This window comes from Daucus carota, chromosome 5 (genome assembly GCF_001625215.2).
Source record: "Daucus carota subsp. sativus chromosome 5, DH1 v3.0, whole genome shotgun sequence".
NCBI lineage: Eukaryota > Viridiplantae > Streptophyta > Magnoliopsida > Apiales > Apiaceae > Daucus > Daucus carota.
In genome coordinates, this window is record NC_030385.2 from 4,576,194 (window position 1) to 4,645,782 (window position 69,589).

Genomic DNA, 69,589 nt, shown 5'->3' on the forward strand with positions numbered 1-69,589 from the left:
TATAAAATGAGAAATTGACAGAATCATGTGCAGTTGAGACAAGACCTCATGTTCCATCCATTAAAGTCTTTGTATTCATAAGGAATAGATATCATGTGAATCAATCAATTTATACATATATAAGCTGGCTTTGGTCCAATGTAGGTAACTCAAAGGCAAGATTGATGTATAATTAGCATAATCTGATCTGACAACTTGAATATTTTTTCATCCAACTTGATGCCAGTGCCATACTTGTTCATCAATGTGAAGCTAGCAAAGTATCACTTTCATTCTTTCTCTTCTCCCTGTATCCCATGGCCAAATGACTCAAATTAATAGTGAATATTCATAACTTACAAAATATCCCAGCTCAAATGCATAATTAAAGAATATATTTTTCTGGTAGCAATATGTGGGAGGAAGAAAAGTATTAAACTTATTTTTCAGCCCATTTTTCTTCCTCCCCTCCTTGATCATGTTTTTGAATCGAGTATCTGCAAAAAATCATATAGAGAGGACATAATAGATAAGAGAGTCAAATATTACGTGATATACTAAATTCGACTCATAGACTTGATTATCCGTCGTCTTTAGCGTTAAAAGCAAGTTCAACAATGTTCTAAATTGATCTCCTAAGTTAAAATTTAAAGCTTTGGATGAAATGTGTACTCCAACAATACCCCAGTAGTGCCTTGGAACAAATCAAACAATGTACTCGTAATTGCCTTATAAATATAATAAAAAAAATAATGTCCTAGTGATTTAGGATATCATTTTGATGTATGAACTCCAGTAATATGCATTATAATTATGCATTATTATTAAACTAATAATTTATTTGAATTAGTATTGGAGGAAGTGAAAAAGTAAGAGGAGAGAGAGATGTATTAAAATGGAGGCAAACTAATAGTTGAAAAAATTGGTTTAGGACATACTTAGTAGTGCCTTAAAAATGACGCGCTTGTTGAATGTTCTAGTGGTTTAAAGCCCCACTAGGATATTGTTGGAATACACATTTCATCCAAATGTCTTAAATTTTGATTTAAGACATTAATTCAAGGCACTCTTGGATCCGCCACTAGAACATCCAATAAGTTCCTCATTTCTGAGGCACTACTAAGCATGTCCTATTGTCCTTAATCAATTTTTTCAATAAAACATTAACTTCCTACAATTTCAATGCATCTCTCGCTTCGTACCTTTTCACTTTCTTTCAATACTAATTCAAATAAATTATTAATTTAATAATCAGACACAATTATAAGGCATGTGGTTGGAGTTCATGTATTTTTTTTCCATTTTTCATATCAAACTTAACTTCAGAGACAGCTAACCGCCCTGAAAAATGCTTCTAGTTGTTTGAGAGTATACATCAAGCTTTTTTTATGTCGAAAATATCATTGGGCCTGTTGTTAGTTTAACGGAGGGCTATTTCCAAGAAATTGTTTAGTCATTGAAGTTATTCTCAACTCGGTTAGAAGGTTGGGCTGGATATGAGTGGAGCCTGTAGGAGTAGTCCAGTCCCATACTCCATTACATATCATCTCCAAAAAAGAAAAAACGGGTAAAATATTTTTAAAAAATATTACTTTAAATAAGTTTTATTATGACATCCTTAATTAGTAATTATTAAAAAAAATACTCTCATTTGCAGAAAATACCTCCTCATTCGCAAAAAATACCACGGGCTAAATGAGCATCCGATTAATAAGGGTATTAATATATTATTCGGTGTTTTCGAAAATCTTTGTAATCACAAAAAATATTTCATACGGACATACGATACAATCTCTTTTGGAACCTCAATTACAACCGTTATTATAGAAAAAACATGATATTTGCAATATCATTCGCAACTTTGACTATATTTTTGTTATATAATTTTTCAAACTCGAGTATTTGTACTGATTTTTCAATGTCATTCAGAAAGAAATATGTATATATGCTTAAAAAATAATTTAATCAGGTTTTTTTTTCATATTGAAATATAATAAATTTTCAGATATTATAAGTAAAATTGTTATTTTTACAAAAGAAACTATTCATCATTTCTTCATTAAACTAAATATCTAATATTTGTTTATTATATATTGCATCAAAATAATTTAATCTTTTAGATGTTTAGCATAAAATTTTATAGGATTAAGTTTTATGGAGTACAAAAATATATTAGAGCATTGGAGTACAAAATCGAATAAAACATAATCTAGTCATATATATATTTTAATTTTTTTTCTCTACAATATTTATAAAATTCGAAAACCTGCAGATTATGTTCGACAATATAAACATTATAATTAAAATTTAGAACAATTACTTTTATAAATCAGAAAAAACTATGTTCTGCAATATAAAATATTAATACTTGTTAAAATTGAAAGATATTATTGCAAACGGATAATTACGCTTAAGACGACTAAGATAAATTAATATATAAATAAATCACACAAAAGCGATAATATATATGTTCACTTTGCCGGGCCGGGCACGTTTTCACCGGAATATAGTCAAGCTGTTGATAAATCACAAATGCAAACCATGGGCCACACAATAAGATCTTACTTTGATGTCTAACTTGTGAAGGTCGGGCCCACCAACACATCAAAGTACATCTGATCACAGAGTATCTAACTTGTACTTGGACACAATAAACAAACAAACATGTCACACATTAACAATACTCCCCTGAATCTATTTTAACTCTTTTTATTTACCAATTAATCTCGTACACAATCCTTAACAATTACTATTATCCTCTTCGCCAGATTGTAAATCTCACAAACCTTAGTATCTGTATATGTGCACATGCATCCAGTGATTTCTGATTAGAGTGATTGATTATCCCTGATTATGCTCAGAGAAGGTACACATCTATATTTCTACTGTAATTTTTTAAATTTCGATTTATTTTATATTTTTAAGTATGTGTTTTGACTGTTTCTTGGTGTTCTTGGTTTTTGCAGGGTCTTGTTTCATGTTCTCCTGTCATTGTGATTGTGATTTCTGGGCTATATAGTATTATAAATTCCTCATAGGGTTTTAGATAAGTGTTGATATAGGCAATCAGATGTTGATGGTTCCTTGTAGACATACTCTTATAAGTTAATCTGTCACTTTCGAAGAATTCTAAGCTGCTTTCTTTATTCTGTATTGGACAACTACTGATTACTAGCCAATCTGTTCGGTTTTACCTACATTTATGAGTCTTGAAGGGGTAATGGCTGACAAGAGCATGCTTCCGTCGAGGTTTTTTATATGTTTAATTGCTGTTGCAATGTGTCTGTTGGTCTTTTCATCGACATTCTTGTTTCGGTTGAATGACAATTCGTTTATGCCCGGTGGGCTTGAGAGTGTTGATGATTATAACAGCTCGGAGTACTTTATATCGGATTTGAGACAATCAGTGTCTCAAACCGCAGAGACTGATACGATAACGCCTTTTAGTAAAAAGACTGAGATAAGCGATGAGTTAGTTCCTCAGATCACTGATGTTCCTAGGACTGTTTCTTTAGGATATGATGAAGTGAAGGTGTGTGATCCAACGCGGGCTATTCTTAGGGTGTATATGTATGATTTACCTCCTGAGTTTCACTTTGGACTCTTGGGATGGAAAGGAGGTCCAGGTCAGTTGTGGCCAGATGTTAGTAAAACAAGTCAAATACCTCGATACCCTGGTGGGCTGAATTTACAGCACAGTATAGCATACTGGCTAATCCTTGATCTTCTATCTTCAAACAGTGAGGAAGTACAGAGACCATGCTCTGCGATCAGAGTTCAGAATGCAAATGATGCAGATATTATATTTGTGCCATTTTTGTCTTCACTTAGTTACAACAGATTTTCCAAGCCTACTAGAAAAAAAAGAGTTAGTATCAACAGAATGTTGCAGGATAAATTGGTGAGGTTTCTGAAGGACCAAGATGAATGGAAACGATCAGGCGGGAAGAATCATTTGATTGTAGCCCACCATCCAAATAGCATGGTGAGTGCAAGGAGAGAGCTAGGTTCCGCTAGATTTGTTCTTGCTGATTTTGGAAGATACAGCAAACAAATAGCAAACCTTGAAAAAGATGTGATTGCTCCTTACCAACATGTAATTAAGACCACACCTGCTAATATTTCAGCCCCTTTTGAGGATCGCCCAATCTTAGTGTACTTCCAAGGTGCAATTTATCGAAAAGATGTAAGGTTTCCCACCTTGCATATAGTCCGTCCACTAAATTTATTCCAGTATTTTAGCTGTTATATGGTTTGCTAATTTCTGTCTACAACCATCACTTACTGTGTTTATTAATTGCTGTCACTTAGATTAAAAAGCTAACTTGAAAGTTTATTCTGATATGCAGTTATAACTGTCTTATGTGTTTTGCAAGAAAAATATGATTCACCTGTTTTGTTATGTATCATTGAAGAATTAAGAAAGAAATACGTTGGAAAATCATCAAAGAAGGAATAAAGATGACCTGACTGAGAATATATAGCTCACTGGTTTTGCTAGTTTCTCCTTCTGGTCATCCTTATTGGCAAGTCTATGACAAGATATTTAGCTCTTATCATAACGAAAATTGAATAGGGAGATTATTTTGGGTTATAATATGCTGGTATAGTTTTTTTCCCTACAAAAGTTACCCCTCTAATGCTACATTTATGTTTTAGTAAATCAGGTAGTTGCTTATATGATGCTTGCAAAAAAATAGTACTCAGGTCTACAGATATAATCATGGACTTTTGCTTCTCAGTTATGTTTACAGAGTTTATACATCATTTTTTTTACCAAACTACTAATTCAGATTTCCTTTGTGACTGTTGGTAGTTTATGATTAAAAAGGTCATTTTGTACAATTAAATATCTGTCATGCTCTTATAAGAAAACTGGATGTAGTATCTAATCTGTAAGCTAATATTTTGGATTCATCTTCAGGGTGGCGCAATTCGCCATGAATTATACTACCTTCTCAAAGACGAAAAAGACGTTCACTTCTCATTTGGAAGTGTTCGAGCAAATGGGATTAGGCAAGCAGGGAGAGGGATGGCTTCATCCAAATTTTGCCTAAATATTGCTGGAGACACCCCTTCCTCAAATAGATTATTTGATGCCATAGCCACTCATTGTGTTCCTGTTATTATTAGTGATGACATTGAGCTACCTTATGAAGATGTTTTGGACTACTCAGAATTCTGTATATTCATTCGTGCAACTGATGCTGTTAGAAAGGGTTACCTTCTTCGTCTTCTCAGAGGGATTGATCAGGACAAATGGACCAAAATGTGGAACAGATTAAAAGAAACTGCAAAGCACTTTGAGTATCAGTTTCCGTCAAGGCCAGGTGATGCTGTAGATATGATTTGGGGTGTAATTTCTCGGAAATTATCTTCTTCATATAATGAAGTTTACAGAAAGAATCGGTACAACAAAACCAAGCTCTTGCTTAAAACTTCGTGAGATTTTCATTATGGATAAGTGGGACATATGTAGAAAAACAAGTACAAGGGAATACAACCTTATTTTTAGAAGATTATCTTGTCTCTCTTTCATTTACTAATATAGGCACTTGTAAATTACATATACTTTTGTATTACTTACAACATCCCTATAAATATACCTTTTTGTTATGAGAGAACATATATCTGGCGTTCAGTACAGAGTTTTTAATGCAAGTGCAGCCTAATGTTTTTCCTCAGTGAAGTAAAAAAAATATGTCTTTATCTACATATATTTTGCTCTTTCATTGCGTCATGAATAGAAACAACGTATGATATATAGAAGTACCAGACTAGTAAGAATTCCATGATGAATATGCTTTTCTTGGGTGTATTTGCATAATATGTTTGAGATGTAGATTATGGAAGAAAGCATGGTTGCTAATATTGGTTACGCGTGTGTTTGTTTGTGGGAAGGAGAAGAGATTTTTCATAAAAATACTGAAATTCTATTGTCTAAGCCAGCCTAATAACCTATACAACATACGCAGAGTTTCTCAAAAAGACATTCAGCTCTATTTGAATAAGAAGTTTCATTATAAACAAATAAAAGTATAGTACCGACTCTTTACTGAAAGGGCTTCAAAGGAAGCATGAATTGAGCACAACCTCACAGTTTCTTCTTTCATCCACGGTTACTTTTGCTCACAAACCTCTTCCATTTTGGATTCATAGCAGGAAGGGGGAAAGAAGAAGAAGAAGAAAGATATGAAATTTCCACATATCAGCACCTGTTGTGGATGGGGTCTGATCCTCTTCTAACCCTTCTTTTGTTTGATTGATTTGGATCAAACATCATTGCAGGAGACGGTGCCATGTTCAAATTCTCATGCAGTTCCTGAACATCAGCACCCTTTAGAACACGCGAACTTCTGAGAAACCTGAGAGCAAGATCCACACTTCTAAGTCCAGAAACTTGCCGTGGTTGAGCAAATAGAAGCCCGACAGAAACAAGAAAGATCATCAACCTACAAGCAGGTATGTTCATCTTTGATATTTCTACCCTACAAGAACAAGATTGAATATGACTCTATGAGTGAGTTTTTCTCTTGTTCAAGAAAATATGATATAGATAAGTGGCATCCTTGTCTGGAGTGAGTCTTTCTTATGCCCTGTCCCTGTACATATAAGCCAATGTCTTATCTTTTATGGGATTTGCAAAACCTAAAGGCATAAAGCATTTGAGGGCCCCAAAACATCTAGAGTGAGCTACAGATTCACTTAATCATAAGCCTGTCATAGAAGCAATATAAGGCTGTTTTAGAAGACTCTGACAGGCTTGATTGTTTGAATGAAAAGGCTAGTTGGAACACCACTCTCGGGAAGCCAAGAATCTTTATACTGGTTCCCCACAACTCTATCATCTGCATTTCTCTTTTTAACCAAACAATGATCCATCCTTTGTCTTTAGACTCCCGACTGCCACGTCAGATGCTTATATGCTTGCGTGTACTCACACCTAGTCGAAACCATCCAAATCAAGAAGGTTAGTCATCTCTTGATTTAACCCCTCATTAAGGATACTTTTCTTCTTAATCTTGTCGTTAGTTTGCTTATTAGCTCATCATCATCCCTTGCTTAGGAGCAAGCCATTATTTCATAATTAAGTAAACACCAAGCTTAATTTTCATATAATTTATGTAAGACAAGATGGTCAAGTGTCTACTTGTTATCTGCCAAACGCGGATTCTAACATGTAAATAAACTCTTTATTAAATACAAGAGTCAAATCGAGTCAAGTTACGTACTACATTAGACAAGGAAAACGCCACGTAGAACCTATACTAATATGGCAGGAGTGTCAATTATATATGCCAACTAATATATGTGTGCAATGCATGCTTAGTTTTCATTCTGGAATATCAATTTTATGACATGGAATTGCTTGGCTGCTAGAATGAGGCAGGCAAAGTAGAGATTGCTACAGCTGCAAGAAAGCTAGATAAAGTAGAGGATGTTGGGGTATTGTAAGGGAAAGAATAGGAACCTCTCTAAAAATAAACAAACCAAGAAGCTGCTTTATTATACACTTACCTCACTTTAGAATTCCAGGCTCTCCCCTCCATAAAACAATACAAAAAATCTCAGTCCTGGCTTGTCTTGGTTTCTTGTGCTTAATGGTTTTTTTTCTTTATGCTTTTCTTTGATCCAACTTTGGTTTGTGAAGCTCCTTGCATTTAATTTAACTTGTAAACCCATTGTTCTTTTATCTATTGGCCATCACCACCAGCACTTCTTTTTATTTGTTCACTTAATATCGAAGACCTTCTTTTTCTTTTCAATTTAACTTTACTTTGGTTACAAATTTAATTGTTGCTTAATTTGTTCCACAAGATTTATATGAAATAAATTAGTTCCAGGGTACAGAAGAAGAGACCTGAATAAGGCATGATATATGAGAAACATTTTTTTATCATTTTTTTTCCAGACAGATTGACCGGTCTTGGTCCAGATCAGATGGCCAAGAAACTGAATACAAAAACTATTAGGGTTCCTGCTTTATAGCAATGTTAAAAGCAAAAGACACAAATGAGCTGTTGCTTTGGGAAATCATCTTCACTCTCAATTTTTCACTTTAAAACCACAACTCCTCCGTATGTTGCATTTATCTCCTCCCTCGGCCACCGTGGTTCTTTCTATAATAATGACAGATTATGGTCTACTAAATGCATAAAGCCCGGAAAGTGACCAGCACAGGTTTGCAAGCAATACAACCAGAACTTTTCCATTTCGAACCAGCTGGTTGATTGCATCTAACAATCAAATGAAGCAACCAAATATCCATCTTGTAGTAAATGTGTAAAATGTGTAACAATACATTTGTCTGGCTTAAAAAATTATATCTGACCACATAGCACAATAATAAAGTTCGATAGAGAAAATTGAAATTTACTTGAATACTTGTATCAAAAGCTCAAATACAATTACAATACCGAGAAGGGTAATGAGATTTACAAGCAGTGGCAACAAATGTTCTGAATAATTTAAAAATCATGTACAAAATAAAATAAATCACCTTCCAGGTTTTACAGCAATGCAGGAGAAAAGTGAAACTTGACTAAGGTGCGACCAGTCAGTAACACATGCAATGTATTCACCATGAAGAGATGAAACAGTGTGTTATTGAATAGGCTCCTGATGAGGGGTTAGAGCAGGTCCTGGTGTTGAAGCAGGTGCTGGTGTAATTGGAGCCCCAGCTGCTATCGTTACTTGCAAACCCCTGTGTTGCCCCGTCTGCACCATAAATGCAACATCACTTGCTGCCAGTGCTGCTGCTTCCTGAATCAATAAAAACAATAAATATTAGACTAGATGTATAAAGGTTTAATATTGCTGCACCGACTAGAGCCAGGTCTGAGGCCTTTACTGAAAATAAGCCTTTACCAGAGACCATGAGCACAACAAAGTTTAATGTCCAAGTTGAAATTCAGTAATTAAGAGCCAATACCAAAGCTTTTAGTATACCTTGATGTTTGATGATAGTAAATTAATTATATACTAGTTACAGATAGATATTTCTGCAACTATTCTTATAGATCACCAGTTTAGCCAAAGCTACTTGCCTGTCTCTGCCTTCGTCGTTGTAATACACTAATAGCCCAGGCCATGATGTAACAGGGAAGGAGAAAACCAGCAGCCCTAAGCAAGAAGAGCTGGGCAAACAAGAAAAGGAAACCTTATTAGGAAGCACAAGTGGTATGGATATAAGAGAAGACCTATCTCGTGATCCTGCTTACAGCGAAAAAGGTGGAAGCATCGTCATCATCACTATCACCATCTCCCATGGCCAGAGCATGTCTTAATAAAAGAAGAGCCATCAGCTGCCATAATTTTACATTTATTTAATTAATAGGGGAAATATGAATATAATAAAATCAAAAAAAAAAAAAGGAATTTTCCTTCAAGCAAAATACACGAGGTCTCCTTTAGACAACTGCTTGAGTAAATATCTACATAAATAGTACAGATGAGCAAGAGTGTTCATAAAATGAAATTAAAAAAAAAAAATCTCTTATTTTGTACTTTAGGATTGAGAAAAATCAAAGAATTAAAAAGGCTGATCAAAAACCTTAGATTAGTCTATTCCTCTAACCAAGGAGCTAAGGTACGGGGGTGTTACTAAAACACCAAATAATATATGTTACTCCCTCCGTCCCTTTTTAGTTGTCACATTTCTATTTTTATTGGTCAAATTGACTAATTTTGTACCAAAGATTACAAGTCAAAGTCATGCATACATTATTTTAAGAAACTGAAAATCACATATTAAAGTAGATTAAAAGTTATTTTTGGTGATATAATTTTTCTATTTTATCAATTGATGACATATTAATAAATTTTAGTCAAACTTTGGTCAATTTGACTGGTCAAAAGTCAAATATGACAACTAAAAATGGACAGAGGGAGTGCTATATAAAGCCTTTCCACAGGAATTGGTTGGTGTAGTGTGTCTCAGCTGCCCCACCTTTGTGCAGGTTTTTGAGCATGCACAATCAAAGGAGGAATATATGTAAATGGAAATAAATAGCATATTTGAATGAGATAATATATTGATCTCCACAGGAAGCCACGTGAATGTACAATAATCACTTCACTACACTTGCACATATTACTAGTTATAAGTTAAATTAATATTCCCTAGAAGTTCAACTTTTATATTTTAACACAATATCAACTAAAACAAAAAACTAACAGCAGAAAGCTTACAATAAGAGCAGCTGAGCGGCAAAATGCAGCTCCATTAGCATCTGAATCATCATATTCATCATATTCAGCCTCCAAAAGATGGCGTTCTGCTGCTGCCATGGCTAGTAGGCGAGGATCGTGCAAATCTAAAGGGCTACCAGTAAGAGTCCAAGCCCCACTATCATTGCAAATCAAGTTCAAGAAGGTTTACAACTAGTAAATCACTAAGCAGTGAGCGAATTAATTCCCTCAGAGAGAAATGGAAGATAATAGAGGTAAATACAGAACTGGATCAAACTGTTCCAGAGCAACATATATTACAAAATACAAAACAAGCATAATTTCAAAGAAGATTTGACTTAAAAATCAGAGGATGTAAATCTAGCAGTAAGAAGAAGTAAATCTGACATCAGGGCCGCGAGCCTATCTACAATGTAATAAACGTGGCAACTAACAAGAATATATTAAATAGACATGCATTCAGTAGATTTCTGTGAAGTGGGAGGTACTACCAGGTGCACATGAAACAGGGGTGAAATTTTATTCAGATAAAAAAATTACTCCAAGGACAATATTTTTTACCCACATTAAAGAGTATTTCATTGCAATTTCCAAGCAAGAATAACACATGTTTATATCTCAAGACCTACCTTGAACAAGAAGGAAGGTTAAGCTGATGGTGAACAAAAGAATAACAAAGAAAATGAAGTTAAGTATATACCCAGTGATGGACGCAGGAATTAATTGCAGGCTAATTATAATAAGCTAACAAAGTTTTTTTGATGGTGCTGGGATTGAAGTTCTCTTAAACAAAACTGTGGTTTCACAGCTTCAACCTGCCAAACTACAACAGATTATGCACATAAATGACACATTGTGTTGAGAATAGTAAAAACGCTGTTGTCAATAGGATTTGATTTGATCCCATGCCTTTTAAGAACAAAGGCCTAGTCCATAACCAACTCAGCCAAATTAAAGGAATGTTATATAAACTATCATTTCTTAAAAATTTAAGTCCTCCATGGGTACCCACGAGGACTACTCAGGCCCGTTACTCTATATACCAAAAGGATATACATGAGTAAAAGCTATTTTGCTGATCATTACCCTTTAAAATATAAACATTACATGTAAGTGATTTAAATGAGATACAATAATATGCAACACAAGTCAAAGGGCAGGTATACATGCCTGATATCAATGGTGGTGTCTTCGGCAACAGGAGGGGGAGCAGTATAGCCAGATTGATAAGGCTGTTCAGAATAGAACAAATTTCCAATTAAATATAGTACACTAAATATACTACAATGATGGTATAACTCACCAGAAACTAGTAGATGAAAATATAACGGCATGTTATCTGGAGAGAACTATAGACAACAAACTAAAATCATTGACTGGAGAGAGGTATGACGAAAGGGATTAGAATGAAAATGCATAATAGATCGTTGCCCTTATTTTGTTCTCCTTGCATTTTTTCCACAAGATTGCGAGTTGCCAAAAGATAAGTTAAGCACAATGAGGCAATTGCAGGCGTTACAGGCAGAAGCAGTCAACTGTTTATAATACTCCAATCCTCTGTGTTTGTAATTGTATGTTTTTATTGGGTAAGTCATATTCCTATTTCTTTTCTAGTTCAATTAGTTTGGATAGAATGTATTCTCATTGTTTGTCTCTGACAAACTCCAGGATGCAAATGATAGATTTTTTTGAAGCAATGAGCAACCACTATTTTCTGTAAGTTCTAGCTTAGAAAAAGAAGATGCCCCCCCCGGAAAAAACTTCCTGCGTTGGCCTCTGGTTACAATTTACAGACTCTTAGGACTCCAGTAGAGTAAGAAAGCATGCAGAACACAGGTCTGGGGGGAAAGAGCAAAGGCTTTTAAAACAAAGGAACTGATGGAAGGAGAGATGAGAGAGTGACATCCCAATTAGAATAAAATGGCATGATATTTGGTTCCTTTTTTGCTGAAGCAACTGATAATCTTTTGTTTGTGTGGAAGGCAGTATATGCTGTAGATTGGACTGTACCAGTTTGCACCATACAACATGATAACAATTTACCGCTTAACAAGAACTTCATATGCACCAATGTCACAACATAACAATTATACAACTCAACCACATCAGATTACACATCAACTCTGCGTACAATTTTGTGACAACTGCATTAATGGCGTAACGCAGTTTACATTCCATCATGTAGATTACACATCGGAAAGTATAGAACAGGGATCAAGATATTTATTTTATTTATGTATATATCCAATCATTAATGAGATCTTTTGTTAATAGGGATTAGTTTTAACATAGGGTATGTGCCTAGGACACTGCTGCAAAAAGTTGTTCAAAGGGCAGTACGTAACAGGAAGATAGAATAAATAGTATGCATAACCACATCCCCATAACCAAACAAGATCTAGGCCAAATGATATGCATTGACATACCTGATGACATATTTCACAGGTAATATCTCCCTTCTCATTGCACCAACGTTGAACACACTTCCTATGAGCAAACTGCATTAACAAACATGTACATAAGTTACATGCTGAATGCACATTTCGCTTTTTAACTGTCAGGCAAAAAAAAATCAAATCTGCAAGGTTTAGCCTAGAGGATGACCCACTCCTATTGTTAGTCATGTGTGCGTGAGTACTTCATTTATGTAGTTGACCATGTATAAATAAATAAATAGAATTACATGCCAAGTGCTGATCAACTACATCTAAATTGCACAATAAAGAAAAGTAACACTCTCTGTAAATTATTAATATCTCAAATAGAAAGTTTGTATATGCAATTTATTTAATATTTAGAATATAGAGCTTAATGTATCATTTAATCTGGGCCTTAAGAATTAGTTTATCTGACTTGACTAAGCCTGCACTCAAACAATGTTATCAATTTAAGTTCAATCAAAGCCTATAAATCTACAATACATACTTCATTTGGCTCAAACTCGACAAAATTAACTTAAATTCAACTCTCTAGTTTGAACATGATCAAAAGTGACCATATAGTAAAGCATAGCTCCACTCACTGGATATATCAATCTCGCTTACCAAGACCTACATTCCAATTAAACCCTGCAAATACTGAAACTTCTGTATATGTAGAGAGAGAATGTGTTTCATCATTCATGAGTTACCTTATGCAACCTATCGCCAGAAAAATTAAGCCAGCCATATAACAGTATAAAGCTGTCTACTATTGTAAATGAAGGCATATGTTATATCTAGATATTGGCCCTCAGTAATGAAAAATACTAGGTGAATGGATTACATAACAATGATTTGTATTACAAGATTATCTCAGCATAGGTCAACATAGAGCGCCTCATGGAGTACAATTTCTGAAGATTTTAAGCATATCGCAACATTTTTTCCGCAATTCACAATTCCAAATAATGGCATACATCATGCAAATATATACAATATGATCCTCTTCTAAAAGTAAAGTAAGAGAGCTGGCAAACCTTTAGACTGCCATTACAAGAACAAGGAACCTCCAGGTTATTAATGCTATCCTCCTCCTGGCAAATTCGACATTCAACAGTCTGAATAAGTGGTTGTTCTTCATCAGCAGCACCACTGTCCTCCTCTTCATCTATATCAATGGGGAAACTGGCTGAACCAGTCACTTTACTGCAAGAACCCTGAATAGATCCAGGAGCATCAACCTTTTGTGGTGATTGCAATGATTCGGGTGGAACAAGGTGGTCAACACATAAAGTCAGGTGGTCCGTCATCACTATTCAAGTAAGAAACTGCTGATTAGCCACTAATCTCATTAAAATATTAAGCAAAAAATTCAAAAGCTGCATCTTTTAACCTTATACTATATACTATATAATATCCGTGACTGCGAAATTTGCAAATGGTCATTTCAATTTTCCTTTGGCAGCAATCAGATTAAGTCCAATTGCTTATCGATATGCAATAACAGAAAACCCAATTACCTAATAAGGTCAAATTAGAAGGGAGCATACCAAAATCAATCAAAAACTAAAATTACAAAGAAAGATAATTAAAAGCTCAAAATCAGATCTTGGGCTTCAATTGTGCAGAGAAATTAATTGAATTATAAGCAAGAACAGGATTGGAAACAAACCCTAGAAATGAACAAGTAAAATGTAATCCAGGGCAATTTTTACAGAACAGAACAATCAAAGATATGCATAACCTTGAAGATTATATAAACATAAACATGTGTAAGAAATTAAAGTAGTATAAGTACTTACAGAAAATCGGGAATCGATCGCGGTTGAGTCGAAGACTTGCGTTGGAATTGAGGTTAGGTAGGAGAAGGTTACACTATTATTATTCTGCAAACGACGAGTAATATTGAATTACAGTTCTTGTTTTTTACGGGCCGTTTTAAAATATTTGTAGACTTTTTTATTGATTTATTAAGTTGATTTTTTTTTTAAGGTCTACATGAATTGTATCGAAATACAATAAATTTCATCCGGGATATCTTTTTTTCAAAAAAGTTTATCATCTAATCGAAAGTCATGCAAGCACAACTCCGGATGTTTAGACAATAAAGTTTAAATGAATGAGAAAAGAACACCCATAAATCACGAACCAGTTCGCTTCCAAATTATCTTGAAAAAAACAAAACAAACCAAACAAAACAATAAATATCACACACACGCACACATATATATATTTAATGTAATGTAAAAATGATAGAAAATCTAATAAAAACAAAACAAAAGAGTATATATATCAAAAATAAATTAAAAAAATATAGAAATATAAACTAATTTCTAACCAAAAGAAAATCCTTTGGTTAGACACATTAAAATTGCTTAAGTTGATTTATTAAGTTGATTTAATTTAATTATAATTGCCTAAGTTTCATACATTTCATACTTAAATTTCTTCAACATGAAGAATTTAGAAACATATGATTTAATTAATTAAGTGTTACATAGGATGTTCATATTTATTGCATAAGAAATCTTATGCTAACATAATTTTTAACATTATCAAATTTATGATTTAATATTTGGGGCATGTTCATATTTTTTTCATGAAAAGTTTTATGATAATTTATTGAAATTTGATTAAATATTATTAATTTATTCATTATATATTATTGAATATTTTTTATATATTATAAATAAAAACATAAATAATTTATATTATCTATCTATATTTTCTTATTTTGATATGTGTTAATGATGCTAGCTTCCAATTTTTTTGTTGTTCTTACGAATTTCAAATCATATTTTCTTTTTATTCATTATAAGAAAAAAAATGTTTTTCCTAGTATGATTCCCATATTATGTGATAGTTTTTTTTTTTTTTTAAACGTAGGAACCCGCAGCCGCTACCCTTTGGGTGCGCACTGGGTAAACCCACGAGCTCACGTGATAGCCTGCAAACCACGTGAACCAAGGTAAACCGCTTAAGCGACAGGCTCTGGTCCAGGAGGCATAATCACAAATATCGCTCCCTTCGGGAGTCGAACCTGTGACCAAGAGGATACAAGTTGTCTTGCAGCAAACCGCGATTTGCTCATTATTTATAATTTTTTCCTATTTTTTTTAAAAGATAATACATAGAAAATATTAATTCAACCAAAAATATACATCGTTAACATTTGATTATTATAGTTTAGTATAAATATATACACATAGGATTTATTACTACTTTTTAGTTACGAAATGTAGTCTACATAATTTAAAGAAGATTGACTCTCACTTTAAGCCGAGGGTGAAGGAGGAAATTTCCAATTTAGAAGCAGAAGTGGCAAAATTGGATCAGGTAGGGTCCCTCATGACCTGAAGACTGATGTGTTTCATGAATTACAGGAGAAATATGAAATTAGAAGTGACATGTTGAGGCAAAAAGTCAGGACTCAATGGACCAGGGATGGTGATGTGAACTTCAGATTTTTTTCATTAGATAATACAAAATAGAAAATGTAGAAATGAGATCAAAGGAGTCATGCATCGTGATAGGTGGATATTTGAACCAAATGAGATAAAAGCAGGCAATCCTACAATAGCTCTCTTCCTTATTCACGAAACCACGACAATAAAGTTTTTGGTTTGGAAAGTATATTCCAACATACACTATCGCAAGAGGATAAAGATATGATGAAAAGTGAATTCACTATAGAAGAAATTAAGGAGGCTCTTCAGCAAAGTGGTGATAAAAAAACCCCAAGCCCAGATGATTTTAACGCAGGTTGATTAAAAAGCATATGGCCTTAGCTAGTTGATAAGGTGGTAACCTTCTTTCGCAAGTTCCACAATGACGGATTCATCCTCCTTGGTGCAAATTCGTCCTTTATCGTTCACATTCCTATGATTCCAAACCCAAGAACCATCTCTGATTTTCGTCCAATTGGCCTCATCAACTCATCTTTCAAGATCTTGCTAAAAGTATTGGCTAATCGATTGGAGGTCTATTTACATAGGATCATTTCTGAAACTCAGTCAGCTTTCCATCTCGGGAAGAAATATCGGTGAATGCGTTTTTATGGCTAACGAAGTTATACACTCAATGAGAAAATCGAAGGCAGATGGTGTGGTGTTTAAGATAGACTTTTCAAAAGCTTATAATTCTATCAATTGGGAATGTCTAAGGAATGTGATGGAGGTCCTAACTTTTGGTAACAAGTGGCGTTTAAGGATAGATTCCATTCTCAAATCGTCCAAAATCTCTGTTCCAGTGAATAGATCCCACACAAAAGTTTAATGGAGATGACAAGCAAGATGGGGATAATTGAAGGGATTAGGATTTCTGGTGATTTGGAACCTTAAGCCACCTCCAATATGCAGATCACATCATCATTTTTATTAAAGGGACTAGGGAATCTGTTCAGGGCTTTAAAATTTTTTTTATTGTTGTTTCAGGTAAAAAATGGACTTAAAGTAAATTTCGGGAACAACTTATTCCATGCAAAAAATGTCATGACACAAATTATGGAATGCACAAGGATACTTCAGTGTTAAGTGAATTCTTTGTCGTTCAAACACTTAGGTGCCTGGATTGGGAGATCCCCAAGATCCTACCAATATTGGGAACCTCTTTTAAAGAAAATAAAGGATAAGCTAGCCAGGATGGAAGTATAACTCTCTTAATGAGGTAGAACGGCTTACTCTTATTCTTTCTAGTTTGGACGGTATCCCTGCATACTGGTTCAATATACATAATCTCCCGGTAGCAGTTTGTAATGAGATAGAAAAGGTCAGAAGGAGATTCTTGTGCGGTGAATTGGGTGAAAATGGGACTACACAAAGAAAGATGCATCTAGTCAAGTGGAGTAAAATATGTCGTAAAAAAAACGCAGGTGGTTTAGGACTGTGTAGGATCAGAGAGATGAACTACGATGCCTTAGGCAAATGGTGGTGGAAGTTTGTTAATTATCGAAATAGCAAATGGAATGTCTGGGTTCAAAATGGTACATCTATATTTATCGTGTAAATTCTCTTTCAATATTTGAAACCTAGTTGGTAAATGGTGGGGTGTCAACTTGGACCATTACATCATTAGGGACTGCTTAAGAGGAACTTTTATCAACTTATTAGATCTCTTTAGCAGTCACAAATTTGGAAGAGCCCGGGGTATCACCTTCTCTACTCTATTTTGAATAGTTTGGACGTCACGTAATGACTTGTTGTTCAATAAAATAAGTGGGAATAGTACTACAACTCTTCAGATAATCAAAATATCGATCTTTTGAATGGTGTGGGCTTGCTGGTCTGGTACCCCAAGAGGGTACCAACCTCTGGGTTTGTGACCCCAAAGCTGCGGTAGAGTGTTTTCTCCAAAAAGCCAAGGATAGTTTCATAAAAAGGGTTCGGAAAATTTATGAATATATCATTTTCACAGACGAGCTTGGTGTTTAAATCATGATGTGGGTCAAAACCCCAAAAGGGATATTGGGGGTAGCTTGGGATAAGAATCTACATATGGTTTATTATTTTTCGGGTCCATGTAGTGCAGGACGTATCGAAGATATTGAAAGAGAAGCTTTTGTATTGATGCAAAGAGTATTGTGTTGGGTTTTTCTAAATTCAAATTTGGTTTCGAGGAAAACGGGTTTGATAATTTAGACATGCCTTGTCTGCTGAATACGTGGGCATGCCATATTTAGCGAGCATGGAATAATGAGGCTGATTTTATGGCAAAATCTGGATGTGGGAAGCTTAGGTTAAAAGAATTATTTATATGATTCTCATCAAAGAAAATTGGCCCGTTAGTGTAATCCATTTCATGCTTAGTCAACAGACTAGGTATAATTGGTTATAAGTAAGCATGTTCCTAGGTGGTTTTCTATAATCTCAGCAGCCTAATCTCGCCCATCGAGACATAAATCTGACACAACCATCTTCATTTCTCTCAAATGGTTTAGTCTCAACGCTGGTAATTATAACATTGTTTTCCTTGAAAGAGCATTAGACTTGCATACAGCTCAGAGGAGTGCTATATATACCTCTAAATTTAGTTCTCTTCAGCATCCCCTTTCCGTTCTCTTCAGCCTCCCTCGACATTTCTACGATGAATATTCATTGGATCCCCCCTCCCACAGGCACCATTGAGGTTAACGTCCATGGTACAAGCTTGCAGGCCCCAGCAAAAAACGTCAATACCTCTAAAATCGGTGCCATTCTTCGCAGATCCAATGGAAGCATGACCAGTAGCCTAGCTGGAACTATCCCAAACCTCTCTCCAGTGGTGAACAGCTCTTGGAAACTTATGCAGGTATGTGGTGCAACATATAATGCTACTTAAGAAAGACTCCTCGTTTAAGTGTTTCATCAGGTACACCTATCCAAGGAGGAATAAAGGCGCAACCTATCTGGCTCAGTTGGGAGGAGAGCTTTTCCCTCGTCTGTCTTGTTGTTTGAGCCTATTGGAAGGGTGGCTGAGCTTATGGTGTTAGGGATATTATGGGCTCTGTGTCTAGCATATCCCTAGTCATATAAACACGAGCACGAGGCGCTTGTAATGTGCTAAGTATAAGAAATCAAGGTTGCACATTCTCTACAAGCTCAGACTTTTAGCGCAGTGGTAAGCGCCTGATCATAACAATTGGTATCAGAGCGAGGTCGCATATATGTTCGAAAGCCAACGAAGTCATTTGTGCATCGCAGGTGGGATGCCTGGTAGGCAGATGCTGGGGGGATTGTTGGGGATATTATGGGCTCTGTGTCCAGCATCTCCCTAGTCATATAAACACGAACACGAGGTGCTTGTAATGTGTTAAGTATAAAGAAATAATGTTGCACCTTCTCTACAAGCTCGGGCTTTTAGCGTAGTGGTAAATGCCTGTTCCTAACATATGGACTTGGATGTAAGATTAGGACCTCATGATGGAAGGTTTCTAGACGTTCCCATGCATGAAAATGAGGTTGAGCATCCTGACCAAGCTCTTGAGCAGGGATGGGGTGAACCTAACGGTATAGGAATGACGGCTGAGTTTATGAACAATATTGAGTTTTACGCTGCTGTTGCGGCTCCAAAAGTGGAGATTCATGATCTAGTGCATGAAGACGAACTGCTGGATGAAGATGATGCAGTGGTGGTTCTGGAGTAAAAGAAAGTTGTACATGAAGGGCCTTATTTGTGGAAGCTGCTGTTGAAAGTCTTTCTCGTTTTCCTTTCATGTTTTAATTCTGGGTTATCGTCATGTCTTAGGTTCTGTTTAGAATTGTTTTGTTTAGGTTGGTCGTGCATTTCTAGCAGGGCCTTTTCGCTTTGCTTCTCTTGTATTGGTTGGTTAGTTTTAATGAATTGGTCGTTCGAAAAAAGTAATTGTTTAATTTTTTTAAGTATAACATGATTTGTGTGAGTTTAGTATCTTATGATATATTATATTGTACTCGTGTGAGCCCAAGGAAATTTTAAAAAAATCATTCATATAAAAAAAATATGATTTCTCAAAAAATACAGTTTACATTTCATTCGAGTTAAAAATATTGGACTTCAACATATCTTGAATTTGAGTCCTACATATTTGAAATTTGTTACGATTCACAAAAAATAATTGATATAAAATGAAATATATGTACTTCAATTGATGACACAATATCAACTCTTTGTTTCTTTAATACACGATAATTGAGACAATTAAATTTTTTATGATTTTAGGTTCAACCTTTTTTCAGCCCGACCCACCCCTGCCCTTTTTCTTTCTATCAATATCAAATAAGTGGAATTATCAGAGATGCAAGGTGATAATTCATATAAGTCCATTTAATGAGGCAAAGGGCGTGGTAGTGAGGCAACTCCAAGTTGTGGTGTATCAAAAAAACGTTCTTCTTCATCAATATCCCTGTACTAACTTTGGCCGAGTCAAGAGTGCTCAATTATATAACTATAATTGATCATTAGTAATCGACCACTAATAGTTAAGATAAGTAAATTTTCTCAATTATGAAAAATAAAAATCAAAGGTTTTACTATATAAAACAGTGATTAATGTGGTGTAAATTTGTGGTTCCGGTATTTGTAAATAGTGATTTTCAAACTGATTTTTAGTTTATATTTAAGATTTGGTTTGTATTTGATCACTAGCATATATATATATATATATATATATATATATATATATATATATATATATATATATATATATATATAGAGAGAGAGAGAGAGAGAGAGAGAGTTAAGCTCTATGGAGACCGTGAATACCACTTATGTTCAGCAAGTAAAATATTGCATAAAAAATTGTAAAATGTATAATTTTTCAAATCATGTTCTACAAAGATTATTATTTCATTTAAATCTTGAATATCATATATTTTTTGCATGCAGAACATAACAAAATGTTTTATTCTATGAAATATGTTTAGTTTGCACAATATTTGTTCAACTTGCAGAACATACACATTCGACTTATTAAACATAGATGTTCTTCAACAGTGTTAAAGAATTAGTGATATTTGTAAAACATACTTCACAAAATAATGTATTTCATAGTGTTTTGATTGCAAAACATACATGGTCTCTGTTGGGGCCGCGCAATACCCGGTAACTCTGCATTAGTATATATGATATTGTCCGCTCTGGGCCGTGGCCAAGCCCGCACGGATTTGCTTTCGGGCTCCTCCTAAAAGGCCTCATACTAATGGAGTTCTTTGGCTGCTTTATATTCAAGATAAATATTCTTTATCTTTCTGATGTGGGACTGGGATTGAACCCACTCAAATATCTCCCCTCAATCCAAGAACCACCAATCTTGTGACTCTTATACCGCCGCTTACTCATCGGTTCCTCATCCTGCGGGACACGCCCGACCACCTTAGTCGGAAGGACTTTCGACACAAGCTGTTCAAGACCTCCAATCGTAGTTCTGGAGAGCCACCCCGGCCCACATCACACAACTGCAGCCCGCAACCCAAGGATCAACTTCTTAACCATCGGCTCGGATACCACAGTCTCCACGGTCTTTGATGAAAAGCGGTCTCCATAGAACTTTTGTCTATTTACTAGTTTTTTAGCCCGCGTTGCTTGGCCTTTAAATTATAAGTGTATTGTGATAATGTATTAATTTGTTATTCAGTGAGTTTAGATTGAAATATAAATGAAAAAAATTACTTTTTTTCATCCACAACAAAAGATCAAATGTATTCAATAACATTCATGACCTGCTGAATATAATAACATCATGCATTGAAGCTATAAGGAAGCAAAAAAAATTAATACATCGGAAATAGAGTACATAATACGCATGATATTTATAACCTAAAATAAGATGCCAATATTTAGAACTGATATCTGTCTAAAATAATGATTGTAAATAAGTGTTATAGCTTCATACTTTGAATCATATCCTCCGACGTAAATCGCCGCCAAGAATCGTCATTACTAGAATCCTGCAATAGATTATAGTGAGCATGATCAGTTTATAAATATTACGAAACTAACAAAAAGAACCAACATAACAGATCAGAGATGACACCTTCGCCATGGTTGAAATAAGCAAGAAAGTCGATGTAGGTTATGCGTTCTGGTAGTAGTTAGGCTACATGAGCTTATTAGCTGGAAAATTTGGATTTGAAAAAGGTCAGAAGTTTATATCTTGTATATGAAACCCAAGAAAGAGTGTAATGAGAGAGTGAATAGGGAAAGCTTCGGAGAGAAGCTTCAGGAGACAGTACAAAAGCAGTATATAACTGCACTTGTGGGTATGACAGTTTCGTGGTGAGTTGTTGTAAGCAATGGCATAATTTGTAAATTAGTCTGGTCGGAGGAGTAGAAGTTCAAGTCGTGGTATTCACTGTACGTAATAGCATTCAGCAACTATTAATATATATATATATATATATATATATATATATATATGTGTGTGTGTGTGTGTGTGTGTGTGTGTGTGTGTGTGTGTGTGTGTGTGTGTGTGTTTGTGTGTGTTCAGTGCTAGCTTATAAACCGTATTGTAATAGACATTTTGTGGGTGATATAATTTCACAACATATTTGAAAAATGCTATTGATATACCAAGTCATTGTAATTAAAAACCTAAAATGTTTAAATTATAAATTAAAAAAAGTTTTAATCAAAAATTATTATTATGATTTTCTTAATGATTTTAGAAGGAATATACAGATTTTATAATATTTATTGATAACATCGCCTTGACGCAAACTAACAGACGTTAACTTAACTAAGAGAAATGTGATAGAGTCCTGAAAGTACTATAAATAAAATATTGTCATCAAAATGTTGGGTTTGTAGTCATCGAACTGCAAAATTAAAATGTTACACACATATATTTAATAAATTTACTATTAATATAGACAAGCTTGAGGGAGTTTTATATTATTATATATCATAAAACTTATGATTTATGTTGTTTTTTTACAATAAAATTAAAATTTAGAATCTCAAAAATATGAAATTTTGTTCATTATTAAGCTCAGGATATGATATTATGTTCAAGATTAAGCTAAGAAAATCAAATTTTTATCAAGATCAAGTTAATGGGCTGATTAAATATGCATGAACATAGGTAAATATCATATGATTAATAAATAAAAGTACTAAATTCATATTCCCATCAAGCTCATAATGGCTAACTAGTGATGATCATTATTTTTTACAGCCCCATTATGAGGGTATTTGCAACCACACCGACCGGTAGTCAGGATACAACAATATAATTTTCCCTGAGTTTCACAAGAAGTCTTTAACCAAGCACATTCAGCATCCGTTTGACATGCTTTTATTCCGGGAATAGTAGATAACTCCATACCTGCATATATGCAACTTATTGCTTAAAAATTATTCAGAAATTAAAAATAAACAAAAATTATGAAGTTTAAGGATGTTACAAAAAGCCAAGAGAACAATGATAGCCAAGAAATTTTTGTTCAACAAATTCTTTTCCATGATTTGTGTACTTATATGATATGTGTATAGACAATGTTCTATGGAGATGAAGTATTCCTCTATTTATAATATGAACCAAGTACATGTTAAAATACAACTAATAAATATTATATCCCAAACTATATCCATATACACATATACTAAATAGTTCAGATATTACTCCATATACAATCTATAGCACTTAATGCTATCCAACATTTAATGATATCCAACTATATCTCAAATATCTACTATCAAAATTATTGATAATATGCAATATCTCAAAGATATTAAATATTTTATATGTCCAATTTATAGTAATTTGCTACATATACACACAAGAGCAAGCGCGCGTGCGCATACGCACACACACACACACACATATATAGGCAATTGTCCAAATATAAATCATTAAAATAAAAACTAAAATACAAACCAAGAGAAATTATACCTAAACGATATCCACCACCACCTATATGTCATTACCCACCCCCAATATGTCATTACCCACCTAGAGCCCACCCTCGCCCTCACTCAATCCACCTCGGGCCCGCTAGGGCCTCATCGATGCTCCGCACTGGCCCTGAACAGGGTCCAAACATCCTTAAGAGCCAAAACTTGGCCCCATCATGGTCTCACTCGCCCCCATCCCGACCCGATTAGGCACCACTTAGACCCAATATAGGCCCATCTTGGGGTCCATCCCTGGTCCCAAAACCCTTACCATTCTATTTAATCGCATTAGTTTATCTTTAGAATCCAATAGAGAATCTCATCTAAAACTTGAATTAAACTCTAATTTTAAATTAATTAAACTTTTATTATGAATAATAATAATATCTACCATGTTTAACAATAAATATGGATTAAAAATAACATGATTCTATATAATATTAATCGTGCAAAACATACATGTATGATTCCATTCTAGATTCTGCTCTAGATTCTATTCTAGATTCTATAATATTTCCTATTAATAATTTGGATGAGTTTGGCCATTTTAGATTTGATATATTGAGTTTAATTGGTGTTTAACTATGTAATTATGATCTTAAAAAATCATTTTTTGTGAAAAACAAGGTGTTATGATAGTGTTCCATGATGTTCTCTTTTTAAGGTATTCTGTGTGGAGTGCAACCCTATAAACACGCACACACGCGCGCGCACACACACACAGATATATATATATATAGAGTCCTGCTCCAATAGAAACCAAATTAGCCTAAAAACTAAAAACCAATTTATGGACAGTTTTTATCACTATTTTTAACTACAGAAATCACTAATTTGTACATAACATATCACTAATTTATATATAGCATATCTCACAGATATAAATATATATATATATATATATATATATATACACACATATATGCAACGTATATGACCATCATCTTCACCCAAATCATAATAATGGACCTCTTACCATCATTACCAGACGTTTCTATGACTTGCCACCATTGTCTATCATCACCAATAGTCACATACACTTTTCATCATAACTTACAAAATTAATGACTATTTACCATCATCATACAACTTCTCTTGCGGCATCCTACCGCCAAGAACCTTCCTACAGATGAAATTGATCATCTATAATCGATCATCAATAGTTTAGATAAGTAGATTTTCTCAATTTTGATAATAAAAATCTCTATTTACATACTGTATAAAAACAGTGATTAGTCTAGTATAAATTAGTGATACCCGTAGTTATAAATAGTGATAGGGAAACTGGTTTCCAAGTTTTTATATTAAGAGTGGTATCTATTTGATCATGAGCCTATATGAAAGGCACATATTTAGGCTATTTGTATTTAAGAGTATTAACTCAACTCTGATAAGAAAGCAAGTAAATAGCAAGTACTATTATCCGGAATCCGTACGAAGAACGTCAAATGATTTATTGAAGATTTTATGTCAGAAGAATTTCAGGATGCTGCTGCAAACCACTGGAAGAAGTTCATTAATATGATCAAGCCTCAGTGTACAAATAATCTTTTGTAGCACGTCCAGAAGATCAGAAGGTGTAAAGTTTAAATACTTTATTTATTCAGAAGATTCCATATTGTGTCAACAAATGAAGAAGAACTAAAAAGACGAAGAATCGACGAACAAGCCACCGCCTAATTGTTTAATTGACAAGGAATATTTAATTCAGCTAGTTACAGATGAACCAGACAGTACATTTGTGTATCAGCTCATCCGGTTAAATATTCTGAGTCAAGTGAAGGTGGTCGTTCAATCAAGTCGAAGATCATAATTGTTTAAAGAAGACTGAAGACTCTGCTGAAGAAGAAAAAGGATAATTAATTTTCTAATTAATTATTTCACTTCTCAAAATAATTATATTGGATGTGTAATTTATTTATTAAATTAATTCTATCTCGAATTAATTTAATTTATGAATTTATGCATTTAAAATAATTAAGTGAATATTAATTGGTTAATTAATTAAAGGGAAAATGGATTGTCTACTTGAAATACACAAGGAAAGACAATCTATTTGATTGTCTAGATGAAAAATAAGAAGGAAAGACAATCTAATTGATTGTCTAAGTGTTAAACTACAAGGGAAGACAATCCAAGGCATTGTCTTGCTGAAACAAGCAAGGTAAGACAATCCAATGGATTGTCTTGCTGTTTTTAAGCAAGGTAAGACAATCCAAAGGATTGTCTTACCGCCTGTTGCCTTCTCACAATGCGGCAAGACAATCCCTCAGATTGTCTTACCGCTTTTCTCCTCTTCCTTTACACGGCAAGACAATCTCTCAGATTGTCTTACCGCTTGTTGCAATTGTCTTGCCTTGGTAGCTTGCAAGACAATCCTTGTGATTGTCTTGCCGATTGTAGAACAGTAAGACAATCTCCCAGATTGTCTTACCGCACTTCTCAATTGTCTTACCGACCCCTAGATTGTCTTGCCCACGGATTTCATTGTCTTACTAGTTGTAGACAATTAATTTAATTGTCTTACAAGGTCTAAAATAGCAAGACAAAGTGCCAAATTGTCTTAGCAAGCTAGGGATTGTCTTTGCCACCATTGTCTTACTAGTTCAAGGGTTTTGCCTATAAATATGGCTCGCCCTCATTCATTTGTTGTTGTTCAAAGTATTGTAAAGCTTTCAAGTTGTGCTAAACTTGCTATTCGTTAAATCCGCAGTTTACTGTGCTTTGATCATTCGGTTGTTTTGTTCCGCTGAGTTAGAATACTTTCTGTCAAATTTATTCTACGAACTAGTGGACATTAAATCGAACCATATTAATTATATAACGACTTTCACATTGTTATATTAATTAATTAAAATCTGATTAACAATTTTATATTCAATCAGATTATTCCGCCGCGATTATTTTTAAGTGACGATTGTATTCAACCCCCCCTTCTACAATCGTTCCAGGACCTAACACTATATATATATATATATATATTCCAAAATATGCATGTCACATGACTTCTAGGGGCGTAAATGATATTTTCATATAACTTAAGCATTATATTTGAAATATATAAAAATAGAAATAAAATTTCAAATAATTCATATCAAAATAAATTAGCAAAATAATACAAACTTATATTTTGAAATGATAGAAATTTTTTTATCAACACAATCTATTTATATTATATACTATTATCACAAAAATATGGTATAATTTGTAGTTAGTAAATTTTCTGTGATTATTCTTTAAAAATATTGAATGTGGGATACTAGCAAAGGTTTCAAGTTCGAACCTCATCAACACCATAATGAAATCAAAATTTTATATTATTGTTTTTAAATTTATAGAAGATAATATTAGATTTAAATCTCATCAAAAATTGGTGAATTTTTATTCAGTTTTTACTCTTATGAACCTATGAGCTGTACTTCCAGAGTAAGACTTGACATCCTACTCTTGGTCGGTCGGTCGGTCGGTCGGTCGGGGGCGCACGCCGGGGGGGGGGGGGGGACACCGTATGCCCGTAGAAGCTTCTATAGCATGCTAATTAATTTCAGCTAGGAGATCTTCCAAGTCGTCGTGCAAAGACATGCCCTTGGTTTCACAAGAGGTTGCATATTTTTTTCAAGCTTGGGTCTAATGAAAAGAGTGTTTACTTTTTCTTGGAGTTCCATGTTTGGTATTGTCATTTTCACAATCTCCTCGCCTTTTTTCTTCAATTCTTCGATTCTTTTAGAAATAAAATTAATGAAAATCATAGGGTCAGTCACTCTACCTCCACAAAAGATATGTCATTCTTAATGTTATGTTGCAATTTAATCAATACACTTAAGCCGAATTTATCTATTGTTAAATCGAATGTCGAATAATCTAAGATTAACAACCAATTAGGATCTATATCAACTAAGCTCTTATTGATAGCTTTAAGAACTGCTACAAAACTCTCTCAAGAAAAACTGCCATTCTCAAGAGCTTCTAGGTTACACAAAATATTGCTCGTGTTGTGCTCCTTACTCGTATATTCGTAAGACCTAATGTTCTGTGTTTATATATTACACAGCTACCTTAATTACCAACTAGATATATTCCACCAGAAGTATATGTCTATAAATAAGTTGTTTCGTATCAATCTTCTTTCTTTCCTTGTCAAACTCAATCTCCAGATACTGATTGTACTCGATACTGATCAAGTATCCGCATACTGATGAGGTTCCATCAGTTTTTGATGCAGCCATCAATTTCTGTCCATTGTATTGTTCCTTGTCGCTTCATTGTGATGATCTCCTGATGCATAAATGAATCTTCCTACGTAACAATCTCCAATTTATACTTTGTGAAATAAAGCATAAATTCAATCGATTCATTAATGCCAAAAACTTTCTCAAAATTTGTGAAGTAGTTATATCATCATCATGAGTTTGATTTCTTGATACCTGCTTGTTCCAAGATTGATATTTGCTTTGCTTTCCATCAGCTTGTTTATAGCTTTCTCTGTTAGTAATTTTTTCTTCTGAAAACTTTGTTCTCAGCTTCTTTAGCTTTATGATTACTATGTTTAGTGCTTTCAGTTGTTGCTTCTGATCACTGTCTCAATCTTCAGCTACACTTCTCTGATTTCAACTCCATTGAATCTTTCAGAATTTCAGAATTTCCAAATTATGTGCTTCTTTTTTTTTTTTGTTCTAATTCGAGCTTAGATAATTTTGAACATATTCTCTCCCTTTTTGGCATTAATTAACCAAGGTGGTTGTCCAATCATCAAGTAGTAGAAGAATATACGTGTAAACAGTTTGTAAAGAAAATTCCTAGTTTCCCTCCTTTTTTTTAATTTAAGTGATCTCATCACTTCTCACATAATTACCTATACCACTTTAAAGAGTGATAATTAACTCTCCTTTTCTCACTTTCTTTTCTCACATCTACCTCACCTTTTGCCAGTTCAGGAGACTGCCTCTCTAGAATTTTTTCACTAAATGTTTTTCACACTTTATCTCATGAAAGAAGCTCAATCTCTCATTGAATCAAAGAAAAAAGAGGGGGATAAGAAAGATAAAATCATTCATATAAAGGGTTAATTGGCTAATTGGTCATTGAAGTGATGCCGAACTTTCATTTTGGTCATTAAACTGAAAAAACTTTCGTATGAATCACAAAACCAATATTTGAGCTGCATACACATGATTCAACTTAAAAAGAGTTTCAGTGCCGTTAAGTCCCATTGACTTTTAACGGACCTCTGTTAAAATTGGACAGATCAGCAGATTAACCCGTTTTCAACCCGATCTTTAATTATGACCCATCTAATATAACCCGTATCGTATAACCCAACCCTCAAATATCAGATAAACAAAATATAGCACTAACTTAATTCCCAAATCTGTAACTAGGGTTTAATGTGAAGAGATCATCCGTGAAGCTTGCACAAAGTCGGCAAATCACTGGCAAATCATGTAAGTGATCTTTGCATCGATTAGCTTTTATTTTTAAGAAACGCAATTTTATTCTTAAGTTTCGAAGTTGAATAAGAGTTCTTATAGTTGTATGTTTATATCTATGTATATTTGGGGTTTTGTTTTAAATATTGTGTTTTGTATAACTCAAATGTGCAGGAGTAGTTTATATAGTCTGAGGGTTTGGTATGGTGGTAACTTTGTGCATATTCCAGAAAAATCTTACACATCTAAGAGCGTAAAGTTATTTACTGGTGTTGACTTGAAAAATATGAATGTGGACGAAGTGAAAAGCCGTCTAGGTAGCATTTTAGGGGAATATGATTCACTGTTTTTCTTGAAGGATGGTATAAATATAAGTTTGGGAGTGAGTCTGTTGAGCAAAGAGTCATTTACCAACATGCTCGAACTAGCAGATGCAAATAATAAGGTTGTCCGTTTATATGTGTATCATTGTCCTGTTAGCGAGATATTTAATTTTGAAGAATATGAGGCAGGGCAGACAACTAATGAAGTTAATGAAAATTCAGAGATTGAGAGAGACTGCAGTGATGAAGAGTTTAATGAAATTCGAAGGGAAACTAGAAAAGAAAAGCAGAAAATTGATCTAGAAGAGATAAATAATGAAATAGGTTATGAGGTGTATGAGGGGTATGGGGATGCTGAGGACTATAATAGTAGGTCTGAATTGAATGAATTAAGTAGTGAAGAGGATGATGAGGAAACATGCTATGCTGAGCCACCTGTAAAAGAAAAATTGAAATATAAAAGTGAGTTTTTTAATGCCCAAACACCTGGAAAAGATATAAAATGGAGTGTTGGTTTGATATTTGCTAATAAGGAACAGTTAAAAGCAGCTGTAAGGGACCATTCTATGGCTAGTGGAAGACCTTTAAAATATGAAGTTGATGATTTAAAAAGAGTGCAAGTTGGGTGTGCAAAAGGTTGCCCTTTTAAAATGTGGGCCAGCTATATTAAAGAAATTGAAAGTTGGCAGATAAGAACATTATTGGATGAACATAATTGTGTGTGGACCTATAAAAATAAGTTAGTCACTGTGAAGTACCTTGTTGAGCTATTTGGAGATAGAATTAGAAAAAATCCCAACTGGAAATTAGGAGAGATGCAAGAAGAATTTAAAAGAGTTCTCAAGGTTGATGTATGTGAAGCAAAATGTTGTAGAGTGAGGCAGCAGGCCTTATCTGGTGTTGAATTAGTGATGAAGGAGCACTATGCAAAATTAAGGAAATTTGCTGGTGAAATATTAAGGAGCAACAAAAACAATACAGTGAAAATTTCAACAACTAGGCTGCAAGAAGGAGATGAAAACAGGTTCAAGAGGATATATATCTGCTATGATGCTTTAAAAAATTCTTGGAAAAACACTTGTAGACCAGTCTTCGGTCTTGATGGCTGTTTCCTAAAAACAGTATGTGGAGGTCAACTCCTCTCTGCAGTTGGGAGGGATGGAAATAATTGTATCCTTCCAGTTGCAATGGCTGTGGTAGAAGCAGAAAATTATAGCTCTTGGAGGTGGTTTTTAGAGCTCCTTATTGATGATCTTGAACTTGGATGCGGTGCTGGAAGAACACTGATCTCTGACCAACAAAAGGTTATCCTCCTTGTATTGTTAATCTGTTAGTTATTGCATACCTGTATACTTGCTTATTAATTATGTGTTGTTTATCTTCTAACTGGTAGGGATTGGACAAAGCCATAAGGGAGCTGCTGCCACAAGTAGAGCACAGATTCTGCACTAGACATCTTAGCTCTAACTTGAAACACTTTGAAAGTGTGTGTAAGACATCTGCTTCAAAAATGAAGGAACTTGATGCTGCTGCTTGGTCAAAAGCATTCTTTCAGACTCATTCCATGACAGATTCCACAGAAAATAACATTAGTGAGTGTTTTAACTCTTGGATTCTAAAGGCAAGGTATATGCCCATCATTGATATGTTATCTGAAATTCATGACATGTTAATGATTAGAATGCATAAAAAAAGGGATTGGATGGAAAATTTAGATTGTATTATTGTTCTAAGGATTAAGGTCCTTCTTGATGAGGCAGTGAGGGAATCAAATGGTTACACTGCATTGTGAGATGGGAGGGAAGAATATCTTGTTAAAGGGAGAGGGAGTTCAGTAGCTGTAAATCTAAAAAATAGGAGCTGCAGTTGTAGGGTTTGGGACTTGACAGGGGTCCCTTGTGGTCATGCAGTGACTGCAATTCAAGAGTCTAGGCAAAGTCCCATTGATTTTGTTGCTCACTGGTTTAAAAAAGAAACATACATGAGGACATATTCGTACTGCCTAGAAGTTATCAAAGGTGAAGAATATTGGGAAGATGTGGAGGGAGACACTATATTACCTCCTGTTATTGTTAAGAAACTCAGGGGTAGACCTCAAAAGCTCAGGAGAAGGGAAGGATGGGAAGGGGGAAGTAGTGGAAAAAAGCAAAAAATGACTAGCAAGGGGTCGAGAAAGATGCATTGTGGAATTTGTAGGAAAGAAGGCCATAACAGGAGCAAATGTCCTAATAAGCCAGATGACTACCAGCCTCCACAACCAAGGCAAAAAAGAAGGGGAAACACTAATGAAGAACATGAAGATGAGATGAATGTGGAGGTTCAGCTTCAGGAGCAAGAGGCACAGACTGGGGAGGCAGATTTGATGGATGAATTGATGAGAGAGGTTGATGCAAGGGAATCAGAACTACCAAAAAATAAAGCCAAGTCTGCAATGATGTTTGTAAGTGTACCATAAGATTCTTTTAGACTATTTTTTGTAGATAGCAAGTATATAGATTCTTTAACATTATTTTTTGCAGATGCCAACCCCTACTATTAAAGAGATTATTGGCACAGGCTGCACTCCACCTGCCTCTACACCACCAAACCAGTCTGCTCCAAAACCAGTCACAAGGCTTAGTCAACACAGTAATAAGAAAGAGACAATGACAAGAAAGGCTGGAGTATCAAAAAATGTGAAATCTTTTATGGTACCAAGGAAGAAACAGTGAACTACAGTGTGTCCTTTATTATTGTAGCCATGTGAAGCATTATCTTTTGATGAACTATTTTGATAAACAATGTAATGCACTGTCTTCTTTTGTTTAACTGCTGCTTGGTAAGTTGTAAACAATGCAATTCCATCTTCCTGGATATATGAATTATTCAAGTAATTTAATGTAACAATCATCTTATTACTATTGTTAGTTTTACTCTTTTTTTATATACATATGTATGAACGTAATTGTATTGTAAAATTCGAAACAGCATCCCATTTCATTACAGATAAGTTTATCAAAATGGGTTACGCAGTAACATCCTAGTCAGCAAACCACGGAGGATTACTATAAACAGCTCAGCAAGTTTTGTAGCTTTTCCGTTTGTTTTCTGTGATTTTTAACGTCAAAAACTGAATTGAAAGTTTTGCATGATGAAATGAGTTGACCGAGAGTTTTTTCAGTTTAATGACCAAAATGAAAGTTCGACTTCACTTCAGTGACCAATTAGCCAATTAACCCTTCATATAAATAGGGGTTTCTTTTATCAAAAAGATCTATTTATAATCATTCTGAGAGTATAATAATGTACCTTTATGAGAATAATTCCAGATTTGTCATCTAAGTAGTGTTTGGATTTAGTTCACCACTTCTTTCTCTTGTCCATACAGTATCTGGCTTCTGTTCACTTTGAGAATCAGGTTCTTGTGTGCGTTGGAGTGTAAAATTAAGCTGCTTTTTCAGTTTGAAAAACAGGTTCTTGTGTGCATACTCCAATTTCTGCTTGATCTGCTACATCACTTTGAGACGTAGGTTCTTGTGGGATTTGAGGTTTGACTTGATCTGCTCCAATACTTTGAAGTGAAGGTTCTTGTGGGATTTCATCAGTAAGCAGTCTGTATGTGATAGAGTTTCTTCATAGAGTTCCATAGCATTTGTCATTCTATACTAGCTATTCTGGTTCACTCAGTCAGTATCATTGACCATGTGAAGTTCCATTTGTTTCTCCTCGTTCAAATTGTTCATGAAATAATCAGAATCTTCATTGTAAAATGCCATTGATTCCTTTAACATTCAGTAGAAAATCATCAGTATTAGTATTTCCATCAGGATTCATCAGGATCTGATATAATTCATCAGCATCTGATAATCTATCAGTATTTCATCAGTATCTGATAATCTATCAGTATTTCATCAGTATCTGATAATCCGTGTACTTTTTTCAATCTCCATGCAGTTTTTTCCTTGCAAGTCTCTCATAGCTCTTAACTCTCATAGTAAAATATTTCAACTGAATTATTTTAAGATAAGACAGAGGTGGATATGTGTTTGAGAAATTTTCTGATGATATCGAGGTTAGAAATTTATTCATAGTATCGAAAGTGGATTTGAATAATTTAATCATCAATTCCTGATGAAAAATATATTTCCGTGGCTCTTTTTGTCAAATAAATTTGAACATGTGTTTGAATCACAAACGAACTGTTAAGCTCGATTAAAACCGATTTGTCTCAGCAACTAATTTATTTCAATAATAACAATAATATTTCAGTAAGAGATCATAATATATGATTGATTGAAGTTTTGACTTATCTTTACTGATAATTAGTTTCATCTCTGTTTTCATCAGGTTTTCTTTTCTCGATAATCACATTGATTTGTCTTGAAAAGTGCGATTCTTGAGCTGTCCTTCGTTATTCATCATAACTTAGAACTCATCATAGCAGTTTCAAATTAAAATAAACTCATTAAATATTTTTATCTGTTCAAATAAGATATTCATTAAAGTTGAATGCGAATAGTTTCATTAATATAATCAAGAAATTTATCTAAACAATTCACACATTAAACAAAGTCATCAATAATAAAATTTATTTCATTAATAACTGAGATGATTACATGCATAAATCGAACTGATTTAATTGATAATCCTAATCGATTACACCATAATCTAAGTCCTATTCTATTACTTGGCTTCTTGATAATCCATCTAATAGTGATGGCTTATAAGAGGATTTCTCCTACAGAAAGTGACTCGAAAATTATACGTACAGAGACAGATGGGGTTTTGGATGTTACTGGGTAAGGAGAACCTAAGCTTCTAAGAACCAGAGGTTTCCTATCCTTTTTCTTTTTCTACAGACTTGGAGGTTTCTACCTTTTCTCCTTTCAGAGATTTTTCCATCATCCTCCTCTTGTAATAGATCTTAGACATGGAGCCGGCCAGAGAGATGATATTTTCTCTCAGCATTATAGCAGCAATGCGCCTCTGTTCTGTCTCATCTACTCTTCTTCTCTTCTCTAGACGAGCATCAAGTTTGAAAAACTGAAGTTCCAAGAAATCTGCTTGAGACAGAGTTTCAGCATACTCATCAGGAAATAGATCAGGATCAAAGACCTGACCGTTCATATGAATGGTGAGAGAGAAGGGGTCATAGTAGGGACTACCGTTGAAGAGTATTTGTTAGGCCTTGATTTGATCAATAGGCTTAAGGGGAATTTTTTCTATTGTTCAATCGAATGTCAAATGAGCTAGAATGAACAACAAACAAGATCCAAATCAACTCGGCTCTTATTGATCGATATAAGAACTGTTACAATACTCTATCAAGAAAAACAACATTCTCAAGAGCTTCTAGGTTACATAAAATATTACTCGTGTTGTGCTCCTTACTCGTATCTTCGTAAGGCCTAATTATCCGTGTTTATATAGTACACAGCTTCTATAATTACTAACTTGATTTACTCAAACAGGAGTATATCTCTATAAATAATCTATATCGTATCAATCTTATTTCTTTCCTTTTAAAACCCAATCTCCAGATACTGATAGTACTCGATACTGATCAAGTATCCGCTTACTGATGAGGTTCCATCGGTTTCCAATACAGGTATCAGTTTCTATCAACTGCATTGTTCCTTGTCGCTTTGTTGTAATGATCTCCTAATACATAAATGAATCTTCTTACGTAACAATCTCCCCCAATTTATACTTTATGAAATAAAGCATAAATTCAACTGATTCATTGATGCCAAAACTTCTTCAAAATTTTTGAAGTAGGTCATATCATCATGAGTTTGAATTCTTTATACCTTTGTGTTTGAAGATTGACTTCTGCTTTTTTCTTCTGTACTTCTGAAAACCTTGTTATGTTCTGATCAGAATATATAAAAACCACTTGCATACTAGTTGAATTTATCAGACTCTGCTGCATGATTGGAATAGTAGTTTTCAGCTTCTCCTTCAAAGACAATAATCTGAATTTTCAGCAATCATCAACCATCTGAATTTTCATCTTCCACTTGACTTTCATTTGAGAATAGTAACTATCACTTGAACTTATTTGTTGGATAATAACAAACAATTTTCCACTTTGTTTTCAAGATTATTTTGATCATCTGTAAGCTTTAGATAATTTTGAACTCCTTCTCCCCCTTTTTGGCAATCATTGACCATAGTGAGTGTTCTGTCTATCAATAAGAATAAGAATCTGTATACACAAAAATTTGTAATAAAATCCTAAATCTCTCTATTCTTTTCAAGTGATCTCATAACTTCTCACAGTCATACATATTATCACCATAAAGTGTAATATCTAATCTCTCATATGCATAAGCAAATCTCACATACGCACAACTACCTCACCTTTTGCCAGTTCAGGAGACTGCTTCTCTCTTGAATCTTATCACTAAATGTTTTGAACACAACTCACATGAAAAAGCTCAGTCTCTCAGCAAAATCAAAGAAATAAGAGGTGGATAACAAGGGTAGTGGTCAGTCATATAAATAGGGGTTTCTTTGATAAGAAAGATCTATTTTGTTAGGCCTTGATTTGATCAATAAACTTAAATGGAATTTTATTTATTTTTCAATCGAATGTCGAATAAACTAAAATTAACAACAAACAAGATTCCAATCAACTCAGCTCTTATTGATCGATATAAGAAATGTTACAATACTCTCTCAAGAAAAACAACGTTCTCAAGAGCTGCTAGGTTACACAAAATATTACTCGTGTTGTGCTCCTTACTCGTATCTTCCGAAGACCTAATAATCTGTGTTTATATAGTACACATCTTCTACAATTACTAAATTTATTTACTCAAATAGATGTATATCTCTATAAATAATCTATATCGTATCAATCTTCTTTCTTTCCTTCTCAAACTCAAAATCCAGATACTGATAGATATCGATACTGATCAAGTATCCGCATACTGATGAGGTTCCATCAGTTTCTGATGCGGCCATCAATTTCTGTCAACTGCATTGTTCCTTGTCGGTTCATTGTGATGATCTCGTGATGCATAAATGTATCCTCCTACGTAACAATCTCCCCCAATTTATACTTTGTGAAATAAAGCATAAATTCAACTGATTCATTGATGCCAAAAACTTCTTCAAAATTTGTGAAGTAAGTCATATCATCATGAGTTTGAATTCTTTATACCTTTGTGTTTCAAGATTGATTTCTGTATTTGTTCTCTGATAGCTTGTTTATAACTTCCATTGATGTCTTCTTCTATTCTGTTGGTAATTTCACCTTTCTTCTTCTGTACTTCTGAAAACTTTGTTCTCATCTTCTTGATTTGTTCTGTACTTCTCTGAAAACTTTGTTCAGTTCTGATATGAATATATAATAACTACTTGTATTGAGTTACCAGTAGCTACCACTTGAATTTCTCTACTACTTGATCTAAATAGTAGTTTTCAGCTTCTTCTTCACAAACAACAATTCGAATTTTCAAATTTTCAACAATCACCAATCATCTGAATTTTCAGCTTGCACTTGAATTTTCATTCGAGAATAACATAATCACTTGAACCTTTTGTTTGGATAATAACAATCAATTTCCAGCTTTGTTTCCAAGATTCTTTTGATCATCTGTAAGCTTTAGATAATTTTGAACTCCTTCTCCCCCTTTCTAGCAATTATTGACCTGAGGGAGTGTTCAATCTATCAATAAGAATATATAAGAATCTGTATACACAAATATTTGTTATAAAATCCTAAATCTCTTTATTCTTTTCAAGTGATCTCGTCACTTCTCACAGTCATACTTATTATTACTATAAAGAGTAATATCTAATCTCTCACATGCATAAGAAATGCTCACATACACACAAATACCTCACTTTTTGCCATTTCAGGAGACTGCTTCTCTCTTGAATCTTTTCACTAAATGTTTTTCACACAACTCACATGGAAAAGGCTCAGTCTCTCAGCAAAATCAAAGAAATAATAGGTGTATAGGAAGGGTAGTGATCAGTCATATAAATAGGGGTTTGCTTGATACCAAAGATTTATTTATAATCATACTGAGAGTTTAGTAATGTACCTTTGAAAAATTAATTCTAGAAGTTTAAAGTGTTGTCAGTCTTTGAATTTTTGTTCATCAACTGTCTTGTTCATACATGTTCTGGCTGCTGGTTCACTCTGAGAATCAGGTTCTTGTGTGCCTCTGGAGTTTGATAATAAGCTTCTGTTTCACTTTGAGAAACAGGTTCTTGTGTGTTTATCCAGCTTCAGCTTAATCTGCTACATCACTTTGAGATGCAGGTACCTGTGGGATCTGAGGATTGACTTGATCTGCTTCGCTACTTTGAAGTGAAGGTTCTGGTGATATTTCCTTAGCTGCAGTATGTATGAAATTTCTTTCATTGGTGTTCACAACATTTTTCTCTGGTTGCCATGCTTCATCATTCTTCATACGGTGACTATCATTAACCAGAAGTTCCACTTGATATATTTCTCCTGACTGAATCACAATTTGAATATCATCAGTATCAATAAATTCATCAAGATTAATCAGGATGTGATAATGTTCATCAGTGATCTTCTCATCAGCAATTTATCAGTATCTGATCTTTCCGTCAATATATCTTCAGTATCTGATCTTCTTGTCAGTATTCCATCAGTATATATCTAACTTCCAGTGCTCATATCTTCAGATTTTGTCTTGCAAATCTCTCATTACCCCTCATCTCTCATAGTAATTATTTTTCAACTGAATTATTTTGAGATAAGACATAGATGGATATGTGTTTGGGAAATTTTCTGATGATACTGAGGTTAGAAATATATTCATAGTATCGAAAGTGGATTTTGAATAATATAATCATCAATTTCTGATGAAAAAAATATTTTCGTAGCTCTTTTGTCAAATAAATTTGAACATGTGCTTGAATCACAGACGAACTATTAAGTTCAATTAAAACCGAATAATTCTACAAACTGATTTCAACAATATATGATAGAATTACTGTAAAGAATCATAATATAAGATTGATCGAAATTTTTTACCTTTCTTTACTGATAATCAGTCTTGTCTCTGTATTCACAGTTTTCTTTTCTCGGAAATCACATTGATTTGTCTTGAAAAGTGTGATTCTTGAGTTGTACTTTGCTATTCATCGTAACTTAAAACTCATCATAGCAGTTTCAAATTAAAGTGAACTCATTAAATATATTTATCTGTTCAATAAGATTTTCATTAAGAAGAATGGGAACAGTTTCAATCAAAATAATCAAGTAAATAATCTAAGCAGTTCGTACATTAAACATCATCAAAAAATAAAATTTATTCCATTAATAAACTGAGATGATTACATGCATAACTCGAACTGACTTAATGGATACTCTTTACTGATTACATAATAATCTTAGTCCTATTCTAGTAATTAGCTTCTAGATAATCCATCTAAGAGTGATGGCTTCGAAGAAGATTTCTCCTACCGATGATAAGCAAACATTCTAGTTTCCAGGACACCAGATGTTTGTACATAGTAGTAGTCTCCTGGAGGAAGGTTGATAAGGCCCAAATCTCAATGAAAACTTCAATCACAAATATGTGATTTTAGCATCATTGAGAGGAAGGGTTCCTAATTTGGATGGTAACCTTTAACTCGAGGGACTCTGAGAGTTTTTTCTTGATCTCTTTGTCTCTTCGACTTCTCTCAACTCGAGCGGTCAGTTTGAAAAATTGAAGCTCTAGATACTCATCCCATGATAGCGTATCTGAGAGTTCGTCAGGAAACTCATCAAGACCAAACTCCTGATTATTCATATGAATTTTGAGATCAAATGGATCATAATATATTCTACCCTTCAGAACAACACTGACTGGAATATATGCTCCACTTTCAAGACGAAAGAGTTGTCTATAGGGCATGGTGTTTAGGGATTACAGATGTGTATGAGTGAATGCCTAAACATTGAGACTTGAGACCCTTTTATAGCGGAAAAAGGCTTGGTAAGTTAAGAGTTTCTATTGTGAATCGTGTTTAATTAACTGCAATATTCATAAATAACCACTTTTTGCAGACAGAAAGAGAGCGCTTGAATTCGAAAGAGCAAGATGAAAAGAGATGAAAATAAAATGAAAAATCTTAAATACCAATCCAGAAAATTATTGTGATTGGCTGAAAAAACCCGTTATAAATGAGTTACATTTATTAAACTCCGCAAAAATTACACACACGACTGTATGTATAAAGTAGTGAGTGATATAAAAATAATTCAACGGATGATGCACGTGGTTAGATCCGTTGCAATATTTCAATGGATGAGTCAAAGATGCATCCGTTGATAAAAACAATACAATCCAGTAAACTTATCAATTGATATAACTGCTAATACACCCACAAATTTAATATATTCAATTTTTAGAAAATTTAACTTAAAAAATTTCAGGCTGCCAAATAACAGATAAACTCACCGAAATTAAGAGAAATTTAACATACCTAATTAACTTACCAACCTTGTGAAAGTGGATTCATCTTGGGGCTTGGTGAAAATATCTGCAATTTGTTCTTCACTTTAGACAAAATGCAGCCTAATAGTACCTTCCATAACATGCACTCTTATGAAATGGTACTTGATGTCAATATATTTGGTCCTTGAATGCTACACAGGATTCTCAGTTATAGCAATAGCACTGGTGTTGTCATAAAATATTGGGATTTTAGTGACCCTTAAGCCATAATCAAGCAATTGATTTCTCATCCACAATATTTGTGCACATAAGCTTCCAGTTGCAATGTACTCAGCTTCAGCTGTAGAAGTTTAAACTGAGTGATGCTTCTTCCTAAACCAAGAAATTAGCCTATGTCCAAGAAATTGACATGATCTAGGTGTGCTTTTTCTATCAATTCTACATCCTGCAAAATCAGCTTCTGAACAGCCAATTAAATCAAATACAAAGTCTTTGGGATTCCAAATACCAAGATTTGGTGTTCCCTTAAGATATCTGAATATTTTTTTGATAGCAACCAAATGAGACTCCTTAGGGCCTGCTTGAAATCTAGCACATAAGCATGTAGAACACATAATACCAGGTCTGCTAGCAGTCAAGTACAAGAGAGTTCCAACCATACCTCTTTAACTAGAACTATCCACAGATTTCTCATTAGGATTAATTTCTAGTTTAGTGGCAGTTGCTATGGGAGTTTTTGCAACTTTGCAATCCATTAAATCAAACTTCTTAAGTAAATCATAGATATGCTTAGTTTGATTTATGAAAATTCCTTCATTTACTTGTTTAACTTGTAAATCAAGAAAGCAGGTAAGTTCTCCCATCATACTCATCTCATATTAACTTTTCATCAATTTGGAAAACTTTTTGCAAAGTTTCTCATCTATAGACCCAAAAATTATATCATCTACATAGATTTGAACTAAGATAAAAGCACCATTTACATTTGTGTAAAATAGAGATTTATCTACAGTTTCCCTAATAAAATGATTATCTAATAAAAACTGAGATGGAGTGTCATACCATGCCCTGGAGCTTGCTTCAAACCATAAAGCGCTTTTAATAAAAACTAAACATACTCTTGGAAATTTAGATCTTCAAAGCCAGGAAGCTGACTTACATAGACATGCTCTTCCAGTTCACCATTCAGAAAAGCACTTTTGACATCCATTTGATAGACCTTGAAGTGAGCATGAGCAGCATAGGCCAAGAAATTTTTGATAGCTTCCAATCTTGCAACTGGGGCAAAAGTCTCATCAAAATCAGTGCCTTCAGAATGAGAATACCCTTTAGCTACCAGCCTTACCTTGTTTCTAGTGACAACTCCATTCTCATCCATTTTGTTTCTGAAAACCCATTTTGTGCCTATAACACTCTTGTTTTTAGTCTTGGGCACCAGCTTCTATACTTTATTTCTCTCAAATTGATTGAGTTCTTTTTTGCATTGCTAGAACCCAATCAGCATCTTGGAGAGCTTCTTCAATTACTTTGGGCTCATCTTGGGAGAGAAATGCACTATAGAGACACTCTTCTTGAGTAGCTTTCCTTGTTTGCATAGAAGGATTTGCATCCCTAATAATTAATTCAAATGGATGATCCCTTGTCCATTTTCTTTGAGGTGGAAGTGACTACATTGATCATGTTGCTTCATTGTTAGAATTCAAATTAGCATTTTGAAATGCTCCCCCTAAATTGGACATTTCATTACTCCTATCAAATGATTAGAGTTCTGAGATAGTATTTCAACTGATGTCTCATGAGGGATTTCAACGGATAATTCAGTAATGTTTTCATCGGATGTAGGGTTATCCGTTAAAAATTCATCCGTTGGAATATTTCTAGCAGCATTGTGAACTTGATCTTCACAATTATCATCATTGTCATAAAGAGCACCTTCACCTTCATTTTCAAATTTGAGATTGTCATGAAATCCTTCATCTGTAAGACCTTGAATCTTCTTATGATCATCAAAAACCACATGAATTGATTCCATAAAAATGTTAGTTCTCAAATTATAAACTCTATAGGATTTCCCACTAGAGTATCCAACAAAAATAACTTCATCTGCCTTGGCTTCAAACTTTCCAAGATTTTCACCTTGACTTCTCAATACATAACACTTCATCCAAAAATATCAAAAAAGCTAATTGATGGCTTCTTTCCTTTATAAAGCTGAAATGGTGTCAAATTGTGAGATTTGGTTATCGGAGAGATATTTTGAGTGAAGCATGAAGTGCTAACAGCTTCAGCCCAAAAGTATGTTGGCAATTTTGCTTCATTCAGCATGGTAAGGGTGAGCAAAAAACCGAAACTGAAACCGAAAAAAACCGGGTAAAACCGATCCAAATGAAACCGATCTGGCTTGTTCAGTTTCGGTTTCGGGTTTATGTCCGAACCGATCCGAGAAAAACCGAACCGAACCGATAATTAAAATAATAAATAAGATTTATATTGCATATAATTTATATCAACTTTTAAATTAATATATATATTATATTTTTTAAGATAGTAATGTGTACATAGAGTTAGATTATATGTTTGTTATTTTATACTAATATATATATTCATTTGTTATTTTCTGTTATTTTTGTTTAGAATGAATGTTGCTTTAGTGTCTTGTTTAGAGTGAATGTCTATATCTTCTTCCTTATTTTTTTTTGGTTTTGGCTTCTCAACTACCCTTAGCTCTGTCTTAGTTCAGTCTGTCTGGTTTTAGTGGCTTATGTTTTTTTTATCCTCAATTTTGAAAAGGTTGGACCTTTCTTTTATCTAATGCAATGCATTGCTTATAAACAAAACCCAACAAGAAGTCTGTAGATTCAGTTTTTCTCCATATGTCAAAAAACTGAATATCAAGTGAAATAAACTAAGCAGACAAGTAGTTTTCTGCCATTCGTTGGTCTGCTATTTTCTGATGCCATTTTCAATTTTCATCTTTATCAAATTTTAGTAATTTATCTTTAAGTATACTAAACATATTCGTCTTGTATACTTTGTATCATGCGGTTTTAAATACTAATCATATTCGTCTTGTATACTTTGTATGATGCCGTTTTAAAACCGAAACCGATCCGATTGTAAACGAACCGGAGTTTTCTAAACCAAAACCAAACCGATGATTTCGGTTGCGGTTTCGGTTTTAAATTTTAAAAACCAAGGACATCCGGTTTCGGTTGCGGTTTTATCCAAAAATCGCCCCGAACCGAACCACGCTCACCCCTACAACATGCTCCTTGAAGCTGATAAGTGGATTTTATATCCACTTGGAAGCCTTCGTTTTGACCTAAATTGATGATTTGGCCTCAAGTTTGTGGTAATTTTGATGTGTTTCTGTGTTGATGTGTGTAGAGCACTTAGAGGGAGGAAAAATGAAAGTTTCCAGGCATACACGGTGGTTGAAAGGTGTTAGTTCCCGATACGATTGTAGAATAGCGGTTGAATACAATTGATACCAAATAATTGCGGAATTAAATCTGATTTGAATATAACTTGTTAATCAGATTTTAATTAATTAATATAACAATGTTTTAAGTCGTTATATAACTAATATGGTTCAGTTTTAATATCCACTAATGTTCGTAGAATAAATTCGACAGGGTATATTCTAGATTAGTGGTTAAAACAACCGAGTGATCAAAGCACAAAAAACTGTAAATATAATAAGCAAGTTATGAACAACTTGAAAGCTTAACAATGCTTTGAAATCAAAGTGAATGAACAAAAAAAATAAAGAATGGAATGCCATATTTATAGGCAATCATATGAGCTTGTAAGACAAAAAAAGATAAGACAATTACAAGGTTGCAAAGACAAACTAAGGCTTGCAAAGATAAATACTACATGGGAAAGACAAAAAGAAACAGGGTAAGACAATTAAATCCTTGGGCAAGACAAAGTGACTTCGGTAGGACAATCACATAGATTGTCTACCAAGCTTTAATCCGTTCGGCAGTAAGAAAAACCAAGATATTGTCTTGGAAGCTAATGATTCAAAGTAAGACAATTGTTGATTTTGTCTTGGCAGTGCACAAAGATTCGGTAGGACAAAGCTTTAGTTTGTCTTGGCCGAGTTCGATAAGACAAACAAAGTAATTTTCTTGCAAACAACCATCCACCCATTTGTAAGCTTCGGTAGGACAATTCTTTGAATTGTCTTGCTGAGGTCTTTGCACCCTTCGGTAAGACAATTCATGGAATTGTCTTGCTGAGATACTTGAGCCATGCAAACAACTCGGTAGGACAATTCTTTGAATTGTCTTGCCGAGTTATATAGGTGATTTAAATGAGATATTATAATAAATATTAAATAGAAAATCATTCACTTAATTAATTTAATCGCATAGATTCATAAATTAAATTAATTCGATAGTGAATTAATTTAATAAATAAATTACACAATTAATATAATTATTTGAGAAGTGAAATGATAATCTATAAAATACTTTATCACCTATTCTTCAGCAGAGAAGCTTTCGGTCTTCTTAAAACTTTAATATCTTCGTCTTGAATTGTCAATCGACTGAAATACCACTTTTGCTTGACGTCGAATATTTAATTTGAGTAACTGATACACAGATGTACTGTCTGGTTCATCTGTATCTAGTTTAATCAAATATTCTTCGTCAAATAAACAACAGAGATTTGGCTTGTTCGTCGAGTCTTCGTCTTGTAAGTTCTTCTTCATAAAATGGAATCTTCTGAATAAATAAAATATAGAAAATTTATATCTACTGAACTCCTGGACATGTCACAAAATTTATATCTACTGAACTTCATCGCTGATAATGACCCTAGGAACTCCGAAACGGGTAAAGATTTGTTTTTGAAGAAATTGCAAGACCACCTTAGCATCATTTGTAGGTAAAGCTTTTACCTCCACCCATTTAGACACATAATCGACTGCTAATAGAATATACTGGTTGTTGCAAGATGAAACGAACGGTCCCATGAAGTCAATACCCCAAACATCAAATATTTCGACCTCCAAAAGCATTTTAAGAGGCATTTCATTCCTCCTAGAAATATTACCTGTACGCTGACAACGATCGCAACCTAATACAAACTGATGAGCATCTTTAAACAGAGTTGGCCAGTAAAAACCTGCTTGAAGTACCCTCTTTGCTGTCTTCTCTCCGCTATAATGGCCTCCATAACCAGTGGAATGGCACTCGCGCAAAACTCCCTCAACTTCATTATTAGGGATACACCGTCTGAGAATCTGATCGACTCCTTGTTTAAACAGAAAGGGTTCATCGCAAACATACCATTTCACATCGTGAAGGAATTTCTTGCGTTGAGCATAAGAGAATTCTGGAGGAATGATCTTACTCACCAGATAATTTACAATGTCAGCAAACCATGGCTCTTCTGCCTCAACTCCAAACAACTGTTCATCTGGGAAGAATTCATTGATTAGAGTGTTGTCGGTAGTTTGTTTGCTGTGATCTTCTAGTCGGGATAAATGATCCGCTACCTGATTTTCTGTGCCCTTCCGATCTTTAATTTCCACATCAAATTCTTGGAGTAATAGAACCCAGCGAATTAGTCTTGGTTTAGAATCCTTCTTTGAGATGAGATACCGAATGGCTGCATGATCAGTATATACCACTACCTTTGTTCCAAGAAGATAAGACCTGAACTTCTCAAAGCTAAATACAATGGCTAGAAGTTCTTTTTCAGTAGTAGTGTAGTTAAATTGTGCATCATTTAATGTTTTACTGGCATAATAGATAACATGAAACACATTACTTGTACGCTGGCCCAGTACAGCTCCTACAGCATAATCACTGGCATCACACATTAATTCGAATGGTTTACTCCAATCAGGTGCAGTGATGATAGGTGCTGATGTCAACTTCTTTTTCAAGATTTCAAATGCTTCCAAGCACTCCTCATCAAATTTGAATGGAATGTCTTTCTCTAATAGATTACAAAGAGGTTTAGAAATTTTTGAGAAGTCCTTGATGAACCTCCGGTAGAACCCTGCATGACCAAGGAAGCTTCGGATGCCTTTGACTGAAAGTGGTGGAGGAAGATTTTTAATTGTTTCCACCTTCGCTTTATCGACTTCTAGTCCCTTGGCAGATACCTTATGCCCCAATATGATTCCTTCTTGCACCATGAAATGACATTTTTCCCAATTGAGAATCAGATTAGTTTCCACACAGCGCTTAAGAACCATTCTCAGATTCGTGAGGCATTCGTCATAAGATGTTCCAAATACAGAAAAGTCGTCCATGAATACCTCCACATTGATGTCGATCATCTCTGAGAATATTGCCATCATGCACCTTTGAAAAGTGGCTGGTGCACCACATAAGCCAAAAGGTACTCTTCGGAATGCAAATGTACCATAAGGGCATGTAAAGGTTGTCTTTTCTTGATCCTCCGGAGAAATAGCAATCTGATTATAGCAAGAATACCCATCCAATAGGCAATAGAATTCATGGCCAGCCAACCTGTCAAGCATCTGATCAATAAAAGGCAGAGGGAAGTGATCCTTTCTTGTAGCTTTATTCAGCTTTCTGTAGTCCATGCAAATCCTCCAACCCGTGACAGTTCTAGTTGAGATGAGTTCCCCTTTTTCGTTGGCTACTACTGTCATTCCTCCTTTCTTAGGCACACATTGTACTGGGCTCACCCATGAGCTATCTGAAATTGGATATATGATACCTGCATCGAGCCATTTAAGAATCTCTTTCTTTACAACCTCCTTCATGATAGGATTTAACCTTCTTTGTTGTTCCACTGAAGGTTTGCTTCCTTCTTCAATGAGAATTTTGTGCTGACAAAATGATGGACTGATTCCCTTGATATCAGCTATAGTCCACCCAATTGATGTTTTGAATTCCCTTAGCACCCTCAAAAGTTTTTCCTCTTCCTCACCTGACAAGTTAGCTGCAATAATAACAGGAAGAGTAGAACGTTCACCAAGAAAAGCATACCTCAAGTGATCCGGTAGCGGTTTAAGTTCAAGTTTAGGTGCTTCGATCACTGATGGTTGTAGTGGTTTGTGATCTTCCTTTAATTCTTCCAAGCCAAGAGATTCGACAGGTGGTTCAAAATTCCTTCTCCAAGGTGATGAGTTAAGATGATGGATTTCTTCCAATTCTTCTTCACTGTCCAATTCCTCATCATTGGTAAGGATTGCTTCCAATACATCATCCTGTAAAACCCGCTGGCTATTAGCTTCTGCCGTAGTATCAAGTACATCCATACTGAAACAAGATTCCTCATCGGTTGGTAATTTCATTGCATTGAATACGTTGAACGTGACCGTTTGATCTTGTATTCTCATTGTAAGTTCCCCTTTTTGGACATCGATCAATGTTTGTCCGGTGGCTAAAAAGGGTCTACCCAAGATGATAGGAATCCTTTTGTCTTCTTCAAAGTCAAGAATCACGAAGTCGGCTGGAAATATTAATTGATCAACCTTGACTAGCACATCTTCAATTATACCCCTCGGATATGTGATCGAACGATCAGCCAGCTGTAAAGACATGTTTGTCGGCTTGAGCTCTGGCAGGCCAAGTTGTGTGAAGATAGATAAAGGCATCATGCTAGCTCCCAAGTCGCACAGACACTTATCAAAAGAGAACTTCCCAATAGTGCAAGGGATAGTGAAGCTTCCCGGATCTTTAAGCTTAGGTGGTAATTTCTGTTGAAGCACAGCACTACATTCCTCCGTTAAAGCCACTGTCTCTAACTCTTCGAGCTTTAGCTTTTTTGAAAGAATACCCTTCATGAACTTGGCATAGCTAGGCATTTGCTCGAGTGCTTCAGCAAACGGAATGTTGATGTGAAGCTTTTTGAATACTTCTAGGAATTTACCAAATTGTTTATCCAGCTGCTGTTTTTTTAACCTCCTAGGAAATGGAGGTGGTGGATATACTGGTTTTGACATCGGAGCAGCTGTAGGAATAGTCTTATCCTTTTCAACAGTAGGGTTGATGCCAATTGTATTCGAAGGAAGTTCTGCTGGAATTTCTTGCGGTTCATCACCCTGATCTTGTACTAATGTTGAGGTAGGCCCTGTTGTAGTTTTTCCAGATCTCAGCGTAATGGATTGGACTTGCTCTTTAGGGTCCCTCTTACCTGGTACCTCTGTATCACTAGGGAGATTCCCCTGTGGTCTGCTTAGTAAAGCATTAGCTAACTGACCGACTTGTGTCTCCAAGGCTTTTAAAGTTACTGCCTGACTCTTGTACATGAGTCTTAGCTCTTCCATGTCAGACCTTTCGTTAGTTGTTTGCCCATGATTCTGAAATCCCGGGGGGTGATATGGCTGTTTAGGTGCATACTGTTGTGAATTTCCAGCCTGACTATACTGTTTAGGTCCCAGTTGAAATCCTTGTTGAGGCTGATTATAACCCTGATTATTACTCCAGCTGAAATTCGGATGATTTCGGTTGTTAGGATGATAAGTAGCTGGAGCAGGCTGTTGACCTCTCTGAAAGTTGCTCACAAATTGTGCTGATTCACTAGAAATGGCACACTGATCAGTAGCATGAGTACCAGCACATAATTCGCAAATAGAGATTGGCTGTTGAATTCCTTGGAGAGCCAGGGAATCGACTTTCATCGTGAGAGCTTTAAGTTGGGCTGCTATGGCTGTAGACGTGTCAAGATCAAGAATTCCGGCTACCTTCCCTTGAGTAAGTCTTTGAGTAGGGTTCTGATATTCATTAGCAGCCATCATTTCAATAAGATCATAAGCTTCTTCATAACTCTTGGCCCATAGCGCACCTCCAGAAGCAGCATCAAGCATAGGTCTGGATTGAGGTCCAAGACCATTATAGAAACTGTTTATTTGCATCCAATCCGGCATGCCATGATGGGGACACTTCCTTAGCATCTCCTTATATCGCTCCCAGGCTTCACAAAATGTTTCTCCTGATTGTTGAGAGAATTGAGATAGAGCATTTCGTAGTGCAGCATGTTTACATTCGAACCCATGATGACGAGACGTTCGGTTATGAACTAATCAGTTTCATGGGATTCCAACGGATTTATCTATGGATATCAGTAGTTGATTTGCTTTAAATATTTATGTGATGAATGTTTGATTTCCTCGTATTGGTTGTGCTTATTCTTCTTGGATATGTAGCTAACATCTAAGTTGTTTGTTAATCTTTATTGAAGCGAAAGTGGATATACAGATTTAGAACTTGCCATGCGGGCTTAGGTTTATGTATTCGACATACATGATTGTGATGTGATTTTAACCATCTTGCATCGCCTTATGTAATCTTGATAGATAACTTGTTCGTAAACCATTATGTTCTCAAAACTTATAGACATATAGGGTCTAAGCGTAATTGGTGTCTGTTCGACTTCTATCTGAATTGTGAATGAGGAATTGTAGGGTGTACGTTTATCGAAAGATAGCGTGTACCAGTTTCGTGTTATCTGATTAGTTATAAACCATCACATAGCAAAAAAGGCATAACTCTGAATGAAGTAGTTAATGAAGTTAAAATCCCATGTTTTAATTCTCATAAGTACTTCGAGTTTAATCACTTAGTTAATAATTCGTAGTTTCAGTAATTCGATTAAATTAGTTATATTAGTTAACAACCTCCAATTTGATACTTGTCTTAGCAGTGAATAATAGCCATACATTGTTGCATAAGTGCATATTCGGAATACACCAGTCTATGTGGGAACGAACTAAATTTAAATTCTATATTACATGTGACCACGTACGTGTTCGCAAAAATCTACACGCAAGCGCACGTGATCATAAGTAATATATTTGTTCGTTCCCACAGAGACTGGTGAATTAAGTATACGCACCTATGCAACAATGTATGATCAATTTTTACTGCCAAGACAATTAACAAGGATTGGTTTCTTTTATACTAATAATTAAATTTACTAATCAAATTCAGAATAGGAAAACACATGGGATTCTAATTTCATTATCGACTTCATCTAGAATTGAAATTACTGATTATCATGCGACTGTTGATCCTAATCAGACAACACGAAAGTAATACATGCCAACTCTCGTTGCACACATATCATACCAATCAAAATCCGCAATTAAGACAGAAATCTCATGGACACCAACAAAGCTCAGACCCTATATCTCTATAGCGGTAGTGTAAGCAGAGAGGTTTAATAACAAGTCGTCTATCGTGATTACACAGGGTGATAAAAATAGTTCAAGTCTACCACAAATTATGTTTCATTCACATAATCCTATGTTTACATGGCAAGTTCTAAATTCAATCATCCACTCTCGCTTCAGAAAGAATTAACAAACAACTTAGAAGTTAGCTACGCTCCTAAGAAGAATAAGTTCGGCTCATGCAAAGAAATCAACGTATGTCACACAATCAAGTAATTACATTCGTTACTAGACTACATCGATAAATCCATTAGAATCCCATGAAGGCGGTTAGTTCATAATCGAACTACTCGACATCATGGGTTCTAATGAAAACATGATAAATAAAAGACAAGAATTAAACGGAATAAAAATGCTTGAATTAATAATAATAAAGATCACACGTTACAGATTTGATGTTCACGATCTCGCTCGAAACTGTCACTTCCTCGCAAAGAACGATCTAATACAAACTGATAAAGTGCTTCGATAAAAATTAAACTATGATATTGTTCTCTACTAAAAACTACTTGGAGGCTAGGGTTTTTACACACGAGAAATTAAAATACATTGACTAAGTCAACCGGGCCTCGACCGCTGCGAAAATCCATCAGAAAAGCTGTAAAAATCGGCCCGGGGGACTTCTGCTGGGCGCGGCCGCGCTAAACTAGCGCAGGCGCGCTAGTGGCAGCAGAAGGTAGCGCGGGCGCGCTAGAAGTTAGCGCGGGCGCGCTACTGTCTGTCAAGGCAGCCTTGGTTCTTCGTTTTCAGCTCGTTCTCGCGTGCATGTCCTTCCTCGCTCCTAGTACCACTTCCGTAGGTGATCACGGTTGCATTTAGCATATGCAACAAGCCCTTTAAACCCCTAGATAGCTTTAGTGGACGAGTGTGTTCTCGTGAGGGTTTGTAGAAGATGTACCCACAAAATCCCAAGTTGTGATGAATCCACAATTCTCTATTCTTGCAAATAATGCACCAAAACCAACCTAAAATGATAGAAAATCACTTCATCACCTCAACTCGTGACCTGCACAGAAAAACAATAAAAACACATCAAAAGACACTAAACACTTAAGTACAACCAACCAATTTAAGTGGAAATGAAGGCCTATAAGTGTGTATAAATACCACTTATCACACCCCCAAACTTAAACTGATGCTTGTCCTCAAGCGTCACGACACTATACAATAATACAATGCAATGCATGAATGCAACTACGTGATGAATGAGTGAACTATGAAGTATTTGCCTTGCCAATTTTTATACCTCAGATTGTGCTAATGTTCTCGAATTTCATCTCTCTCGCTACTAAGTCAATTACTCTTCTATTTACAAGTGTGGAGTGCCAGTGTGTGCAAGCATGTTCCTTCATTGAGACAAGACAAAAACTACTACTCCCACAGAATCCCAATCAAGAATCGTAAAAGTTTAAAACTAACACCCCGTCACTCAAGTCCAACTAAAAGCCAAGGTCCCAAAGAATGTCCACACCCTTCTATTTTATTCACAATATTTTTTTTTTCTTTTTCTCTTTTTTATCGGTGATTAATTGCTCGGTCTAAGGTCAGAGCGCTTCGCAGTGTAAATGCGTTACGAACACCACAAGACTTCACACACCGATTATTCACTCTATTCTAGTGGTTTATTTAACCGTGCAATGGTTGAGATCCCTAAAGATTTATGCACTAGTACCCATGTAGCGAGCGTTGGGTCAACAATCCCAAACCACTAAGGGCTTTAGGTTGTTAGGCACAAAGTCCCCTCAGACTTAATTACTCGAGTACTAATGAGCTCAACCTAGTTAATTCTACCACTTATTTTTTTTTAGTGAATTTATTTACTACTATTTTTTTTTTCTTTTTTTCTATATTTTTCTTTTTAGAAAGGTATATCTACTCCTCAGTTCCCCCAAACTTAAGATTTACAGACCTAAGCTGAAGGGTGTTCAATTCAATCCTAGAGTTCGTGGAATTTCGTCTAAATCCTATCTCAAGAACATATGTGAATTACAATTTCCAACACAAGCAATTTCCAAGTACTAACCTAGCATTGCAATTGAAACTACTAATCAAGAACTACGCACATAACTCATCATAGGCAATTAGCTTGGCTTAACTTCATAATTCATGCAAATGCTCGTGATACTAACTACGACAATAAAAAAAATTTGAGACAAATAGAAAGAAAACGTGAGAATAATAAAAAAACGTGAGAATAATCAAAGCAAAATAAAATAAACGTGAACTACATGAACTAACTAACACATGCAATAATAATGAACTACATAATATTATGCTCTTCCTTAGATTACCACCCCCAAACTTAAAATTTTCAATGTCCCCATTGAAAGTGATAAAAAGGCTAGAGCATCCACATACCTACTCGGAGTCCGAGTCCTCCCCCTCCTCTGCAGGAGGTGAATCAGGTGGAGGATACTGCATCCCCGCTCCGAATACTGGCCATTGAACTGTGACCCCCTGTGCCTGAAAAGCACTACCTAGAGCCTGTGTCAAATCAAACGCAAACCTCTGGTGGATGTCATGCATGGTGTCCATCCGTCTCGCTAATCGGCGATAATGAACATCTCCCATTGGTTCGGAGCTCCTCTCCGTCTGAGAAGTACCAGCTCCAGAAGCTCTAGGCTGCTCCCTCCTCACAAATGCTGGACGTCCCCCTGGCACCTCATCATATATGTATCCGAGGCCTCGAGGGTGGGGAACTCCTCCATCCCACTCCGTCATCCGACTGATCACCGAATGATCAATAGGTGCTGCTGGCAACTGTAATTGCTCGTTGGCTGGCCAACGAACACAGCTTGATCGACAGAGCTTCGTCACAATTGTGCCATATGGAATGGCACCAGTGGTTCCTCCCTGTAAGAACCTCAGAATCCCCTGATGAATAACATGTCCCAGATCAATATACTTGCCCGAGACAATCCCAAAGAGCAGAATAGCTCTATCCACTGTCACCTCATGCCCATGTGAAGATGGCATGATGTTAGCACAGATGAAGGCGTTCCACGCCTTCGCATACCGGTTCAACGCGGCTGCTGGAAACGAAACATGTGCCGGCAAAGGAGGTGCTGTCATCTTCCAAGTCGTGTCCGGCACACACATATCATACACCAACCGCTCAAAATCAATCGGATCATCATCAAACCGGCGTTTGGCACGCCCGATCCTCTCCACAACCCAATCTTCTTCATTACGGCGCTTGGCACGCCCCCCAATAACTCTACGGATCGCCTCCGCACTATAATCCACACGGATTCCCCGCACCACCGTGAATCCATCGCGATTCTCCTTGGCATTAGCATAAAACTCTCGAATAATAGCCAAGGGAACCGCCTCCGGAGCCTCGCAAAAAGACTCCCAACCCCGTTCTTGAATCATGTTCAAGAGCTCACCATCTTCCGCCGTGGGTAGGAATCCCCTCTCCTTAACTATCGACTTATTCATAAGCGGTTGAAACTCGGTTCGTGCACCATCAAGTGAACTCAACCTCACCCATCGAGGAAGAATCGCTAGATGTAGGGGCTTGGGTGCTTGGTCCTTGTGATCTTCGGGCTCTTTTGGGTGCCATTGATAGAGATTTAGAGTTGCAAGAGATTTGTGTGTAATGGGTTTGAGAGATTTGGTGGAGGTTGTGTGTATGGATGTGTATATATAATTAGGGTTTAGAGAATTATAATGGGATTTGGAGATGGCTTTTGTGTTTATATAAGGATTGGAGAGCTGAGTTAGGGTTTTATGGGATGTATTTCGGGCTAGGCATGCAAAATTAGGATTGTGGGCTTTTAAAAACGAAAAGAAAATATTTTTGGGAGAAAATTCGCCAACCTCGGCAGTCAGTAGCGCGGCCGCGCTAAGTGTAGCGCGGGCGCGCTGTGCAACTTAGCGCGGGCGCGCTGGACACTAGCGCGGGCGCGCTAGTGTCTGACACCGGGGGCTGATTTTTCTCGATTTTTGTGTTTTTGAGGTTTACAATGGTACAATGTGGTTCCAATGCGTGGGTTGCCTCCCACGAAGCGCTTGTTTAACGTCGTTAGCTCGACGTGAAGTCCAGAATTAATCCGATTCCGATTGAAGAATCGTGGTTTGTACCTCACGATTCACATTTCCGCCAAAGTAAGGCTTCAACCTTTGACCATTAACCTTAAATGATTCATCCGGTGATTTTGCATAGATTTCTACCGCACCGTGGGGAAATACCGTCTTGACTGTAAATGGCCCTGACCATCGTGACTTGAGTTTCCCTGGAAACAGCTTCAACCGAGAGTTATACAATAGAACCAATTGACCAACCACAAACGATTTTTGTATCAGCCGCTGATCATGCAATCTTTTCACCTTTTCTTTGTAGAGTTTGTTATTTTCATAAGCACGGAGGCGAAACTCCTCCAACTCATTGAGTTGAATCATACGTTTTTCTCCAGCTAACTGTAAGTCGAAAATCAACTTCTTTAGTGCCCAATAAGCTTTATGTTCCAACTCTACTGGTAAGTGACAAGCTTTCCCAAACACTAGCTGAAATGGAGAAGTACCCAACGGTGTTTTGTAAGCTGTTCGATAAGCCCAAGCAGCCTCATCTAATCGTAAGGACCAATCTTTCCTAGAAGGGTTAACCACCTTCTCTAATATGCGTTTGATCTCTCTGTTAGACACTTCAGCTTGACCATTCGTTTGAGGATGATAAGCAGTAGTAACCCGGTGATTGATATTATACCTCGTCATCAAGGTTGTGAATTTCCGATTGCAGAAATGAGAGCCTTCATCGCTGATAATGACCCTAGGAACTCCGAAACGGGTAAAGATTTGTTTTTGAAGAAATTGCAAGACCACCTTAGCATCATTTGTAGGTAAAGCTTTTACCTCCACCCATTTAGACACATAATCGACTGCTAATAGAATATACTGGTTGTTGCAAGATGAAACGAACGGTCCCATGAAGTCAATACCCCAAACATCAAATATTTCGACCTCCAAAAGCATTTTAAGAGGCATTTCATTCCTCCTAGAAATATTACCTGTACGCTGACAACGATCGCAACCTAATACAAACTGATGAGCATCTTTAAACAGAGTTGGCCAGTAAAAACCTGCTTGAAGTACCCTCTTTGCTGTCTTCTCTCCGCTATAATGGCCTCCATAACCAGTGGAATGGCACTCGCGCAAAACTCCCTCAACTTCATTATTAGGGATACACCGTCTGAGAATCTGATCGACTCCTTGTTTAAACAGAAAGGGTTCATCGCAAACATACCATTTCACATCGTGAAGGAATTTCTTGCGTTGAGCATAAGAGAATTCTGGAGGAATGATCTTACTCACCAGATAATTTACAATGTCAGCAAACCATGGCTCTTCTGCCTCAACTCCAAACAACTGTTCATCTGGGAAGAATTCATTGATTAGAGTGTTGTCGGTAGTTTGTTTGCTGTGATCTTCTAGTCGGGATAAATGATCCGCTACCTGATTTTCTGTGCCCTTCCGATCTTTAATTTCCACATCAAATTCTTGGAGTAATAGAACCCAGCGAATTAGTCTTGGTTTAGAATCCTTCTTTGAGATGAGATACCGAATGGCTGCATGATCAGTATATACCACTACCTTTGTTCCAAGAAGATAAGACCTGAACTTCTCAAAGCTAAATACAATGGCTAGAAGTTCTTTTTCAGTAGTAGTGTAGTTAAATTGTGCATCATTTAATGTTTTACTGGCATAATAGATAACATGAAACACATTACTTGTACGCTGGCCCAGTACAGCTCCTACAGCATAATCACTGGCATCACACATTAATTCGAATGGTTTACTCCAATCAGGTGCAGTGATGATAGGTGCTGATGTCAACTTCTTTTTCAAGATTTCAAATGCTTCCAAGCACTCCTCATCAAATTTGAATGGAATGTCTTTCTCTAATAGATTACAAAGAGGTTTAGAAATTTTTGAGAAGTCCTTGATGAACCTCCGGTAGAACCCTGCATGACCAAGGAAGCTTCGGATGCCTTTGACTGAAAGTGGTGGAGGAAGATTTTTAATTGTTTCCACCTTCGCTTTATCGACTTCTAGTCCCTTGGCAGATACCTTATGCCCCAATATGATTCCTTCTTGCACCATGAAATGACATTTTTCCCAATTGAGAATCAGATTAGTTTCCACACAGCGCTTAAGAACCATTCTCAGATTCGTGAGGCATTCGTCATAAGATGTTCCAAATACAGAAAAGTCGTCCATGAATACCTCCACATTGATGTCGATCATCTCTGAGAATATTGCCATCATGCACCTTTGAAAAGTGGCTGGTGCACCACATAAGCCAAAAGGTACTCTTCGGAATGCAAATGTACCATAAGGGCATGTAAAGGTTGTCTTTTCTTGATCCTCCGGAGAAATAGCAATCTGATTATAGCAAGAATACCCATCCAATAGGCAATAGAATTCATGGCCAGCCAACCTGTCAAGCATCTGATCAATAAAAGGCAGAGGGAAGTGATCCTTTCTTGTAGCTTTATTCAGCTTTCTGTAGTCCATGCAAATCCTCCAACCCGTGACAGTTCTAGTTGAGATGAGTTCCCCTTTTTCGTTGGCTACTACTGTCATTCCTCCTTTCTTAGGCACACATTGTACTGGGCTCACCCATGAGCTATCTGAAATTGGATATATGATACCTGCATCGAGCCATTTAAGAATCTCTTTCTTTACAACCTCCTTCATGATAGGATTTAACCTTCTTTGTTGTTCCACTGAAGGTTTGCTTCCTTCTTCAATGAGAATTTTGTGCTGACAAAATGATGGACTGATTCCCTTGATATCAGCTATAGTCCACCCAATTGATGTTTTGAATTCCCTTAGCACCCTCAAAAGTTTTTCCTCTTCCTCACCTGACAAGTTAGCTGCAATAATAACAGGAAGAGTAGAACGTTCACCAAGAAAAGCATACCTCAAGTGATCCGGTAGCGGTTTAAGTTCAAGTTTAGGTGCTTCGATCACTGATGGTTGTAGTGGTTTGTGATCTTCCTTTAATTCTTCCAAGCCAAGAGATTCGACAGGTGGTTCAAAATTCCTTCTCCAAGGTGATGAGTTAAGATGATGGATTTCTTCCAATTCTTCTTCACTGTCCAATTCCTCATCATTGGTAAGGATTGCTTCCAATACATCATCCTGTAAAACCCGCTGGCTATTAGCTTCTGCCGTAGTATCAAGTACATCCATACTGAAACAAGATTCCTCATCGGTTGGTAATTTCATTGCATTGAATACGTTGAACGTGACCGTCTGATCTTGTATTCTCATTGTAAGTTCCCCTTTTTGGACATCGATCAATGTTTGTCCGGTGGCTAAAAAGGGTCTACCCAAGATGATAGGAATCCTTTTGTCTTCTTCAAAGTCAAGAATCACGAAGTCGGCTGGAAATATTAATTGATCAACCTTGACTAGCACATCTTCAATTATACCCCTCGGATATGTGATCGAACGATCAGCCAGCTGTAAAGACATGTTTGTCGGCTTGAGCTCTGGCAGGCCAAGTTGTGTGAAGATAGATAAAGGCATCATGCTAGCTCCCAAGTCGCACAGACACTTATCAAAAGAGAACTTCCCAATAGTGCAAGGGATAGTGAAGCTTCCCGGATCTTTAAGCTTAGGTGGTAATTTCTGTTGAAGCACAGCACTACATTCCTCCGTTAAAGCCACTGTCTCTAACTCTTCGAGCTTTAGCTTTTTTGAAAGAATACCCTTCATGAACTTGGCATAGCTAGGCATTTGCTCGAGTGCTTCAGCAAACGGAATGTTGATGTGAAGCTTTTTGAATACTTCTAGGAATTTACCAAATTGTTTATCCAGCTGCTGTTTTTTTAACCTCCTAGGAAATGGAGGTGGTGGATATACTGGTTTTGACATCGGAGCAGCTGTAGGAATAGTCTTATCCTTTTCAACAGTAGGGTTGATGCCAATTGTATTCGAAGGAAGTTCTGCTGGAATTTCTTGCGGTTCATCACCCTGATCTTGTACTAATGTTGAGGTAGGCCCTGTTGTAGTTTTTCCAGATCTCAGCGTAATGGATTGGACTTGCTCTTTAGGGTCCCTCTTACCTGGTACCTCTGTATCACTAGGGAGATTCCCCTGTGGTCTGCTTAGTAAAGCATTAGCTAACTGACCGACTTGTGTCTCCAAGGCTTTTAAAGTTACTGCCTGACTCTTGTACATGAGTCTTAGCTCTTCCATGTCAGACCTTTCGTTAGTTGTTTGCCCATGATTCTGAAATCCCGGGGGGTGATATGGCTGTTTAGGTGCATACTGTTGTGAATTTCCAGCCTGACTATACTGTTTAGGTCCCAGTTGAAATCCTTGTTGAGGCTGATTATAACCCTGATTATTACTCCAGCTGAAATTCGGATGATTTCGGTTGTTAGGATGATAAGTAGCTGGAGCAGGCTGTTGACCTCTCTGAAAGTTGCTCACAAATTGTGCTGATTCACTAGAAATGGCACACTGATCAGTAGCATGAGTACCAGCACATAATTCACAAATAGAGATTGGCTGTTGAATTCCTTGGAGAGCCAGGGAATCGACTTTCATCGTGAGAGCTTTAAGTTGGGCTGCTATGGCTGTAGACGTGTCAAGATCAAGAATTCCGGCTACCTTCCCTTGAGTAAGTCTTTGAGTAGGGTTCTGATATTCATTAGCAGCCATCATTTCAATAAGATCATAAGCTTCTTCATAACTCTTGGCCCATAGCGCACCTCCAGAAGCAGCATCAAGCATAGGTCTGGATTGAGGTCCAAGACCATTATAGAAACTGTTTATTTGCATCCAATCCGGCATGCCATGATGGGGACACTTCCTTAGCATCTCCTTATATCGCTCCCAGGCTTCACAAAATGTTTCTCCTGATTGTTGAGAGAATTGAGATAGAGCATTTCGTAGTGCAGCATGTTTACATTCGAACCCATGATGACGAGACGTTCGGTTATGAACTAATCAGTTTCATGGGATTCCAACGGATTTATCTATGGATATCAGTAGTTGATTTGCTTTAAATATTTATGTGATGAATGTTTGATTTCCTCGTATTGGTTGTGCTTATTCTTCTTGGATATGTAGCTAACATCTAAGTTGTTTGTTAATCTTTATTGAAGCGAAAGTGGATATACAGATTTAGAACTTGCCATGCGGGCTTAGGTTTATGTATTCGACATACATGATTGTGATGTGATTTTAACCATCTTGCATCGCCTTATGTAATCTTGATAGATAACTTGTTCGTAAACCATTATGTTCTCAAAACTTATAGACATATAGGGTCTAAGCGTAATTGGTGTCTGTTCGACTTCTATCTGAATTGTGAATGAGGAATTGTAGGGTGTACGTTTATCGAAAGATAGCGTGTACCAGTTTCGTGTTATCTGATTAGTTATAAACCATCACATAGCAAAAAAGGCATAACTCTGAATGAAGTAGTTAATGAAGTTAAAATCCCATGTTTTAATTCTCATAAGTACTTCGAGTTTAATCACTTAGTTAATAATTCGTAGTTTCAGTAATTCGATTAAATTAGTTATATTAGTTAACAACCTCCAATTTGATACTTGTCTTAGCAGTGAATAATAGCCATACATTGTTGCATAAGTGCATATTCGGAATACACCAGTCTATGTGGGAACGAACTAAATTTAAATTCTATATTACATGTGACCACGTACGTGTTCGCAAAAATCTACACGCAAGCGCACGTGATCATAAGTAATATATTTGTTCGTTCCCACAGAGACTGGTGAATTAAGTATACGCACCTATGCAACAATGTATGATCAATTTTTACTGCCAAGACAATTAACAAGGATTGGTTTCTTTTATACTAATAATTAAATTTACTAATCAAATTCAGAATAGGAAAACACATGGGATTCTAATTTCATTATCGACTTCATCTAGAATTGAAATTACTGATTATCATGCGACTGTTGATCCTAATCAGACAACACGAAAGTAATACATGCCAACTCTCGTTGCACACATATCATACCAATCAAAATCCGCAATTAAGACAGAAATCTCATGGACACCAACAAAGCTCAGACCCTATATCTCTATAGCGGTAGTGTAAGCAGAGAGGTTTAATAACAAGTCGTCTATCGTGATTACACAGGGTGATAAAAATAGTTCAAGTCTACCACAAATTATGTTTCATTCACATAATCCTATGTTTACATGGCAAGTTCTAAATTCAATCATCCACTCTCGCTTCAGAAAGAATTAACAAACAACTTAGAAGTTAGCTACGCTCCTAAGAAGAATAAGTTCGGCTCATGCAAAGAAATCAACGTATGTCACACAATCAAGTAATTACATTCGTTACTAGACTACATCGATAAATCCATTAGAATCCCATGAAGGCGGTTAGTTCATAATCGAACTACTCGACATCATGGGTTCTAATGAAAACATGATAAATAAAAGACAAGAATTAAACGGAATAAAAATGCTTGAATTAATAATAATAAAGATCACACGTTACAGATTTGATGTTCACGATCTCGCTCGAAACTGTCACTTCCTCGCAAAGAACGATCTAATACAAACTGATAAGGTGCTTCGATAAAAATTAAACTATGATATTGTTCTCTACTAAAAACTACTTGGAGGCTAGGGTTTTTACACACGAGAAATTAAAATACATTGACTAAGTCAACCGGGCCTCGACCGCTGCGAAAATCCATCAGAAAAGCTGTAAAAATCGGCCCGGGGGACTTCTGCTGGGCGCGGCCGCGCTAAACTAGCGCAGGCGCGCTAGTGGCAGCAGAAGGTAGCGCGGGCGCGCTAGAAGTTAGCGCGGGCGCGCTAGAAGTTAGCGCGGGCGCGCTACTGTCTGTCAAGGCAGCCTTGGTTCTTCGTTTTCAGCTCGTTCTCGCGTGCATGTCCTTCCTCGCTCCTAGTACCACTTCCGTAGGTGATCACGGTTGCATTTAGCATATGCAACAAGCCCTTTAAACCCCTAGATAGCTCTAGTGGACGAGTGTGTTCTCGTGAGGGTTTGTAGAAGATGTACCCACAAAATCCCAAGTTGTGATGAATCCACAATTCTCTATTCTTGCAAATAATGCACCAAAACCAACCTAAAATGATAGAAAATCACTTCATCACCTCAACTCGTGACCTGCACAGAAAAACAATAAAAACACATCAAAAGACACTAAACACTTAAGTACAACCAACCAATTTAAGTGGAAATGAAGGCCTATAAGTGTGTATAAATACCACTTATCAGTACGCTTGCGTGATTTTATGCAAACAGTAGCTGCAATCAATGTCCTGTTCTTTCTCTCAACAACACCATTTTTTTTAGGAGTCCTAGGTGACAAAAACTCATGAACATTTCCATTTTCTTCACAAAATTCTCTCATCATAGAATTCTTAAGTTCAGTACCAGTGTCACTCCTAATTCTCTTAACCTTGATTTGTGGATTTTTGTCTAATGCCTTGATGTGGTTGAAAATGATTTTTCCAGCCTCATCCTTAGAGTACAAGAAGAAAGTCCAAGTAAATTTTGAAAAATAATCAACAATCACAAGGCAAAATCTTTTCCTTGAAATGGACATGATGTTAACAAGTCCAAATAAATCCATGTGCAAAAGCTGAAGAGGCTTGACAATTGATGATTGAATCTTGATTTTGAAAGAGCTCCCATTCAGCTTACCTTGTTGACAAGCATCACACAATCCATCCTTGGAGAATCGAAATTTTGGAATCCCTCTAACCAGATCTCTTTTGACCATATCATGCATAGTCTTGAAATTTAAATGAGACAATATTTTTTGTCATAGCAGACTTCCATATGAACTTGCTTTGCTGAATAAGCAAGTGATAGAATCTGACTTTACTAAATTAAAATTAGCTATGTAAACATTTTCTTTTCTTTGACCAATTAAAACCATATTATATATTGTCATTCCCTTGAGTGACTACACAGGCTGAAGGAGTGAAATTTACTTTGAATCCTTTATCACAAAGTTGACTGATGCTAAGCAAATTGTGCTTAAGAGCAGAAACCAATGCTACATCATCAATGATGACATTTTCCTTTACAATCAAGACAGACCCCATAATGTATCCTTTGATGTCATCTCCAAAGGTAATACTAGGGCCAGCTTTCTCCACCAACTGTGTGAGCAGGGAAGAATCTCCAGTCTTGTGCCTAGAGCAACCACTATCCAAGTACAACAAATTCTTCTTCTTGTTTCCCTGCACACATTTCCAAAATAGATCAAGTTGATTTTGTTACCCAAATTCTTTTGGGTCCTTGTTTGTTAGATTTAGCAATTTTCTCTTCATTCTCCACCTTTACTCAATCTTTGGTTTGGGTGGAGATTTCTGAGTATCAACATTTTTCAGTAGTTGAGAAACATTTTGCATAGAAGGGACATACATGTTGTTCATACCAGGCATGCTTAAATAGAAATGAGACATGTTAAAAGCATTGCTATATGGATTAAACATATATGGCATGCTGAGATAAGTGTATGGATTTTGAGGCAAAAACCAGTCATCATGTTCATGGTAGGCATATGCATATTACACCCAGATAGAATAGGCAGAGGCATAGAAAAAGTAGGAGCATGCACAGTCTTATAGTTTGTAGATAAATGATTAACACTACCACATTTACTGCAAGTTTTCCTAGGAGCAATATTAGCATTAGGGGCATGATTGTTGTGCTTGTTAACTCCAATTTTACCATTCATATTATTCCTTTTCTTCTTCACCTCAGCTGACTTATCCTCTATAGCATCCAATTTCTTCTTGAGTTTTCTATCAAACAGATAACCTTTGTTCACACTCTCATTAGTCCTAGAAGATATACTGATCTCTCCCTTAACAAAATTCGTGTTAACAGGCCTACATTTCTTATCCAGATTCTTGAGAGTTTTCTTAACAACTGATGAGTCGGTTTTCAACGCCGAGCTCTCATTCATTGAGCTTTTGGATTTCAACGGATGATCAATATCCGTTGACTCATCAGTTGAGCTAGCATCATAAATCTCAAGAATTCTCCTATCTCTCTTCCATTCATTCTCCACAAATGTTTCTCTTCCGTGAATATCAATGATGTTTGCAGAAACATCTCTCCCAAACTTCCATCTTGCAATGATCTCTTGTTCCTTTTCAAGCTATTTCCTTAGAATTTCTTCCCGTTTTAAAACAATCAAAAGATCATCCTTGGCTGTTTGACATTGAATTCTCAATTTTTCAAACTCAATAAATTGAGCTTCCAACAGGTTGTTTCTATCACTAAGAAATTTGTTAGCCTCTTTAGTCTTACCATTTTCTTTAGTCAAGAATTTTAAAGAAACATGCAAATGATATAACTCAGTAGACATTTCATTAATGATAGCACTGCATTTATCCTTGGTCAATTCAACAAAATTAGTAGTGAATACCTGACTAGCACTTGCAATGTTCTCTTCTTGATCTGTAGAGTTAGCCATGAGAGCATGATTGACATATTCACCTTCATCATCAAAATCATCCTCAACAACCTAGTCTTCTCTTGTAATGAATGCCCTTTCCTTTTTCTTGAGAAGCTCATAGTACTTCTTCTTATAATCCACATTTTCAGATGACTTTTTCTCAGTTTTTGGCTTTCTGCATTCATTAGCAAAGTGACCAGCTAATCCACAATTGAAGCACTTAAACTTGGATCTATCAACCATGATTCCGTCAGACTTGGGATTGCTCTTGAATGTCTTTGTTGAATTGAAATTCTTGTTACTTATTTTTTTGTTATTGAATTAAGTTGTGTATATTTCCATACACATAAAAGACTCTTCTTGAATTTCATCTTTGAGAATCTTCTTGATAAAAAGGCCAGATGCTCATCAATCCCATCAGTATCTTCATTAGAATCATTTTCCTCAACCATCTTCCCTTTTCTTTCGTAGATTCTGAGCTCTCTTCCTTGACCAACATGATTGTATCTTCAACTTGAGCTTTACTCTTATCGTTGATATCATCTTCATTTGATGCAACTAGATCCACAAATGAGTTTCCTTTCTTTTGCCCTCTCTCAATTTCCTCATCTTGTTCCATTTCAAGCATATAAGTTTTCAAGGTTCCATGCAGTCTCTCCAAGGTGTAATCTTTAAACTCTTGAGTATTTTTGAGAGAGACGGTCATTGGTTTCCATTCCTTGGGAAGAGCCCTTAAGAATTTCAAATTTGCATCCTTAACTTGATAGACTCTCCCATAGAGTTTCAAGCCATTTAACAGTTTTTGAAACCTGTTAAATATGTCACTCAAACTCTCACCAGCTTTGAAATGAAATGACTCATATTGTTGAATCAACAACTGCATCTTGTTTTTTCTTACTTGTAAATTTCCTTCATAGATTGTTCTGATGGTATCCTACACTTCTTTGAATGTTGAGCAACTAATCACTTTGTCAAACATTTCTTGATCTGGACCATTAACCAGAATGTTCATGGTCTTTTTGTCTTTGTGCTCTTCCTTAGTGTCTTCAAGGGAATACTCACTAATAGGCTTGGGAATCACTTTGCCAAGAAATTCTTCACCTTCAGCTCCTATGCTAGTGTAGACCTTCATGGGAACATGAGGTCCTTTCTCAATGTAGTTGACATAACTATCATCGAGAGACGATAAGTGCAGATGCATTTTTACTTTACAATGAAAGTAATTGTCTTTTTCGAGAACATGTATCTTCACTCCAGCATCTTTCTTTCCCATCTTCTCCAGCTGTGTTGATCTTTTTCCCTGTATGTTGGGAACGTAGCTCTGATACCAATTGTTATTTTGCACAAGACTACTAGAAATATTTTAGAAGGGGGGGTTGTATACAATCTTTTCAAAATTAAAAGATTCAAGAACAAACAAAATCAAATATGCATAAAAGTAAACAACACCAAGTATTAAAAATACAAATGGATTGTTTGATCCACCCGTGAAAATATATTAAGAAGAATCTGTGGAATTTTTACAAACTCACAGCTGCTGGTTTTCAACACTAGAACTCTCAAGAAAAACTCTAGCTCTGCTAATGTTTCGAACAGTTCTAATGTTGCTACTAACTTGGTAATATATCCCGAGTTTACAAAGTTAACTAGAATACAAATGATGCACTATATTCTAAACTTTATTGCACCACATTTGTCTTATGCACCTCTTTTGAATTGTCTTCATCTTTGACTGATCTTCTTCAAATAATCCAGGTTGCATTGCACAAAACAAGTGTGATTCTGTTTCTTCTTTATTCTCCCAAATAGGCTACCATGTTGAAATTAGTGTAATCAACCCATGTGATCTGTCAGAATTAAGCTCAAGTCATTTTCGACGGATATAAACTCATCCGTTGAAATATGCCTCATCCGTTAATTGATTTACAAGCTTCATGCGTTGACTGCTTTACAAGACCCATCCGTTGAGAACTTTGTGTCTCAGCCCTTAAGATGTTGCAGCTTTTATCCGTTGAAATATTGGTGAATCATCCGTTGATCATCCGTAATTTAGATAAAATTACAAGGCATTGGATATTTACAATTAGCCATCATGTTCTACCCATCCGTTAATGAATCTCAAGACAATACAAACATTGATTTCAACTGATAATATAATAAAACATCTAATTTGAACAAGTTACAATGTGTTATGTTATCATCAAAACTAGTGATTAGTAACAACTCTTTTATTGATTTAAATTTTATCACTAAGAGCTTCTAGGTCACAACAATGATAGTATTCAATGTTATAATACAACCAATGTAAATTCACGTTGTGTTTATATACTACACAATTACAAAATAATCACTGATTGATATGCTATAAATCAGCATCTTAAGATATATCAATCAGAGACTATAGTATTAATCTTTCTAATAGTCCTTAGTTGTAAGATCTCATTAAAGCGTATCTTCTTGATGTCTGGATCCACTCTTGAAAATCAGCCGCTCCAAACTCTGAAGAATATCAATTTTTGATAAACTCCAATATCTTCAGGTTTTAGTAAACTTTGACTTCCAGATTATACTCTGATATTTTCACCTGAAAACTAATCAAAGAAGTTAAGTCTTATATCATCAAATATATATGTAACAACTCTCCAATGGTTGTTCGATCACTAGATAAAAGAAGGATATTTTTTGGCCTAGACAGAAAAATGAAAAAATTCTTGGTCCTGAAGTACCTTATCTTAGTGTTATCGGTGCATTTATGTATCTTGATAATAATACAAGACCCGATATAGGATTTTGTAGTGAACTTATTAGCAACACATAGTTCTGCTCCTACTCAAAGACATTGCCACATTGGTGTGGAGTAAAACATATCTTTCGGTATCTTCGAGGTACAACCGACATGGGCTTATTTTACTATAATAAATCCAAAGCAAGTTTAAATGGCTATGCAGAGATCCAAACTAATCTCGATCACAAACATGATATTTGTTTACTTATCGAGATACAGCCATTTTATGGAGCTTAGTAAAATGGTCCTTGGCTATTACATCCTCCAATCACGTGGAAATTTTTGCAATTCATGAAGATAGTCGAGAATGTGCCTGGTTGAGGTCAGTACTTCTGTATATTCGTGAGTCATATGGCATGTATCATGATGGAACAATTCTTACAGTAATGTTTGGAGACAACACAACATGCATTCAAAAATTAAAAGAATCTTATATTAAGAACGACAAAACTAAGCACGTATCTCCCAGATTATTCATCATGCACAATTTTCAAGTAAATGGAGAGATTGAAATTCAACAGATTCGTTCAAGTGATAATCTTGCAGATTTGTTTACAAAATCCTTATCACTAGTAACCTATGAAAAGTTGGTATATAAGATTGGGATGCGTCACCTCGGAGACCATAAATAATTTTTTTTTAAATCAATGTACTCTTTTTTCTTTACTAGAATTTGTTTCCCCATGAGATTTTTTCCTAGAAAGGTTTTTACGAGGTACGATTATTGAAAATTGAATATCCAAGGGGAAGTGTTATAATATGTATGTCTTTAGATATTTCTAGAATAAACTCTTGACTTTCCTGCTACAATCTCTTGACTTTTCCTAAGACTTAACTCTTGACTTTTGGCTTTTCAAGTCCAATGTATTTTGGCTTTTGAATTTCTACATATCTTCTAGTGAGCGTGTAAATAGGACTCAAGTCTCATCTTATAATAAACGTACTTGAATGAATTAATACAATTCATATGATGTCTTGTCTCCCATATTAATCTTACATATAATATATTTAATATATTTCTAATACTCCTTCTGTTTCAAATTACATGTCCACTTTCAAAAGTTCACACATGCAGTTTAAGAAAAGTGGATGTTCACAAATTAATTGCATTAAATGATTATAGTATGTGGAGTGAGATTGATCTAGGAAATATAAATAAGATATAGTGGAGTAGAATTGATTTTGGAAATATGATTTTGCATTGAAAGTTGAAGTGGACAAGTAATTATTTGAAACAAAAAAAATTTCTTATAAGTGGACATGTAAATTGACACGGAGTAGTAATTAGTTATACAATAATAGTCTTTTAAAAATATTGTTTATTTTTGGTGCACTGCTAATAATGAAAACTTTCACATTTAAAATAATAATATATTTTAAGCGTTGTTGATAATGTTGGACGTTCTGGAAAAGAAAAGGAAAAGAAAGCAAAACTAGCACTACAGTCCAAAAACGCTGACGTCATGGTAGAGTCGATTAAACAATACTAAATTCTTTTTTGGAGCCTGCTGGCTGCATTGGTAAACACAGACACGCAGAGTGATGACATTATTATAATATACAAGTTTATCACTTTGTTAAAATTCTGTATGTGTAATGTATTTGTGTTCATCCCAATGGGCAGTAAATATGAGTCTTGTGTAATGAAATATCAGCAACTATTATTGCAATTTGCACCTTGTTTTTTGCCCCCATGCATCCCTCCCAACCTCCCATGAATCAGAGTCAGTCCATACTCAGACATGAAACACAAGATGTTAAAACTTTCTGAGTTGAAACAGCTAGAGAGTGCCAGAATTTTCATTATTAAAACCATAGATGCTAACCTTATCGATTAAGAAAAGCATTTCTCTCTTTGGTACTATGGCGGTGGGAACCTGACTTCCACAGAGTGCTCTTCAGAAAATCGAAAATTTGTTGTGCTGTGACAAGATATAATAAGAAAAATGATATTGTTGCACATATCATGTATGTATGTGTGTGTATATATATAAGGGTTATGTTTCTCTTTGAACCCTTATCCTAAGAACATTTACAATCTTTGTAGTATTAATAAAAGGTTCTGCTGTAGAACAGCATGCAAAAAATATTGTGTTTATCAATTATATTTTAAAATTATTTTTGAACACAGTATTTAGATTTATCTTACTTCAAATTTTATTTGAAATTTAAGTTTGTGCAGCAGAACCGGTTGTATGGTTCTATTTTAAGAATGGGTTCTTTGTTGAAGGCGACCTGGATATATATATTGATGGTGTTTGTTTGCAAAAAACAGAATGTGCTTCTGATGACTTCTGCTTTTCTTGACGGGTTTGTGTAAAGAAATAGCATCACTTCCAAAAAGATGAGGATGTCACCTTCTCTCTCACAGTTTCTACATTTTTTTCCAAACACTTTATTAACTTATTTACTTCTCACTTCTACTCCAAGAAGTCACTTCCTTTAAGTTAACCCGCGCCCTTAACTATATAAGACTCTCTCCTATTATATTTGAAAATTTTTAATTATGATAATTTTATATTATTTTTCATACTTTGTTATGAGAGCCAGATTTGTGAGTTGCGGAGTAGGTTGGTAAATTGTTCCACTCAATTTCGGCCACATTTAGGGTATTCTAATTGTTTTTTTCTCTTTTTGTTTTAAATTGATTTGAACTTTTCTCGAATAATATAGATTTTGTTTTTCTACCCTCTTAAATCAGTTAAGATAGATTCTTCCGTTGTTTTGAGTTTCTAGTAAAATTTCAACTTGATCTTCTTTTTTTTTTTTAGTGATTTTTACCTTCTACATTTGTGTTGCTTCTTTTCTCTTTCTTTCTCTTATGGGAGAGTAGTGTGGAGAACGCATTGTTATCCTTTGTTTTTCTTTCTATTGATTTAGTTCATTGGATTGTGTCTTACCGTTCCTTCTTTCTTCTTTCCTTTCTTGATTTAGAATTGTCAATTGGTTTTGTCAATTATAATCTAGCTATAAAGTTGATTGTGATTTTGGTTTCGATTTAGATATATACGGTTTGAATAAAAGTTTCATTACAAAGATGGATATAGTTTATTGGCTTGGATTTAATTTATGATTAATTTTGTTG

At 35.5% G+C, this 69,589-nt stretch overlaps 2 protein-coding genes and 2 non-coding genes across 6 annotated transcripts; 3 read left to right on the forward strand and 1 right to left on the reverse strand.

Moving 5' to 3' along the window:
• The first annotated feature begins 2,637 nt into the window (after positions 1–2,637).
• On the forward strand, positions 2,638–5,633 carry LOC108222157 (probable arabinosyltransferase ARAD1). Its single transcript, XM_017396063.2, has 3 exons — positions 2,638–2,845; positions 2,946–4,165; positions 4,904–5,633. Exons 2-3 carry the CDS (start codon positions 3,182–3,184, stop codon positions 5,423–5,425), a joined length of 1,506 nt encoding a protein of 501 aa, XP_017251552.1. The 5' UTR covers positions 2,638–2,845; positions 2,946–3,181; the 3' UTR covers positions 5,426–5,633.
• A 2,698-nt stretch (positions 5,634–8,331) lies between these two features.
• On the reverse strand, positions 8,332–14,528 carry LOC108219794 (uncharacterized). Of its 3 annotated transcripts, none has more exons than XM_017393312.2 (8): positions 14,393–14,528; positions 13,628–13,902; positions 12,597–12,668; positions 11,341–11,402; positions 10,171–10,327; positions 9,201–9,284; positions 9,027–9,116; positions 8,332–8,742 (listed from the first exon to the last, which is right to left on the reverse strand). In XM_017393312.2, exons 2-8 carry the CDS (start codon positions 13,898–13,900, stop codon positions 8,584–8,586), a joined length of 897 nt encoding a protein of 298 aa, XP_017248801.1. In that variant the 5' UTR covers positions 13,901–13,902; positions 14,393–14,528; the 3' UTR covers positions 8,332–8,583. The 3 variants fall into 3 exon arrangements, with proteins under 3 accessions (XP_017248801.1, XP_063950340.1, XP_063950339.1); XM_064094270.1 differs by having other exon boundaries at positions 8,332–8,738; positions 9,023–9,116; XM_064094269.1 differs by lacking the exon at positions 14,393–14,528 and adding an exon at positions 14,263–14,349.
• A 34,433-nt stretch (positions 14,529–48,961) lies between these two features.
• Positions 48,962–49,068, forward strand: LOC135146837 (small nucleolar RNA R71). The gene has a single exon (XR_010283934.1). It is a non-coding gene; the product is annotated as a small nucleolar RNA R71 (small nucleolar RNA).
• Positions 49,069–59,074: 10,006 nt separating this feature from the next.
• Positions 59,075–59,181, forward strand: LOC135146838 (small nucleolar RNA R71). Its single transcript, XR_010283935.1, has one exon. It is a non-coding gene; the product is annotated as a small nucleolar RNA R71 (small nucleolar RNA).
• Positions 59,182–69,589: the final 10,408 nt, after the last annotated feature.

Excerpts from the sequence above, each read along its gene's own strand:
- LOC108222157 (XM_017396063.2), top strand. The coding sequence starts at position 3,182 with ATGAGTCTTGAAGGGGTAATGGCTGACAAGAGCATGCTTCCGTCGAGG. Across the intron at positions 4,166-4,903 it reads GTGCAATTTATCGAAAAGAT|GGTGGCGCAATTCGCCATGA; the intron begins GTAAGGTTTCCC and ends ATTCATCTTCAG.
- LOC108219794 (XM_017393312.2), bottom strand. The coding sequence starts at position 13,900 with ATGACGGACCACCTGACTTTATGTGTTGACCACCTTGTTCCACCCGAA. Across the intron at positions 11,403-12,596 it reads CCTGTGAAATATGTCATCAG|CCTTATCAATCTGGCTATAC; the intron begins GTATGTCAATGC and ends TATTCTGAACAG. Across the intron at positions 9,285-10,170 it reads GCCGCTCAGCTGCTCTTATT|CTGATGGCTCTTCTTTTATT; the intron begins GTAAGCTTTCTG and ends AAATTATGGCAG.